The sequence below is a fragment of the Dioscorea cayenensis genome, unplaced genomic scaffold, assembly GCF_009730915.1.
Source record: "Dioscorea cayenensis subsp. rotundata cultivar TDr96_F1 unplaced genomic scaffold, TDr96_F1_v2_PseudoChromosome.rev07_lg8_w22 25.fasta BLBR01001275.1, whole genome shotgun sequence".
NCBI classification, from domain to species: domain Eukaryota; kingdom Viridiplantae; phylum Streptophyta; class Magnoliopsida; order Dioscoreales; family Dioscoreaceae; genus Dioscorea; species Dioscorea cayenensis.
Genome location: NW_024087666.1, coordinates 1 through 72,089, shown reverse-complemented (window position 1 = coordinate 72,089; position 72,089 = coordinate 1). Strand labels below are relative to the sequence as shown.

The following is a 72,089-nucleotide window of genomic DNA, read 5'->3' as shown; positions in this document are numbered from 1 at the left end:
CACTTCCAATTGGAAAGGGCCTTTGAATGTGGGCCCGTGACCGAGTTGAGTGCACTTAATTGGTTTGGTCTGACCACGTTGTGGGCCCCCGATCAAGGTTTACATGTGGGTTTTGTGCTTCCACGTTGTTTGGTTTTTTCTTTTTGTTCTCATTTAGCTGAACTGTTTTTATGAGACTTTTGTGATATGTTCTTATTAATTATTGATCAAGGACCAAGGTTTAAGGATTTCATGCTTTTGTTTTTATTTCCCAATTTTTTTAGTTTTCTAATTAATGTTTATCTTTATTAATCTTATTTTGTTCATTTGTGTTTGGAGTTTATATGTCACCCTTTAATCTGTAATTATTTTCATACTAAACATTGTTCATAGAGTTAGTTTAATCATTGTTGAATTAATTGAATTACTAGCAAGCAATATTATATTAATTTTTAAATCCGTTTCTAGTCCCTTTCTATTAGAAATGGATTAGAAACGGATGTTTTCTAATATTTAATAATATTTAAATAATATATTAATTTTTAATTCCATTTCTAATCCCTTTCTATTAGAAACGGATTAGAAACGGATATTTTCTAATATTTGATAATCTTTAAATAATATATTTTTTTTAATCCGTTTCTAGTCCCTTTTTAGTAGAAACGGATTAGAAACGGATATTTTTTAATATTTAATGATATTTAAATAATATATTAATTTTAAAATCTGTTTCTAGTACCTTTCTATTAGAAACGGATTAGCAACGGATATTTTTTAATATTTAAAGATATTTAAACAATATATTAATTTTTAAATCTGTTTCTAGTCCCTTTCTATTAGAAACGGATTAGCAACGGATATTTTTTAATATTTAATAATATTTAAACAATATATTAATTTTTAAATCCGTTTCTAATCCCTTTTTATTAGAAACGGATTAGAAACGGATATTTTTTAATATTTAATAATATTTAAATAATATATTAATTTTTAAATTCATTTCTAGTCCCTTTCTATTAGAAACGGATTAGAAACGGATGTTTTCTAATATTTAATAATATTTAAATAATATATTAATTTCTAATTCCATTTCTAATCCATTTCTATTAGAAACGGATTAGAAACGGATATTTTTTAATATTTAATGATATTTAAATAATATATTAATTTTTAAATCCGTTTCTAGTCCCTTTCTATTAGAAACGGATTAGAAACGGGTATTTTTTAATATTTAATAATATTTAAATAATATATTAATTTTTAAATCCGTTTCTAGTCCCTTTCTATTAGAAATGGATTAGAAACGGATATTTTTTAATATTTTAATAAATTATATTTTTAAATGCCCGTTTGTAAGCCGTTGTTATTAAAATCATATTTAAAACAATTGTTATTCCGTTGCTAATCTGTTGTAAGTTCAAACAAAATAAATTCCGTTTCTAATATTCTGTTTTTAAATTGTAACTTTCTTGTAGTGAGGTAAGCATTCTCTTTGTAGGATTTAGGGCTAAGTGGTGGAATTCATTTTATCTCTTAGATCTTGACGTGGCATTGTTTGATGTTTAGATTAGTCTAGCTAATACTCTAGGTTAACCTTATCCTGCTGCTTTCTTGGTACACAAATTTCTTCCACTGTTTTTAGACACTCAAAGAATTATGTCAATCATGTGGAGAAAGCTGAGAAATGATTTATAATATTTTTAAGGTTATGCATGTGCAGCCATTTTTAGGGCTACTCCATTAAAATTTTTGTTTGCTAGTGTCAAAGATCCTCAAGATTGGAATTCTTGGGCTACAATATCTTCTGAAAAGCTAGAGGAAATGCAATTTCATACATCCAACTTGCTTGACTTGTTTGGTAATTAAGTTGTGGATGCTTTTGCAGTCAAGTTGATCAAGTCGATAGAAGGATTAAATAAATAGAAATTAAAATAATCCATAAACCAATAAGATTGTTTCAACATAAAAATATATAGAACTATTGGCATGCACCATGAGCTACTAGACGACATATATGTTTAGGAGGTTCTAAAGTGAATGAAAAATTTTCTAGGAGGTTCTACAAACAAATGTTAGCTATAAAAGTCAACTTAAAGCAAAAGTACTTTTAATGATCATGGCTATTTATCTATAACCCAGGTTGATGTTTCAACTATAATGATTTTTACTTACGTGTCTTTAGAGGCTTGATTTCATAGGGTTTAGTGAAAGTTTTGTGTTTAATTTATTAAGATATATATATATATATATATATATATGTTGGATGGGTGGAATTGAAGTCCCGCAGTCTATTTTTTTAACACATGTATTTGGGTGTTTATAAATATATATGTGTTTATGTGTTTAAATGTAGAGTGGAATTAATTTCCAGTGCTGGTGTCCACTTATTTAATATATATATATATATTAAATTGTTGGACATTTTGAGTATTGTGATTATTAATGTGGGATTTTAATTCTCTGTATATCCCTATGTATGTTTAGTATATTTATCGTCTTAATATCTTTGGAATGTGCTTTCAATTATAGGGTATTCTATAGAAGCCTAATTTTAGTGTGCTTTTAGTTTTTGGTGTTAGATAGGTAAGTAAACCACATATAAATCTGTATATATATGTATATGCAAATTTCTGATTTTCGATAATTATCTATATAATTATTTAATAATTTGGGTTTTACTATCAAAAATGTTTGTATGTTATTCCTACTGACTTTTGTGACTATTGATCATTTCTTCCAGCAGTTAGTAATATATATTTCTTATAATTATTTATTTGAATTATGATATTTTGTGTATTTAGGAATGTAATTTTAACTCAGGCTCATTTACTTATTTCCTTGTTATTATTTTATTATTATTATTATAGGAACATACGGATCCAAGATATTTTTGTGAGTTAGTTTATTTATTTAATTTATGATTATTTACATTTCTTTTAAATTGCTGGAAGATTATTTAGATTAAGACAGAAGATGTGTCTAAATCTGCATATCGCACTCGTTATGGGCATTGTGAGTTTTTGTGATGCCTTCTAGGTTGACGAATATCTGTACGGCTTTTATGGTTTTAATGAATAGAACCTTCCAGCCTTTCTTGGATAGGTTTGTGGTGTTTATTGGTAATATTCTGGTGTATTCGAAGAGCTGGGAAGAGCATGTAGAATATTTGAGGATTGTACTAGCATATCTTGAGATAGAAGAAATTGTTTGCAAAATTCTCTAAGTATGAGTTATGGTTGGACAGAGTAGCTTTCCTTGGTCATGTGATAACCAAGGATGGGATTTTTGTTGTTCCTAAGAAGATAGAGGCAGTTGTTGACTGGAAGAGGCCTACCAGTGTGATAGAGATTCGCAGTTTTCTGGGCTTAGCTGGTTATTACAAACGATTTATGGAAGGTTTTTTGAGTTAGCAACACCATTGACTAACCTCACCAGGAAAAGAGCAAGTTTTCAGTGGTCAGATCAATGTGGGCGGAGTTTCAAAGAGTTAAAACGTCGATTAGTGTCTGTATCCATTCTCACACCCCCATCTCCTAGTGGAGAGTTTATCATATATAGTGATGCTTGCAAGATGGTTTGGGGTGTGTTCTAATGTAGAATGAACATGTGGTGGCATACACCTCAAGGAAGTTAAAGCCTTTTGAGGTAAATTATCCCACTCATGATTTGGTGCTAGCTGCAGTCAAGAGAAGTAAACATATTTCACTCAGAAGGAGCTGAATATGAGACAGAGGAGATGACTGGAGTTATTGAAGGATTATGATCTAACTATCAGTTATCATCCTGGGAAAAGCAAATCTAGTGGCTGATGCATTTAGCATGAAGTCTTTTGGCAGTATAGCTACGGTGATTACTTTCCAAATGCCAATCTTTAATGATATGAGGAGGATGGAGCTACAGGTGGTTCTTTCGCAAGTTTAGTGGTGTGGCCTATGCTTTTGGAGAGAATTAAAGTAGTACAAGCAAAAGACAGCTATTCCCAGAAGATTTTACAGGAGATATAAGCTGGCACTCAAGTTCAATTCAGGATCTATCAGGATGGTTTAGTGAGGTTTGGAGATCGGATTTGTGTTCCAAATGATTTAGAGTTAAAGAAGGAAATCATGGAAGAAGCTCACTACACCAGTTATTCGGCTCATCCTGGTAGCACTAAAATGTACAAGGATCTGAAGAGTACTATATGGTGGAATAACATGAAGCAAGAAATTTCTTAGTTTATGGCACAATGTTTTACCTGTCAACAGGTTAAATTGGAGCAGTATGACTTCTTCAACCACTTCCAATTCCTGAGTGGAAGTGGAAGAATATTACGATGGATTCTGTATCTGGTTTTCCTAGAATTAACAACGGTACTGACAGTGTCTGGGTAGTGGTTGAGAAATTAACTAAGCTTGCACATATCTTGGCTATGAAGACTTGCATGTCTTTGGAGTAGCTAGGAGAGTTATACATTGATCATATCATGAAGTTGCATGGTGTCCCATTGTCAATCATGTCAGATCGGGACACCCGATTCGTGGCACACTTCTGGAAAAGTTTGCACAAGGCTTTGGGAAACAAGTTGACATTCAGCACAGCCTTTCACCCGCAAACTGATACCCAATCTGAGAGGACAATTCAAATTCTGGACGATATGCTTCGAGCTTGTATGCTTGATTTTGGGGGTTCATGGGATTGACACTCGCCTTTGATTGAGTTTGCTTATAACAATAGCTATCAGGGAAGCACCCAAATGGCCCCCTATGAGGCTTTATATGGCAGGAGGTGTAGATCACCTATTTGCTCGGGCGACATGGGAGAGAGAAGATTGTTAAGGCCAGAGATTATCTAGACGATAGTAGAGAAAGTCCGATTGATCAAAGATTATTTACGAGTAGCTCAGAGTAGAATGAAGAGTTATGCAAACAACTGAAGAAGAATTTTGGACTTTTAGGTTAGAGATCATCTTTTCTTGAGGGTAGTTCCAACCAAAGTAGTAATTCGCTTTGGAGTTAGAGGAAAGCTCAGTCCTTAATTTATTGGCCTATTTGAGATTTTAGAGCACATTGGTGAGGTGGCATACCGCTTGCACTACGGCCAGCTCTTTCCCGTGTGCATAATGTGTTCCATGTTTCTATGTTGAAAAACTTCATCTCAAATCCTGATCATGTGATACAGTTTTTATACTTTGAACTTAACAATGATATGACATATGAGGAGCAACCTGTGAAGATCGTGGATTTCAAAGATCAAGCTTTGAGAAGACGGATTATTCCATATGTAAGAGTTTAGTGGAGCAATCAATTAGAGCGTGAAGCGACATGGGAGTTAGAATCAGAGATGAGAGAGAGAGAGAGATACCCGTATCCTTTCATTTCATCAGGTAAGAGTTTAGAGGACTAATTTTATTTTAGGAGGGAAGAGTTGTGGGCCTTACCTAATGAATAGTTTTTTAATCTCTGCATGCTTGGCGGTTACGTTAAAAAAAACCCCCCATTTATATATATATATATATATATTTATGTTTTCAAAACCCCAGTTATCTCTTTGTTTCTTCCATTTTGATCCCAGTTTGGGAAAAAGAAAAGGGGAGAGATCTAGCATCATTTCTTTTCTCCCTTTTTGTGTGTGGTGCCAGTGGTGAGAACGGAGAAAGATCTCATCATCAGGGTTTTGTGTCACTTTCGTTGTTGATGTAAGCATTCTCTTCGTAGGATCTAGGGCTAAGTGGTGGGATTCTTCTTATCTACTAGATCTTGACGTGGCATTATTTGATGTTTAGATCAATTTGGTTAGTACTCAAGGTTAACCTTATTCTACTGTTTTCTTGGCACACAAATTTCTTCCACTATTTTTAGGAACTCAAAGAATTATATCAATCATATGGAGAAAGTTGAGAAATGATTTATAATATTTTTAAGGTTATGCATTTGCCGCCTTTTTAGGGCTACTCCATTAAAATTTTTGTTTGCTAGTGTCAAAGATCCTTAAGATAGGAATTATTGGTCTACAATATCTTCTGGAAAGCTGGAGGAAATACCATTTCATACATCCAACTTGCTTGACTTGTTTGGTAATTAAGTTGTGGATGCTTTTGCAGTCAAGTTGAGCAAGGTGATAGAAGGATTAAAATAAATAGAAATTAAAATAATTCATGCACCAACATGATTGTTTCAACATAAAAATATATATAACTATTGGCATGCACCATGAGCTACTAGACAACATATACGTTTAGGAGATTTTGAAGTGTAGGAAAATTTTCCAAGAGGTTCTACAATAAAATATTGGCTATAAAAGTCAGCTTAAAACAAAAGCACTTTTAATGATCATGGCAATTTATCTATAACCAAAGTTGATGTTTCAACTAAAATGACTTTTACTTGCATGTATTTAGATGCTTTGATTTCAAGGGATTAGTGAAAAGTTTTGTGTTTAATTTATTAAGATATATATATATATATATATATGTTGGATGGGTGGAATTGAACTCCTGGCGTCCATTTTTTTTAACACATATATTTGGGTGTATATATGTGTGTATATGTGTATGTGTTTGGATGTAAAGTGGAATTAGTTTCTAGTGATGGTGTCCACTTATTTAATATATATATATATATTAAATTGTTTGACATTCCAAGTATTGTGATTATTATGTGGGATTTTGATTCTCTGTAGATCCCTATGTATGTTTAGGATATTTAGCATCTTAATATATTTGGAATGTGCTTTCAATTATAGTGTATTTTGTGGAAACCTAATTTCGGTGTGGTTTTGGTTTTTGGTGTTAGATAGGTAAGTAAATCACATATAAATCTGTATATATATATATATATATATATGCAAATGTCTGATTTCTGATAATTATCTACATAATTATTTAATTAAGTTGAATTTTACTGTCAAAATCATTCTTATACTATTCATTATGACTTGTGTGACTGATGATCGTTTCTTCCAGCAGTTAATGATATATATTTTTTTATTATGTATTTGATTTATGGTATTTTGCCTATTTAGGAATGTTATGTTAACTCTGGCTCATTTAGTTATTTCCTTATTATATATATATATATATATATATATTTATTATAGGAACATACAGATTCATGATACTTTTGTGAGTTAGTTTATTTATTTAATTTTGATTATTTAGATTTCTTTGAATTGTTGGATTCTGAATTTGTTTATTTATTTAATTTATTATTATTTACATTTCTTTTAAATTGCTGGAAGATTATATGTATATATTGTTTTCTGATTAATTGTATTTTTGAATTATATGGATTATTCGGCCATTTAATAATTTTTTAAATTGTTGGTTTAAGTTTAAATAATTGATTATTTTGATATAGAAATATGGGATTATCAATGCGGATATTTTTGCATGGCGGATTATTCTATATTCGCTCAGTTTTGACTTTGATAGTTTATTATTTTGCGAACAAGAAATATTTTATCATAGGAATTAGTCCTCATTTAACTTTGCAATAACATTGTCGCTAGGGTTTAAACACTGATCTTGTCGACATGTGCTTCTGACATAAAAACTATAGTTTCACACTATTCTGTCGGTAAAAAATAATGGCCTCTGACTTTCTGGCTCAGGTCACCCATGGTAAACATATGAGCTCTGAAATCTGACTTGGGTCACCAAGTTTAAACAAATTAATTCTGATGTTTTGTTTTGCCATTAGTTATTTAGATGACTTATATGTCTATTATTTTGGTAAATTGTATATGTTTTGAATTATTTCAAATATCTGGGTTGCATTCTGATATTTTTGTGTAATTTCACACTTGAGTATGTTTTGAAAATTTTGAACTTTTATGATGTTGATATTTTTAGTGGTTGCTTACTGGACTGTCAAGCTCATTAAGTTGTTCTCTTTCTCTTTCAGATTAGGAGTAGAATTGAGTGGTGAGTAGCTTAGTGGGGTCATTAAGAAAGCCGTCGTCTAGTTGTTATTGAGTTAATAAACTCCCTTTTGTTGTCGATTTACCTCTTCTTGTTTTTGTTTAATGGTTATGTGAGACAGTATTATGTGATTTCTTTATATTTCGAACATTGTAGTTTCCTTTGCTTTTGAAATTTAGTGTCTCTCTTAGATGTTGTTCTTTCTAGTATGAGACAAGTTTTAAGGCCTTGCTTGTCTACTTGGTTACGGCCTTGAAAGGTATGCAACCGTTTATCAACAGTTCGGGTTTGAGGCGTAATAGGATGAATTTCTTCACATCACCTCTCTTTACCTCTTCCTATAATTATATATTATTCAAGTTGGTAAGTTTTCCTAAATTTAATGATAAATTTAATCTTTAAAGATAATAGCTAGAACAAAGAATAAGGGTTGTGAGAGTTATCAAAGTGAACAAAGGAAGCAAGGAAAGAAGGTTGTGGAGTTATGGAAAGGATTATTTTAGAGTCAATGTTGGAAATAATTTGTGATGAAATAAATTGGTGGGCAAAATAAAGACGATAAAATTCAAGAGGAAAATGTATATTTATTTTTTCCTACTATAGAAGAAGACAACAAAACACTTGCTTATATATCAATTTTGTGACCTTTCACATTTACATATTAATTTCATATCCATTTCCCTAAACACCATCTCATTAACCAAAACACATTTTTAATGAACTAAAACAATTAAAACCTTCTAGTTTCCCAAGTGTCATGCATGCATGAATCCAATTAAGTTTACTTCTTCCAACACCACCAAAGAAATAGCCGACTTGTTATTAATGCATATTTTTGTAATTTCAATTTGAACAAACTTAATTTCCATTAATAAACTTCTTAGCCATATAGTATGACTAACATATGAAGATGCCGTGACATACTCCGCTTCACATGTAGATAATGTCACAATTGGTTGCTTCTTAGACATCCATGAAAATGCCACATCACCCATGAAAAATAAAAATCCTGAAGTGCTTTTCCGATCATCACAATCGTTACCCTAAACACTATCCGAATAGCCAACAAGCTCAAAGTTGTTAGAAGAAGAATAAAATAGGCCATGACAAAGGGTACTTCAGATGTTGTGAATGATCCCTTTAGACGCCTTCCAATGACTTTCTTTAGATTCCTCCATGAACTTACTCAAAAGTCCAACACCATAGAGTATGCCAGGCCTAGTACATGTCAAATATCTCAAGCATCCTACTAAGCTTTTATAAAGCATAGGATTAATCATCTTCCCTTTATCATGCTTGGATAACTTGGCTCACAATCCACTGGGGTACTAATTGGGTTGCATTCCTCCATCTTGAACCTTTTTAGGATCTCCTTAGCATAGTGTTTTTGAGAGATAAAAATTCCATCATCTTGCTGCTTTATCTCTAACCCGAGGAAATAGGACATAAGTCCCATGTCTGTCATATCGAATTCTTTTTCCATTGCTTTATTGAAGCTTTCCATCATTTGAGGTGAATTTCTTGTATAAAAAAGGTCATCCACATATAAAGCAACAAATAAATTGTTGACACCTTCTTCTTTTGTATAGAGAGCATGTTCATTTGGGCACTGCACAAAACCATTAGTTTTAAAATAAGCATCGATTCTTGAGTTCCAAGCTCGTGGAGCTTGCTTTAGTCTGTAGAGTGCCTTCCTTAGCTCCAAAACTTTATCTTCTTGCCTTTTTTTTGATGTAACCCATTGGTTGTTCAACATAAACTTCTTCCTCTAGGTAGCCATTAAGAAAAGCTGACTTCACATCAAGTTGGAACACTTGCCACTTGTTTTGGGAGGCAAAAGTGAGAATCATCCATATAGTCTTCATTCAAAATATGGGCACAAAAACATCATCATAGTTAATCCTGGCTTGTTGCTTATAGCCCTTTGCTACAAGCCTTGCTTTGTACTTTCTCGATGTCTCCTTATGCATTCTTTTCTTACTTTGCAAACCCACTTTACACCAATGGGTTTATGGGTTTCTGGTAGAGTAGTAATCTCCCAAGTCTTGTTCTTCTCAATTGCTTTAATCTCAACTTCCATGGCTTTCCTCCATTTATCATCTTTAATGGTTTCTTCAAAAGATATAACTTCCTTATTAGCATAAAGACATATGAGATTAAGGGGTCTTGTTACCTCAAAGAGTTCTTGAATATTCCTTGTTTTTTGTGGCCTAGAACCATCCTCATCATCTAAACTTGTTGAAGTAGGAGACGGTGGTGGTGTTGGCTCTCCATCTTGCTCGTTGACTTGTTCTTCTTCTTGAATTATCACCATATTAGCACTCCAATTTCAAACACCATCTTCTTGAAATTTCACATCTCGGCTTATGATAATCTTCTTTTTCTTTGGCTTATATAGCTTATAGGCCTTTGATCTTACATCATATCCAATGAAAATACATGGAATGCTCTTGTTATCTAACTGCACCCTCCTTTGAGCTTGACTCCACTGCATACCTCTTCTGGTATGAGACCTTCCAAGTTCTTTGTGGGGCATCTGTTGAGTATATGTGCAGCACAATTCACAGCTTTTGCCCAAAACTGTTTAGCCATTTGTTTAGTTTTCATCATATTCCGAATCATGTCAAGTATGGTTCCGTTCTTCCATTTGGTGGCTCCATTTTGTTTGGGAAATAAGGTGTTCTTAAACATCTCCGAATACCATGAGTTTTGCATAATTTTTCGAACTCTTTAGATGTAAATTCTCCTCCATGATCTAATTAGAGCACCTTAATAGTGTAGCCAGTTTGGTTCTCCACCAATGCTTTAAACTCCTTAAATGCTTGGAATGCCTCCTATTTATCTTTCAAGAAGTACAGGCATGTTTTACTAGAAAAATCATCAATAAATGTTAGAAAATAATGACAACCTCCAAATAAGGTCAGAGTGATTGGACCACATATGCCCGAGTGAATAAGATGAAGTGGCCTCCTTGCTTGGTTAAATGACTCCTTCGAAAAGCTCTTCCTCGAGTGTTTGCCTAGAACACACCCCTCACATAATTCATTTGGTGCATCAAAATATGGTCGCCCCTTCACCATTTTCTTTCTTGAGAGAAGTGTTAGTGCACGAAAATTAACATGCCTGAAATGCAAGTGTCAAAGCCATGCGCTATCCTTCAAACAAGCATTCAAACATCTTGCAACAACATGATCAATATTATGACCAAACATGTGGTTCCTAGACATGGGAACATGAGCAATCAACTTATCTTCCCTTCTCAAATGCATATGTCCATTCTTCATTTGTACTTCGTAACCTTTCTCCAAAAGTTGGCCAGGACTAAGAATGTTTGTCTTCATTTTGGGCACATAATAGACATTATAAATATATTGATGGTTTCCATCTTTGAGTTTGATAAGAATCTTGCCAACACCTGCTACTTGCGCCTTGGAAGCATCTCCAGATGAGATATGGCCATTCACTTTGTGAACAGTTCCTTGTGCCCACACATATGATTACTTGCACCGGAGTCTAAGTACCACAAGTTTTTGTTTGTGTCATCTCCTCTATTCTTTGCTAGTATAAGCACATTATCATTATCATCTTCTTTAGAGTAGTTAACCCTACCTTCCACTTGGTTAGCTTGAGTATGCTATCATTCAGGAGAACAATGGCCAAGGTTGTTACAATAATAACATTTAACTTTGCTTTTATCATACATCCATCATCAATCTAGTTGTCCTCTTCCCCCATTGCATTGAGTGTTAAAATCATTGTTGTAGTAGCCACTCTCTTGGCCACGTCTAAAACCTCCACCACGGCCTCTACCATAGCCACATCGACGGACATCTCCGCCGCCACCTCCGCGATCACCTTGACTTCTCTCAACTTTAGGTTCTTCTTTCTTATCATTGATAGATAACTTGGTTTGTAGGGCTTGCGCTAATGGTTCCTTGCCCCTTCTTAGCAATCTAGCTTCATAAGCTTTTAGTGACCCTTGTAGCTCTTGCACCTTCATATTCTTTACATCTTTGCTTCTTCAATTCCTGCCACAACATAGTCAAATCTTGGATACAAAGATCATAGCACCTTTAACAATACATGGATGTCTTCAATGTCATCATCATTTCTGTTGAAGTTATTTACAATAGCTTGCGCCCTCACGAAATAATGTGATATAGACTCAGGCTCCTTCATCTCTAGCTCTTCAAACTCAGTTCTTAAGGATTGGAAACAAATGCTCTTTGCTTTGTCATCTCCTTTTTATTTCTTCAAGGATACCACATGCTTCTTTAGATATTGTGGCTTCCGACACCTTCTCAAAAGTAGCCACATCTAAGTCTTGATAGATAAAGAAGAGAGCCTTCTTATATTTCTTCTTTAGATCTACCAACGCCATTCTTTGAACCCACGTAAGGTTATCCTCATCTTGAGACTCCTCAAAGCCTTTAACAGCTTCCCATGCATCTTGGAATTCAAGCATCATCTTTATTTGTATACTCCAGTGGCCATATGTCATATCGGCAAGATGAGGAACAAAAATCACATTGGTAGCCACCTCCAATGATTACCTTCGTCTCTGATATCACTTTGTTGGAAATAATTTGTGATGAAATAAATTGGTTGGCAAAATAAGCAAGATAAAATTCAAGGGGAAGATGTATATTAATTTTTTTTTCTACTATAGAGGAAGCCATCAAAACACTTGCTTATATCAATTTTGTGACCTTTCACATTTACATATTAATTTTATATCCATTTCCCTAAGCACCATCTCATTAACCAAAACAAAACCTTCTAGTTTCCCAATGTCATGAATGCATGAATCCAATTAAGTTTACTTCTTCCAACAGTCAATGAGCTTCATACTAATAAAACGTAGATTTAGAAAGATATTAAGTAAATGGCGCCAAAAACTTGACTGTGTTCACAGTCAATGAGCTTCATACTAATTAAACGTAGGATTAGAATTTTGATTATAAACCATAAAACATGGGACATTTCCAAAAGAAAACATAGGATCATGGTTTTTATTCAAAAATAGGAGACACTACTAAAATAAAACATAGAATAAGTGTTTTGATTGAAAAATAGGAGGCATTATGAAAATAAAACATATGATCAGGGTTTTGATTCAAATATAGCAGACATTTCCAAAAGAAAACATAGGATTAGGGTTTTGATTGAAATATAGGAGACATTACTATCCAAAAATATAGGATTAGCATTTTGAATGAAAAATAGAAGACATTACTATAAGAAAATGTAGGATTATGGTTTTCATTAAAAAAAAATAGTATACATTCCGAAAGGAACACATAAGATTTGGGTTTTAATTGAAAAAGAAGAGGCATTCCTAAAAAAAAAAGGATTAGGGTTTTAATTGAAAAATATGAAACATTCTGAAAAGAAAACATCGGATTAGGGTTTTGATTAAAAATTAGCAGACATTCCCAAAACAAAAGACATTGTAAGGGTTTTGATTAAAAACACTAATAACATCGGATTAAGTAATCGCGATTTAATAAAACACTAAGCTACAAGTTTGGATTAAGCTACGGGTTGTCAAGTGATATCTCGTGGGTGAGCACGAAGGTCGTATTTCCCTAGGAATGATGAGAGGCTCCTATTACTTCCTTTTTCACTTAATTAATAGCCTAATCGTTTACGCTCTTTCTTTAGTTCTACTTATACAACACTATTAAATAGTATAATTGGAGACGGCATTAAGCATACTTAGAAGGAGTTTGGAGTATGTACTAAAGTTATCTTGGTTATTAATTATGGTAGGCGTTAAGTGTTAAATGTGTTTTAGGTTCGAACCGGGGAAATTTAAAGGTCTGCTAGCCCAATAAGCCATGGCGACTAGGTCTAAATCACTAGGAACTTAAGATAGAATCTCTTCCACCCCAATCTCCTATGTTTGCCTTAAATACTAGAATCCCATGAGAAGAGATGATAAGTGCTTGAGTAGACATATTTTTATATATGTTTTACATGCATTGAGCATCATTTTTACTGTGGTTTATGTCTCATATTGTGTATTTGGTGTTCTTTTATGCATATAGGTTGTAAATGCCTTGATGAGTAAAAAGGAAGCAAAGATAGGCTATAAAGACACAATGTTGGGAGTTCTTGTTCAATTCAAGGACCAAGACACGAGAGCAGTTCATAAACGTGGAGATGTGTGGCAACTTCCAAGAAGATTCAAGTCAATTCACTATTTGGAAGGGCACAAAGGCAGCCACATCTTCATATTCCTTCTCTTTGTGAAGATTGCAAGACCTCTCAAAGATACGTCGATGAAGAAAAGTTTTATAGCCTACCACATGGACGTGTGCCCGGACATGTGGCCTTAAGAGAAGAGTGTTCGGATCGCGTTTTGTGAAAAGTACTGCATCAATTTCACTAGCAGTACTGTAGCAAATTACTGTTCACACGGCCTCGTGGAAATTCCGCGCGCCCGCGTGGAAATTCTTGCAGCCCACACGGGCGCGTGAGGGCACATGACAGACGCGATCTAAGGCCTATAAATAGCCATTTCGCCCTATTCTTTCTCATCTTTTGTGCGGCTCTTGAGGGGTGAGACGGCTAGGGGTTTGGAGAGGAGGTCTTTGCGGCTTTGGAGGCGCTCGTCACCAACTTTGATCGATTCCTCCTCCGTCATAGCATCAAGGAAGCCACCGGTGAACCTAGCTCGAGTGGGTCTTTCAAGACGTCGAAGCTCTCTATCAAGGCCATCAGTTCATATATAAGGGGTTTATTTCTATGGTTTTTAATGTACTTTCATTCATTGATGGTGTGTTTTTGTATGTTGCTCCATGGAGAGCTAAAACTCTAGAGGGTATTTGGGCTTGTGAACCCTAGGATTCTCATCTTTTGTGGATTTGCTTAGTGTTTCTATTTAATCCGAGTTTGATTAAGTTTTAATCTTGTATTCTCATTGCTTGTTTTTTTAATTAATCCTTGTGGTTGATTGGATTTGCATGATTTGTTACTTTGATGTGAGAGAGGTCTCCATTAGAGTTAGAACTTCAAGGTTAAAGAGGGTTGAGAGGGTGAGTCATGAGATAGTGGAGTGTCCCCTCTCCCTTCCGATTGAGTGTATTCTATCTCCATTCCTTAAGCTCTATGCAACCATATTTGGTGTGAGGCGTGAGATTTGGAGATTTCTCCGCCGGGACCTTGTAGGGGGTTAGGATCCTTCGTCGGGAATTAGGGTTGGATCAATATTTAGGAATCGGATACAACTCTTGGAATCCCTAGAGTGCTTTGCAGTCATATGTGGTGTGAGGTGTTGAGATTGAGTGATTTCTCCACTGGCACCTCGTAGGGGACTAGTATCGGTGATCGGGAGGCTGGATCCGATTATATTTGGATTTCCACAACTTAACTTACTCATCATAGAAACACTTTGCTTATTCGGTACCTAATACCTGAATCCTAGGGGGAGCATTGCCCGAATACCCCACTTTTACTGATTGAGATCTCCATCCATTTTACCCTTGCATATTTGTCTCCGGTATTCATTTCTTCACACATTAGATCACCACACCTTTCCATTTATCATTAGGTTAGAAAGCAGAGAAGAAGTTAGTACTAGTAGCCCTGTTCCCTGTGGATTCGACTACCCACTCACCGGGGTAATTATTACTTCGACACCCGTGCACTTGCGGTTTACATGCATATTCGGACGCATGTCAAGAGACCAATCAGACCCTAAGCCTAAGGGACAATCAATCCCTAATTTGGAAACCTAGCTATGCCTAACCTCTTAGAACATGCATAGATCTATCATGGCATGGCCCTCATCAATATGGTACCATATCCTCCTCATCCACATCAACATGTAATAATCAGTTATGAACATGAATTGATTATAAAAACTAGAACAATTTATATTAATTAATCAAGATTCATAAATAATAACCGAGGGACCTAGACATATAATTCCCCTTTAATTATGTTCCTATAGATCATACAAAACAAAGCATCAAAGCATAAAACAACCACAAGACAAATAAATAAAAAATAAATGTTTAATGTATTCCAAGACTAACTCCCTCCAATAGTTCTCTAAAGATGGGGATTAGAGAATCCCAAGATTGTCTGATGATGTTTGTCACTCATGCCCTCTGGAGATGATCTTTAAAGATGCCTATCACATGCGATCTTCTCGGATGATGCTTGTTGATGTATTCTTGAGAAATCCATTGGAATCCATTGGAATATGGAAGAAACACCTTCTTATGCTGCTCAGATCTCCAGAAATGTGGCCGCTCTAGGTTCTTCAGCAAAAATCGTTTCCCCAAATTTATAGAATATTGGGGTATTTATAGTAATCGATTCCACTATAGCCTCACCACGGGTGTTAAGTTGTTACTTGGGATCCAAGTCGCATCCTGGCATGGTCTTTGGGCATTATGTGTCTTGACAATGGTAGTTATGGACTTCATAATAGGCGTTATGAGGCCGTTATGGCTTCTATGTTGCTACCAGTGAACTCATGCTACCATGGCATGATCATGGTAGTGGTAAGTGTAGACAACAGCCGTTGTGTGTTGCATAACACCCATTGTGAGTCATGGTACAGTTTTGATTCAGCAACTTGCTTCATTTTGCTTCAAAACATCTTCTAATTTGCATCTTTCTTCCTAAAATAGAAATAAAGGTTGTTATGAACAAAAGGATGAAATTTTCGTACTAATGAGATGCTAAACAAGCATAATTTCATGCTAAATGTAGTATAAATGATATAGAAAATATGATCAATTTAGCACTTATCAGCAAGTTAGTTATAAAGCCAACTGGGATGATCGAGGTTAGTGAGGTCACTGTATTAGCAGTCCAGGTAGAAGCTTTGAGTAAGAAGATTAACAGCTTGTTTACTCAGAGATCGGCCATAGTTATGGCGTGCGACACATGTGGGGGAGGACATGCCTTGATAGATTGCTCTATTGCAACACCTATAACTCACCGAGCAAGCAAATTTCATTGATAGTGCCCTCCGACAACAAGGAAACCCCTATAGTAACACCTATAACACAAGTTAGCGGAATCACCCCAATTTCTCTTGGGGAAATCAAGAGTAGTAGTAGAAGCCCCCGCTAGGATTCTTTCTTCACTAAAAGAATGACAAGAGACCTCATTAGAGGAAGTTCTTACTTGGTTCATTCAGAGTACAAAAATTAAGTTCTAATAGTTAGACAACTAGTTTTAAAGCATAGAAGCATCGATGAGAAACTAACAGACTTCTGTTTAGAACTTGGAGAACAAGGTGGGGTAAATAGCCAAGCCATTGTCTGAATACCCTCAAGGAAGCCTACTGAGTAAAGCTGAAACCAATCCTCATGAGCATCTCAATGCAATTACTCTTTGAAGTGGTAAGGAAGTGGAGACGGGTAGTGAGAATGTGATGGAGAAGGAAAAGGAGCCAGAATTTGAATTCGTTGAAAGTCAGGCAAGGAAAAGCGAACCTACTCCAATTTTTGAGAAGAGAATGCCATCACTAGTGACGGACTATGTTCTCCACCTCCCTTATCCTTCAAGGATGAAGAATGATCATACAAACGAACAATTCAAAGAGATTTTTGGACTTGCTGAAGAAATTGCACATCAATGTACAATTTGTAGAAGCCTTGTCTCAAATGCAAAAGTGCGCTAAGTTTCTCAAGGACCTATTAACAAACAAGGAAAAATTTGAGGAGGTGTTAACAGTGACATTGAGAGAAGGGAATTTGGCGTTACTCCAAAATCAACTATCAAGGAAGCAAAAAAAATCAAGGGAGTTTTAGTATTCTTTGTAACATCGGTGATTTTGTTAATAAAAAAGTCCCAGTGGATCTAGGTGCTAGTATTAATGTGATGCCCTACACCATGTTTGCGAGATTTGGACTTTGTAACTTTAAACCAACTAGGATGACATTGCAACTAGGGGACCACTCCATTGGGCATCGTAGGAGAATTATAGAAGCCATTTTGGTTAAAGTTGACAAATTTATTTTCCTAGTAGATTTTGTGATTCTAGATGTAGTCGAGGATATCGAAGTGCCACTCATTCTTGGTAGGCCATTCCTACCCACCTCCCAAGCCCTCATTGATGTTAGTAATGGTACAATGACACTTAGGGTTGGGGATTAGGAAGTTATGTTTACATTATCCGATGCAATGAAACATCCCTCTACTTTTGAAGATACATGTATTACATTGATAAAACTGACTCACTTGTGGATGAATGTGTGCAGGAGATATTACACAAAGAGCCTTTCGAGGAGTCATTGGATGGCCCTCACATTGAAGAGACCATCTCGTTGTTTACACCTACCACTGTTGAGGAAAACACGTGAAAGAAGCAATAGTACGAGGTCACTTCCCCCAAAAAAGGCAAGAGAAAACTTTCTCCCAAGGAGGTAAGCTCCGAGTCATTCCACTGCATTTGTAAGCTCCCTATTTTCTCTGATCTCACACTTGGGCATTATTTCAAAGACATTGGTTCTTGATTGCTTCCTCGTAAGTGTATAGGATTGCCAAGTAATACCTTGTGTGAGACACAAGGGTCGTATCCACAGGGCGAAGAAAGTATTATTACTCACTCTTTATCTATTATCTACCCTATAATTCTTAGTAAGAAGAACAAATAAAATAAAATAAACTAACTAATCTATGGCAGGGTTACTAACACACATAAATAAATGAACAAGGGAGTATCAAGCATGAGAAGGAGATGTTCGGACAAGGAATCACCCCTAGGGTTGTCATTAAATACCAAACTATGATGGTTTTGAAGATGTAATGACAGTAGTTAAGACCTAGAGATCTCTTAGATAGGTTAACCCCAATCTATCGGTGGCTAACCCCTAATCACATACGAGTGTTAATTGGAATCTCTTCTATATCAGCCCACCTACGATCACAATGATCTCAAGGAAATCTCTAATAGGTGTAAACCTACTATCCTTCAGCTTAAACCTAGCAATAGAGGGCTACCAACAGCCCATCTCTCAATGAGTAGGCACAAATATAAGCAAGAAAACTCCCTCTATGATCTTGATCTCCTAGAATGGATGAAGCTTGAAATGGTTTAAAATGGTGGCTTAGAATTTCAGTTCAACTTCTTCTCTTTTGGTCTTCTCCCTCTTGGTGATGACATGTGCTCATTTCCCATAAGGATCATGACACACCCCTTGCATGTGACCCGCAACCGCACAGGTTTGTCGAAGTAATAAATCCCAATTGAGTGGGGTATCGTATCCATAGGGAATAAGGAATATAAACACCAAAATTGCTACTTAACTAAGTGGAAATGAAATAATTATGGTGTGGATAAAGATCAATGCAAACAAACTAAAGAAAATAAGAAAGCGAGGCATAATAAAATGAGAGGAAAGGCAATCGATAAGAGTGGGGTACTCGGATATTGTTCCTCCTAGGATTATTGCTTCAAGTGCAAAACCAACTATTATGCTTCCTAACTAATGCTTAATGAGTCATGGACATCCTTAAATACATGGTCCCAAACCTAAGGTCAACTGTGACTAACTCTACACTATACCCCGGTGGAGAAATCAACCACTCTCAACACCTCACACTATGTAAAGTTGCAAGAAGCTCTAGAGATTCCAAGTGATAAACCCTATTCCTATATGTAGATCTAACCCTTTGGTCCAGGTGAGAGACCTCTAGTCACAATTAAGCCTCAGGTGTTAAAGTTACTTCAACGCTTCACTCTGTTGCTCGCGCAACTAAGCCCTAGCGGAGTTCATCCCCTAACGCTTCACTCTGTTGTGACCACAAAGAACTCTTCGAACGTTGAGGTAGGATAAATCACACTAGAGAGCAAAGGGGACGCTCCGCTACCTCTCGACTCACTCTCTCAACCCTCTCCAATCTTGCTTTGTCTTACCCTCATGGTGTGTCACTCACTCACAATGATTACCAATGTAGACTCTCAATCCTAGTGTCACTCTAAGGGAGAAATCATTCAACAAGCATTCAAGATTAGAACTCAATTAAAGACATCAATTAAGGAAAGTATAAAAAATGCCTAATGAAACAAATACATTCTAGGGTTCACAAATCCAAGTACCCACTAGGGGGTTTAGCTCTCCATGGAGCAAGATACAATCAATAATGAAATCAAAAGTAAAAACATGTAATCCATAGTAAAACCTCCTCGGTATTCATGTCGATGGTCTTGTGGAGTAGCCTCGTCTTCTCCAAAGGTCCCCTTGTCAAGCCTAGGGCACACCTCGCCAGATCTGTGCCGATGAAAGCTCTCCCAATAAATATCTTCCAAGAAAAACGCGATGTCAAAGCCGTAGAACCACTCCAAAAGCCTTGCCAAAGCCTCTCTAAATCCTAGCCGCCGGCCTTTCAAAAGTTGGAGAAATGATAGAAGAAAGGATGAAAGATGGATCCCCAAATCGGTACAAGTCGCGGCTTTATAAAGGGCTGGAATCAGGCATCCACATGGGCTTGTGGAATTTCCACAAGCCCATCTGGATTTTTGAAAATCTGATTTTCTGCAGGCCGTCATTAGTGACTGCTACAGTAAATTACTATATTGATTTACTGCAGTAACTTGCTATAGTTCTCTGCCAAAGTACTCCCGAATCCACACTTTTCATCGAGGCAACATAAATGGGCACACGTCTATGCCATAGATCGCATCGCTTCTTCAATAAAATGCCATATTGGTAAAGATCTTGCTAACATTGCACAAATCAGAATACGCAAATGTGACTGATTTTCTGCCTCTCCAAACCATGTAATTGCTTGAGCACATGGAGGTTGGCTCACATTCAAGTATCTTCGATCATGATTTGTGACTTCACATTTGTTCACTCCAAGACTTCATCAACAATAGTACAATCACAATCTACTTTGGCTTTTTTCTATCATATTTGGCTTCACAACCCTTCATGCACGAAAGTTCACAAATACACATGATTAGCGCTAAAATCTGATAAAAGTAATGCTAATCGTAAGAAAAGAATACTTTGTATTCTTAGTACACAAGCACTTATCAGATCGCCATCGAAAGATGGCTAGAAAGCCTCAAGAAGGTGTGGTGGCGGCAACCCAAAAGGCCAAGGAAAAAGTCTCATTCTTTTCCCCTAGAAGAAGTAATTTTATAATGTCACAAATGGGATTAGTACTGCGACATGGTTTTCTTCTCTTTTTCACCCTAATCATATTCTTGTGTTCTCCGTACAATCTTTCATGCATGAAAGTTCACAAATACACATGTATTAGAGCTAAAATCTGATAAAAATAATGCTTATTGTAAGAAAAGAATACTTTGTATTCTTAGTACACAAGAACTTATCAGATCACCATCGAAAGATGGCTGGAAAGCCTTAAGAAGGTGTGATGGTGGCAGCCCAAAAGGCCAAGGAAAAAGTCTCATTCTTTTGCCCTAGAAGAAGTACTTTTATAATGCCACAAATGAACATTAGTACTGCGACATGGTTTTCTTCTCTTTTTCATCCTAATCATATTCTCGTGTTCTCCGTGGCTTCTCTGTGCCCTACAAAGCAAATAACAAACGATTAAGTACACAATGGGCATCAATTCTTAATAAAATACATATGATAAAACACATATATTTAGACACTTATCAGTTTTGGGTATGACGACTGTTTTTACTTTGACCTCCATGACATGCATGTTTTGGGTACATCAAGCTCGTGAGGTTAAACAAGCACTTCTTAGGAGACAACCCAAGCAATATTTTCCATATATTGTTCAGTTTGAGTCTTTAATAATAGTTGTGTATTTTTGTTTGATTTTGTAATAAATTGCTCGGCTTGTTGTGATTTTCATGTGTTGGTTGGATGCTTGTGATCATAGACACTCATTTTATGTTTTCTAAGTCATATATGTATTTAAGCTTAACTGTAGAAAATGGGGAAATCTCTGCTTAATTTTCTAGGACTCTTACGAGCTACTTACGCCCATAAGCCACCCCGTAAGGGAATGCAAAGAGCCTTACAAGTGTACTTATGGTCCGTAAGTCATAGAGAAAACAATTCAGAGGTTCCTTACGAGTGGCTTACACCCGTAAGTGAGGCCATAAGGGTCATCCAGAGTATCTTAGGGTTATGTCTTAACCCTTACGGCCCATAACTTTCTGGGGAATTTAGCCTAAGTTATTTACAGTTATCTTATGCCGTAAGCTAGGTTTTAAGAGCACAACGGAGAACCTTATGGACTACAGTGCTAAGCCTCTTACGGTCGTAACCTACATTGTAAAGAAGATTACCCTTGCGTGGTAGGCCTTATGACTATAAGTACCCCGTATTTGTTCATTCTTAGAGACTTACGGTCGTGGCTTACGCCCGTAATCTTCCCTTCAGCACCTAGGGTTTAAGCACCTTAGTAACCTTAGATCTTTATTCCCAATTGTTTTTCACCTAATCTTGGTCAACGGTGCTCGTCTTTCCTCATATTCTCTTTCTTTCATCTTCCTTTGTTATTTTTGAGTGATTTTGGATGGGGTAGGACCGATTTTTGAGCTTCTCACTAGCCGGTTTCTCCATTTTCTTCTTCGTATCAAAGGTATTCTTCATTTTCATGATTTTGAGTCTACTGATTGATTTGTTGCATGGTAACAACTGCATGAATGGTGAGAAATGCTTGAATGATGGTCTAGAACCAAAGTTTGTAAATTTTTATAGCTTCATTCTGTAGGAGGGACCCATATGGCCTGAGCTTGTAGCTTACGGCCATAAGGTCGTCGTAAAGGTGACTTTTCCTATAAGTAGGTCGTAAGCATTTTAGTATTGTTCAAATTTTGTATTTTGCATTCTAAATGTCATATTTTTCTTATATAGGGTTGCTTCTTGGGTAGCTAAGAAGAAGAGATTTGAGGTATCCACATCGGGTACAGCCGCCACGGAGGAGACATCAACTTTCTGGTTCCCTCAGCCCCACATTTATATAGGTTTACTTCTGAGAGTGGTTCACCCACTTAAGGATGAAGTGTTTTGGCCAATCCTGTATGGTGGATTGTGTTATATTAGCATAGCTAGGGCTTGAGGACAAGGTCAGGAGAATGATGCAGACCGGAGGCTGGAACTGACTTTTTTTTATGGAGGAGCAGGTGTACCATGACACCACCATCGAGGTCCTCAGTACGTTCAAGTTAGACTAAGGGTTGATAGGTTTTGCTTACCCAGGAGCTATCCGATTTCAACTTTTCAGAGAGCAGTGGTCGCTGGTGCATACAGAGTTCACGCTGTTGATGGGATTATATGACACCGACTTTACTAGCACCCTATAGTATGAGGAGCTCCTCATCGATTTCTCTCGTAGCTTCACTGCCAAGGTAGTATGGTAGCACTTGAACCACAAGAGAAGCTACGAGCTAAGCCTCTCCAAGGCCTCTTTTTTTACCTGGTTGGTGGTTACGTATATGCATACTGTTATTGCCCGATCCATTGCAAGGTGAGGCGACAACATCAGAGTGGTGAGCCAGCAGGAGCTCTTATTCCTATTCAGTCTGGTTGAGTGTCGCCCCATCTATCCTGGCTACATGTTGGTAGATTTCATTGTTCATCAATACTAGCACGTATGCCTGGGTGTGATCTTTGTCGGTCCATACATTACATGGCTCATTAAAGGTATGTGACAGGAAGATCGCCTCCAGGGTCAAGAGACCGTGGGCGGTGCGATATCTTTTGGTATAGATACACTACTAGCTAATGGGGATGGTCATCCACCATGACTCCAGATTGTTCCTTATCCCCAGTTAGATAGAGCAAATGCTGGCAGAGGCAGTGAGGCAGAGGATGAGGAGTCGGATAATGAGTCCGATAATGAGCAATCCTTACGATCGGCCACTACATCAACGAGTATAGCCAGCCCTGTAACAGTTCATCATGGTCAGAGATTCAGGAGCTACGGGCTGAGATACGGCTGTTGTAGGGGGGGCCAACATACCATACTTGCGACCCAGGCATAGATGGAGGCCGACCTTGGCCATGTACTGGCTCTATTATCACAGTTGGTTCCTTCTCCAACTCCAACTCCTTTAGCTTCTCCTCCTTCTCTTTCCTTGCATCAGCTGATAGAGTTTGCACCCTCAGACGATGCCGAGCATTAGCTTTATTCCATTTTACTTCATTTTTGCTTCTCAGACAATGTATTTAGTATTTTTGGCAAGGGGTGGCCCTGCCTAGTCTGTGAGTATTTTGAGACTCTTAGTGGATTTTATTTTTTTGTTTTGATATTTTAATTTTTGTTGAGCTTTAATATTTTTCCCTTATACCTCGTAAGACTTATTTGCAATACCCACCATCCTCAATTATAAAGGGCATGCTCATCGGTCACTTCTTGACCTTGAGTGACCCCCAAACTACTAGGGCACAACCATCGACACACTAGGCTAGTTCCAATCTTTAATGACTTCATATATGTGAACCGAGGAAGTAATCATATTCCACTATCTCCCTACTTTACATTGCCTTGCATGCTTTTCTTTTACACACATTGAGAATAATGTATGTTTTTAAGTGTGGGGGTGGGGGTTTAAGTTTCATTGCTAACTCTATTACATGCTAAATGTGACTTATAATGGTGATTTGAAATGTAGAGGAGTTTCCAAGTATTAGGGTGGATACTTGCAAGTTTGTTACATTTCGAATCCTTTTTTTTTTAAGTGCATGCTATTCTTGGTTATTCACCTAATTAGAGCACACAATTTCTCTATTATAGCGACTTAGACCTTGTTGGACTTCCTTTAGTTGTATTCATTGTACTTGTTGTGGAGAAAAATATTTGCAAATTTGAAAGAATTTGTTTAAAAAAAACAGAGAAAAGTGAAAAGTTGAGAAACATAAAGAGCTACCCCTATTAGAAGTGTGAAGCTACTCTTGACAAGTCAGATACTATGTATGCCCTAACAAGCGAAAGAGCTACCTCTGTAGATGAGTGAAAGCTATCATATTCATTTAGTAAAAGATGTGGAAAGAGATACCTCTCTTGTAAGTGTGAAAGCCACTCATTTAATGTTCACGGGAAAGGGCTACCTTGGGAGATGTGTGAAGCTACCACCTTATGCATAAGAATTTTTTTGGGTGATTATTTGCTCTTGGAAGTCCTCTAGGTTGAAATAAGTGAAGTAGAGAGTTGTAACACACACAATGATAATCTTAAATAGAATATTCACTATTTTTGGGACTTGAAATTTTTAGCATTCTTGTATTGTGGAAACCTGGATTACTTGTGAAACTCCTAAATACTTTAATGCCCAAGGTCGTACACTTCCTCCACTTGGTATGTAATGTTCTATTTTGCTTGAGGACAAGCAAAAGCTTAAGTGTGGGGGAATTTGATGAGTGTATAATGTTCATATATTTCATATCAATTTGTACACTCAATTGGCATGTATTAGAACCATAATGTGGAATTTGATTCTAAATATTGTGTGTTTTGTATTAATAGGCTTAGTGCAGTGTTTAAAGACAAGGAAGAGCCAAAAGAAGCATTCTAGACTCAAAAAGATGAGTTTGGAGCTCTCTCGGCAACATTAGAACAAGGACAAGGCAAATTAGCTGGCTTACAAGCAGCTTATGGTCATCCTTATAGCCATAAGTCTATTCCAAAATACCTTGCGGGAATCCTTATGCCCATAAGAGAGATTCAAAGCTAATTCAGAGGATCTTATGAACAAGGCTTACACCTGTAAGGATACTTGTAAGGGCCATCTAGAGGAGCTTACGACCATGAGAGATGATTGTAAGGGCAGTCGCAAGAAGCAGAATATGAAGCTTACAGTCTAGCGCTTACTGTCGTACGCTGAACCGTAACAAAATTAGAAGACCTTATAGATGGGGCTTACGGTCGTAAGTATTCCTATAAGGCTCGCGGCTATCCTTCCCAGCTCCCTTACGGTCTAGTCCTTAATGAGAATTTCTAGGGCATTCTCTATTCTATCTTTCTATTCTTTTGGGAGGGGATGACTCTTGTAGGTGAGGTTAAGGAAGAAAAGGTCCAAATCTCCAGCACTCTAAGGGTAATTTGGAGAGGGATTTGGTCCTACATTCAAGGGGATTGAAGATCGTAGCCGTCAAACTCATCTTGACAGCGTGCGTGGAAGCTTCTTCTGTGACTCTTCATTCTAGGGATTAAAAAGGAGATTTTCCATGTATCTTATGTCTTCCTCTATTCTTTGTATCTTGAATGCTTGTGCTCCATTAATGGAAGGCTAATTTGTAGATGTTTGGATATAGTTGAACTCTATGGTTTATTCCTTTGACTTTGGTTGTTGGATCTTTGATACTTTAATTGATTTATTATTTGCAATCATATCTATTTGAATCTAATTGTGTGTTTGAATGCTTGGTTGCTAGCGAGGCAAAAGCCCTAGCTATCATGTTTGATGTACTACGTGACGAGTAGAAATACCCACCTAGCATAGACATGCCGTGATTGGAGAGAATTATGAGTAAGCCGAGTGAGTTTTTGGCAATCTTTACACTCATTGCAATCATGTGGAGTGGATTTTAGGAGAAATCGCATTTTCGCCTTGTATTCTGATTAGTGGTAATCTGTCTCTCTCTCTTTGTAGGAAATTATCTACTTAAGAGATTGTCATCAGCTCATAGTGAGGTTTCATAGAGTGCTAATACGGCATGTCTATGCTAGGTGGGTATTTCTACTCATCACGTAGTGCATCAAACATGATAGCTAGGGTTTTCACCTCATAAGAAACCAAGCATTCAAACATGCAATTAGATTCAAATAGATATGATTGCAACTATGAAATCAATTAAAGCATTAAAGATCTAACAACCAAAGTTATAGAAATAAATCTTATAGTTTATCTATACCCAAACATTTACAAATTAACCCTCCATTAATGGAGGGCAAGCATTCAAGATACAAAGAATAGAGGTAAACATAAGATCCATGAAACCCCCTTATTAAACCCTAGGATGGAGCATCAAGGTAGATTCCACGCACGCCATCAAGTTGAGCTCGACGGCTACAACCTTCAATCCCCTTGAATGCCGAGCCAAATCCCTCTCCAAATCTTTCCTAAGGTGCTGGAGATTCGACTTTTTTCTTCCACAACCTCACCTCCAAGAATCATCCCAAAATAATAGAAAGATAGAAGAGAGAATGCCCCTAGAAATCCTCATAAGTTCTATTTATACCCGACTGCTTACGGGCTACTTACGGGCAAAAGGACTAGGCCATAAGGGAGCTAGCGATTATTATCGCGAGCCTTACGGAAATGCTTATGGTCGTAAGACCCATCCGTAAGTTCTTCTGATTTTATTATGGTCCAACTTACGGTAGTAAACGCTGGACTGTAATTTTCTCTATTCTACTTCTTGTGACTGTCCTTACGGGTGTATACTGCTATCGTAAGCTCCTCTGGATGGTTCCTGCGGGCGCCCTTACGGCGCGTAATCCTTGCTTGTAAGGTCCTCTAAATTGAATCTAAATCTCCGTTATGGGCATAAGAATGCCTGCAAGGTCTTCTTCAACAGACTTATGGCCATAAGGTTGACTGTAAGCTGCCCGTAAGCCACCTAGTTTACCTTGTCCTTATTCTAATGATATTGAGAAAGCTCCAACTTCATCATTTTATGTCTAAAATGGCTTCTTTAGCTCCCCCTCATCTTTAAGCATTGCCCTAAGTCTGTTAATACAAAATACATAATATTTAGCATCGAATTCCATATTATGGTTCTAATACATGCCAAATAAGTGTACAAATAGATATGAAACATATGAAAATTGTACACTCACCATCTTTCATGCCATAGTTTAAATATTTTTGGATCATTAAGCTTCCTGGTTAAGACTACATATGATTCCATCACTTTAATACGTGCACAATATAACCTTGAAGATATACAAGGAAGCTTTCAAGTAAACATTTTTGGCATGAAACAACTTGTGTAATATAAGATATTCTTTTCCCCCATTATCAACCATCTTTAAAACTTAAAAGGATTTTTCTAGATTTTGGAGAATACCGAGCATTTTTAATCTGCCAAGGTATCCCATTTGGCAACATCAATGCTGCTCTTCTGCAACCTTCAATCAGGTCAGATGACCCAACTTTTGTGATTATAAAAGCCTTTTTCATTAATAAGAATGTAACATATATATTTTCTTTTACAATATAGGGCCGTCATTCCATAGTCAACAATGCATTTATCATCAACCATATTTTATCTATATAAAAAGCATAACAAAGGAATATAACTTTAATGAAAAGTATAACATATTGAATAAAAATAAAAACATACTACATATATTATAAATATAATCTATGAGAAAGTATGACACATCTAAGTGTGAATTTTGAATTACATCATCAACAAATGTAGTTTCTATGGAGTTGTCTGTGAAATTTGTCTCAACAACTTTACCCTTTTTGTTTTTAAGTAAATATTAGTAAAGTTGGACAAATTGCTTGGGGGTTCTACAAATTTTAGACCAATGACACTCCAGTCCACAATGATGACATGTATCTCTTTTCTTATCTAATCCATCATTGTAGTTTGTTACTTTTGTTGATGCACATTTATTTTACCATAGTGTGGTCCAAAAATAATTTCGGCCCCCAATACTACCACGTCTGGCACGACCACCACGATAACCTCTTCCACCTCTATTTTTATAACCGTCATTACGATAACATCATTTTCATTGCGTATAATTGGTTTCAGGTATTGGTGTTCATCCAGATGATCAGGTTTGATGATTTAGCATCAACAATTCATTATTTTGCTCTGCGACAAGGAGACAAGAAATTAGTTCAAAGAATTTAATAAAAAAAATTTCTGTATAATTGTTGTAATATAACATCTCGAGCAAGAAATGTTGTAAACATTTTTTTTCAAGCATTATACTTTTTGTCACCGTTTCTCCACAGAGATGTAACTCTGAAACTATTTTAAATAGCTCAGAATTATATTCTTACATGCTTTTAAAACTGATATTTGGTCAAACATTGCATGCTTTTGGCAAATAAACCATTTTGAGATGTGGAAAACCATAAATCAAATGGATTTTCAATACTCAAGTATTAATTTTTTATGCCATCATGAAGATGATGCCATATTAAAATCAATTCTTTTGATTTATTATCAATGGGCTCATTATTACTAGCCTCAATTATTTTCCCCAGGTTTCTGCCATTTAGATGGAGCTTAACATTGAGGTTCCAAGATATATAATTACTCCCAGAGATATGAAGAATCTCAAATTTTCTTCTTGCAATATTCGCCATGATAACGAATTCTTAAAAAAAAACAATATCACAATAATTCAATAGACAATTAAAATAAAATAATAAAATAATGGAAATAGCAAATAATAAATTTAATAATAGTCAATATAAAGCTAAAGCATGTATGAAGTAAATCAAAAGAATATATATATATATATATATAAAAAGCAAATTCGTGTTGATAACGTGTTAAAAACTAATGAATTAGTGATATATAAATAAGTAATATAAATAAATAAATGAAAGTAATATATATACCCAAATTATATAAAGGAAATAAATGAGGAATAACATAGTGAGGAGAAGAGTTATAATATTCAACACACTTCCCTCAAACACATATCGGAATCCATATATATAGGATTTCTAGATGTAAATAAAATACTTTGATTTATGACACACATATTAATGTATGTTCACGATAAATTAAGCTTTTTAAAAAATGATAACATAAACTATTTAATTTAATGTTGTCATATGTATATATATATATATATATATATATATATATATATATATATATATGTTCAATACTTCTAGGAATTTAATAGTTTACTCATTGACACATGTCACATATTTGCCTAGGAATTTAATAGTTTACTCATTGACACATGTCACATATTTGCCACTTTAATATATATATATATATAATCTCGAAAATAATTGGATAAATAAAATTATTTAATTTATTATCAAAGATATAACATATTTATATTTTTAAAAGTTTAAGTGTAGAAAAATTTAATGTAATATGCTAAATGATAAATGATTAATGTTTAATATTATTACATTATTTTATTTATGTTTTGGGCAAAAAAAACTTTTCATGGGAGCTTGTCACGTGCCAAGCTTGTCATCTACTTGAATATATATATATATAATTTTAAAAATAATTATTGTTATTTCTATTTATACTTGAATGCAATTATTGTTATTTAAACTACAAACTAGTTGTTTAACCAAAATAATAATAACTAGTGTAAAGACTTACGATTTCGTTGCAGGTGCAATATCTCACGAAGAATGGTTATAACAATAGTACAAATTATATCCCAGAAGACATGGTAATATTTTTTTTAAATTATTTTTATTTTAGTATGAGAGTATATTGTCAAATTTTGATATATATTTGAAACCAATATTTCTATTATTTATGTATTCTTAAAACAAAATTATGAGGGAAAAAAGGCTATTTCAATCAATCTTGTGAAACATAATTAAATTTTCAATACAAAGCATATGTTTGTGTTCATTCTTTTCAAATTCTTTTAGTTTCTTTTATTTTCATTTATATTTTTCTAATTACATCAATTTTTAATTATTCATTTTAAAAGATTTTTGAATTATAGTTATTTTTTCTGAATTTTTTAGAGTTTTTTTAGTAGACATTCACCTTTTTTAGAGAATTTCATAGCTAAGTTATACATTGAATAGTATTAGCAAGTAGATTGCCTTGTCTTTTTTAACTGATATAGACTAACATTGTAGATTTATATTCTCCATTTTTGAAAGAGCTACATTTGATTTTGTATTTTGTGGTTCTGTAATCTTTAAATATCAAGTGCTTGTATAAATTTCAACCTTTTCTTGGTTGCGTTCAAGTATTTTTGCTTGTGCCTTAATTTTCATTAGCATTTTCATTTGGACTTGTATAAAAACAACAATTATCAAATTTGGTTTCTACTAAAAAAATGTAGTAAAAGCACTATTTCAAATGAAATAACACTGGTTATGTTAACTTAATTCTTGCATAGAATAATTTAGATTTACATTAAAATTTTCATAATAACAATAGTTATATGAGCATGTCATTAAAATATACACACTGAGCATACATTTACAGCCATGTCAATTGTCAAGGTATCAGTATTAGTAATTATTGAGAGTAGATGACAAAATTGTAATAATACTAGAATAGAAATTATTATCTTTGAGTCTTCATTACCATTAGTAATGAACAAACAATTAGATCCACTAAAGCAAGACCAAATTATATATTTTCCTTGGTTGTGCCCTCTGTACCTATTTGGTGTGTTGGAAGTGCCATAAACACTCCACAGATGGATCTCCTCATTGTTCATGTCAATAATCATGAACTTTCCATCCCTTGAAAGAAAAAAATGATGTAAGTGAGTTCTCCTCAAGTATGATTCTCTTGGTTCCCTTCCGAAAGTCATGTATCCAAATCTATCGATTGGCCTATATCTTAGGATCCCAGCACGATTTTTACTTTTAAGTTTCTCAAGATTTTAATTCAAAAATTGAATCCTATTCTTCCATGCCAAAGTCTATTTATTTAAAACAAAACATAGATCATATATTGACATGAAGACTATGAAAACTTTGGGAGTAAGACTAGTGGTAATGGCACAAAAAACATCAGTCACATTCATACCCAAGAACACAGCTTTGACATCATCTCTAATGAACTGCTAAACTTCATGCTTGAAACCATGACCGCCATGACCATCACTTGTGTAACATGGTTGATTATCTCTTAAATTAGTTTCATAACACTTTCTTTTCTGTTTTGTTATGAAACCTGATAGAAAGAGAGGTCCTTGTCAATAAGTAAAAAAACATTATTTGTTTTAGGTTAGTTAGGACATTACATATGTTTTTTTGCCTACAATGCATAGTTATCAATTTTTTTCTTGCCCTATATTTTAGGATCCCTGCACCATTCACATTCGGCCCTTGTTTGACTTGTATTCCTTGCCTTCCCATTCCTAACATTTTTTTTATTTATTTTCCTTGTTATATTTTCAAACATTATCTATTCATGTATAGATAAGAAATAGAGGTCATTGTTTCAAGGTCAAAGAAAGCCATCCACTAACAAATGTATTATATGTAGATAAGAAAGAGAGGTCCTTGTCATTAGGTAATAAAACATTATTTATCTTTGGTTAGTTAGGACATTGCCTATGTTTCTATAAAGATATTATTATGTAATGATTTTTACCATATACTCCATGTGTATAATTATAAAGATTTACATGGGGGTTGAGGCAGTGGGGGGAAGCATATTTGGAACTGCATCATGGTTGGAAGGTTCTTGGGGTGAAGAAGGGGAAGCATGTGATGAGATAGGTGTAAAAGGCTCAGTGAAATCAAAATCAGGGATAGGTAAGGGTAAAATTGGTGACGGGTCTAGTGTGCTACGTAAGTGGGGATCATCCATAAATGGAAAACTTGCTTCATGAAAAAGCACATCTAACTAACAAAAATTTGTTCTACATCTAGGCCATACAATTTATAGGCTTTCTATCCATCAGGGTAACCATGAAAAATACAACATGTTGCTAGAGGAGCAAATTTGTTTAGATGTGTGTGGTTAGTGGATGCATACCAAAGGCATCCAAAAGTGGACAAATGAGTAAAATCAGGATAACGATTGTAAAGGACTTCATAAGGGGTTTTCTCTTTTAAAATTAGAGTGTGAGTACAATTAATAAGGTGAGTGGAAGTAAGGATACAATCACCCCAAAATTTAAGGGGTAAACTTGCTTGAAAACGGAGAGCACGTGCCATATTGAGAAGATGACTGATAAGTGCTTGTGTATAAGTAATACGAAGTATTCTTTTCTTACGTTGAGCATTACTTTTCTCGAATTTAATCACTTATTTGTGTGTATTTGTGTTCTTTTGTGCATTTAGGGTTATGGAGATAATTGTGGAAGAAAGGAAGCAAAAGTAGATCGTCTATGTAATTTTTGATGAAGTTCTTGGACTGAACAAATGTGAAGACACAAGTTGTGCTCAAAGACATTGGGTGTGTGCCAACCTCCATTGTTCTCAAGAAAATATACAAATTGGAGGGGCACAAAGGCAGTCACAATCATTTATTCTGACTCATGCAACATTAGCAAGAGACCCGTCAATGTGGGTTCATTGAAGACACGACACGATCTATCGCATGGATGTCTAGCCATTTATGTGGCCTCGATGAAAAGTGTGGATTCAGGAGTATTTTGGTGAAGTATTATAGCAGTCACTGTAGCAAACCACTGCAGCAGTTACTATTCATAGCTCACAGGAAATCAAATTTTGAAAATCCACATGGCCATGTGGAAATTCCACACGCCCGTGTGGATGCCGGATTCTAGCCCCTATAAATACCGTGATTTGAGATGTTTTGAAGGATCATTTTCTCATCTTTTGCCTATCTTTGGAAGCACTCGCGGCTAGGGTTTGGAGAGGCTTTGCCTAGGTTTTTAGAGCTATTCTACAGCCTTCGACATCGTATTCTTTTGGAAGAGAGTTATTGGGGGAGTTTTCATCGGCATCGATTCGGTGAGGTATGCCCTAGGCTTGACAAGGGAACCTTTGGAGAAGACGAGGCGGCTGCATAAAACCATCGATATGGACTACAAGAGGGTTTTATCTATGGATTGCATATTTTCACTAATGATTTCATTACTGATTGTGGACACACACCTGAATTGCGTGTAAACCACAATTGCACGGGTGTCGAAGTAATAATTACTCCGGTGAGTGGGTAGTCGAATCCACAGGGAAAGAAAATATTAGTATTAACCACTTCTCAGTTATTTAGTCAGAATAAATGGATGTGATGAAATGAACTAATTGCAAGAGAAGATAACAAGCAAGCAAACATGTAAGATGTAAAGTAAAGGAGATCTCAATCAATAAAGATGAGGTACTCAGGCATTGCTCCACCTAGGATCAAACATGAAGCTCAAGATTCGCTAAATGCTTCTAAACTGAGTCTAATGAGTCAAAATAATCCAAGAACAATTGGCCCTTGCCTCTAAGCCACCAATACTAGTTCCCTACAAGGTCCCGGTGGAGAAAATCGCTCAATCTCAACACTTCACACCCAATATGACTGCAATGAGCTCTAGGGATATCAAATGAGTAAATCGATTCCTAAAGATAGATCCAACCCTATTTCCCGGTGAAGGATCCCTAACCCCCTACAAGGTCCCCGTGGAGAAATCTAACAATCTCACGCCTCACACCAAATATGATTGCATAGAGTCTAGGGAATACAGATATAAAAAACACTCAATCAGAAGGAAAAAGGGGATACTCCACTATCTCATGACTCACACTCTCAACCTTCTTTAACCTTGAAGTTCTAACTCCAATGGAGACCTCTCTCTCACTAAAGAAACAAATCAAGTAAATCAATCGCAAGGATCAATAACACATGCAAATAATGAAATCACAAAGTTAAAACTCAAATCAACTCGGATTTAATAGAATCATAAAGCAAATCAATACAAAAGAATGGATCCTAGGGTTCACATGCCCAAATACCTACTAGGGTTTAGCCCTCCATGGGCAAGTTACAAAAAAATGATTAATACAATGAAAAGCAATGAAAACCATGAAGGAAAACCCCCTTGAATTATTGATGATGGCCTTGATGGCCGGGTCGCTCAATGTCTTGAAGAATCCTCCTCCGAAGCTAGGTCACCGAAGGCTCCCTCTATGCTATGACGGAGAGAAGATCGATCAAAGTTGGTGATGAACTCCCCCCAATATCGCCAAAGACCTCATCCAAAACCCTAGCCGCCTTGCCCTCTAAGTGCTCACCAAAAGCCCCACAAAAAGTCTCCTAAGAATAGGGCAAACAGCCTATTTATAGCCAAAAACCACATTTGTCACGTACCCCCATGCACCCAATGTGGATTTTCCATGCGACCGCGTCGGCTATAGGAATTTCCACGCGGTCACTTGAACAGTAATTTTGCTATATTACTACTACAGTAAAATTGCTACATTTTTTACTATAGTACTTTTGCAAAACGCAGTCCAAACACTTTTTTCTTAAGGCCACATGGCCGGGCACACGTCCATGTGGTAGGTTATAAAACTTTTCTTCATCGACACATCTTTGAAAGGTCTTGCAATCTTTATAAAGAGAAGGAACATGAAAATGTGACTGCCTTTATGCTCTTCCAACTAGTAAATTGGCTTGAATCTCCTTGGAAGTTGGCACACATCTCCACATTCATGAACTCCTCTCATGTTTTGGTCTTTGAATTGCACAATAACTCCCAACATTATGTCTTTATTACCTATCTTTGCTTTCTTTTGACTCTTTCAAGGCATTCTCAACCTAATTGCACAAAAGAACACCAAATACACAATATGAGACATAAACCATGGTAAAAAGTGATGCTCAATGCATGTAAAACATATATTAAAATATGTCTACTCAAGCACTTGTCAAACTCCCCCACACTTAAGCCTTTGCTTGTCCTCATGCAAACTTAAACATTAAACTCATGGAAAGGAAAAGAGAAGTGCTTGGCCTTAGGTTCACCAAGAGAGTACAAGAATAAAATTCTAATGCATCTAGCAAACAATCCAATAAAAAATAAACGTGATAAAGTCCGAAAGCATGTGTGTGTGAAAAACTCACCTCATGTCAACACTATATCCACTACTAAGTTCTTATTAACATGGGACTTATTTATAAACAAAAATAATAGGTAGTAGCTTCACACAATCTCTAAGGTAGCCATTTCCCAATATGCCTCCCGAGTGGCTTTCACACTTTTGAGGTGGTAGCTCTTTCTACCAAGGGTGGTCGCTTTCACACATTCCATGAGATAGCTCTTTCTTTCATTAGGGCATAACAAGTATCTGACTTATGAGAGTAGCTACAAACATCATGGGGATAGCTCTTTCCACCCCCTATGTACAAACAACAAAAAAAATTCCAAATTTTTTCAATTTTTCTGATTTTTCTGATTTTTTTCTTTTTTTATAGAATAAAACTAGCACACTAAAGTCCAAAAAATAATGAACTAGAGTCTTCATAGGTCTAATGAGTGAGAAGAGTGCACAAAGAGCAATCAAACAAAAATATTCAAGTAAGTTGGATGAAAACTAGAGCATGATAAAATCTAATGTTTACAACCTCCAAACACTAAGAATTAAACTCTTAACCCTAAGGTGAACCTTCATTGGCAACAAGAGCATGCTCATGAAAACACAAGTAAAAGTCATGTATAAGGTGAACCCTCCCCCACACTTAAGATGTACATTGCCCTAAATTACGCATGTAAGCACAATAAAAATAACATCAATGGAAGCATAATGTGTGTGGGAATGCAATTAAAACAATACTCCCCTGAACTCCTTAATAATCATTTGGTGAAGTCTAACTCATGGGCATGTTGTATGGGTTGTGAAGCTACCACGACCGTGTGACAATATCACATGATCATGTCTATGACTAAACATCAACATCATCACTCTCAAGGCCATCTACACAGAATACAAGGGGTTCAGTAAAGCTCAACAAAATAGAAGGGAAAAATACGAGTTTCATATACATAAAATAGTAAAGCACATACTCGCAATACAAAATAAAAACATGAAGATAACTCATTGAAGCCATAGCCTTTCTAAGTACAAAAGTACACAAAATATGAACAAAAGAAATAAAAGGATAAAGAAGATGAAATAAAAGTCTCATGAGTGTGACGCCTCAAGCGTCGGTATTTATAGCTGGCGCTGGTGCCAGCGCGGGTGCTAGTGTGGAAGCGGATGAGACCTCATCATCAATGGTCTGCTGAATACGATCAAATCGCTCCAGAATCCACGCCTTGTTCTTGATGATGGTAGCCACGACAGCCTCGAGTCGAGCCAGATGCTCGTGAACTCGAGTGGAAGATGACTCAGGATCGGCTAATGCTACTAATGTTGCCTCGGTAATCATGGGGTCAGCTGCAGGTGGTACCTCTGTAACTTCAGCAGGCTCCTCATTGTCCTCAGACGATAACTCAACTAATACATATCCCCCTGAGCCTGTACGTCTCACAATGCCTATCAAACGGAGAGTGACTAAACCCAATGGTGCTGGGGTACTAATCCTCTCATTGCCTCTGACCGAGTGGATTAAACCCATCCTGAACATGAGACAAGTGATATAGGGTCCCGCAAACAATACTCCTACCCGCAAATACTCACTCTGGTGGAGAAGGTAGTCGGTGCCAACATATCCCAAATGGAGGAGCACTCCCTGTGCTATAGAGTGGAGATACAAAAGATCGGTCCTGCGAAGTGAGCTTGTACCATCTTCACTGCCTCTCACAGATCGGCTAAGAATAGCATGGATATACATGTGCACTGGTCCAGTCAATAGAGAGGCCTTTGACTGGCCCGAGACATACTGGTGATCACCGCATAGATCATGAAAAACATGGCTCGGAGTAAGATCAAGAGGGTAGTCGGTAAGTAACTGCGTGTACTCGATGGTGTCAGCATAATCCTGATCATACAATCCAAGAAACATCGAGGACTTAGTCAGAGACATCCCATGCGGCTGACTAAAAGCTCGAAAATGAATGGTATCCTCCCTGTCAAAGTTAGTGTCGGCCATGGCGCGGTCGAAGGAAAATGAGGCAAGAACCTCCAAGGTGATGTCTCGTCGGACATGCTCCTGAATGGAGAACAATCGGGCCTAATCCCCCACGCTAATGAGATCTCTGACTTCCTCAGTAAGACCAATGTCTTCTAGTGCATCCCAGTCAATAAAGCGTGACTGTCCAATCATAAGAGTCTAGAGACGCTCGAATCTCTACTGATGAATAGGATTAGGAAACTCAACTTCCGGTGGTGGGGTCGGCTCCCTATCATGGCGAGAACACTTCTGAGCTAATTTCTTGGTCCGTGGTGCCATATCTATGAAGAAAATATTGAAAAATATTAGTTTTACATGAATACGATGTAAACTGGGCACCAGGCGCATGAGGACAGTGAGCCAGGGGAGAAACAGGGCAGTTTGCCCTCTGTCCCTGCCCACGCGGGCGGCCGGGCTCGGCCAGGGGGCCACGAGATTGCGTGGCCTTGCAGCTCATGCAGACGCAGGCTAGCCACGTGGGGGCGCTGATGCAGTAGGGCGCCTGCGCCCGTGCTCACGCTGAGCGCGTGGGTCGGGTTCACGCTCTGCCCAAGGGGCCATGCGCCCTCGTGGGCGCCTGACTCCGGCCTCTTGGCCAGAATCGAGCCCCTACATTTTCCAAAATTAATGTTTTGCACAAATAGGAGGTGTCTAGTATGATTCCCTAAGATGATTTGCACAAAAACACCATGAAAACTCCATGAAAATGGTAATGAAGACATCTACACCTCTAAGGAGTTGAAGAAAATTGGTTTTAGAGATCAAAGCTTGAGTTTTATAGGAGTGGAGTGTTGAAGGTGAAGAGGCTCTTTGAAGAAGATGAACATGAATAGTGACTCTTCAAATTCTTATAGGCACATGGTGGTGTGGAAATTCCACACCCTCACGTGGGTACTATACATGACAGTGTGGAAATTTCATGCGGCCGCGTGGACTGCAAAATTTCTACAGACAGTCCACACAAGGTGGCTAACTCCAAATTAACACCAATTTTTTAACTTTAAGCATTAAATTTACCCTAAAACATGTCATACACATGAAAAACAATTCAAATCACTGAAAAATTCCATGAAAATACCAACGATCAACAAAAATTAATCGAGACACACACTTATGAATTTATTACTGCAAAATGTAAATTCTAAGTCTAAAACTAACTAAAAACTTGAGTTACCTCCGAAGAAGCGCTTGTTTAACGCCACTTAGCTTAATGTACCTATCCTTACCTCACGGTGGATAATAAAAATGAAAAACCTCTTTCTTTTCGGCTTGCACATCCCCTTCGAAGTAGAGTTTTAATCTATATCCATTTACCTTCAATGTTCCTTTCTCCGGATGAGTGATCTCTATAGCACCGTGTGGGAATACTTGAGTGATCTCATATGGACTTGACCATCTTGATTTTAATTTTCCCGGAAACAATTTCAAATGGGAGTTAAAAAGTAGTACTCGATCGTCTACTTTGAATTCCTTGTGCAGTTTAATGTGTTTGTCATGCCATAAACACATCCTTTCTTTGTAGATTCTTGCATTTTCATAGGCTCTCAATCTCCACTCATCTAACTCATTCAACTGAAGCTTTCTTTGGTCATCAGCCCACAAAAGACTAAAATTCATTACCTTAATTTCCCAATATGCCTTGTGTTCAAGCTCTACCGGTAGATGGCACGTTTTTTCATAAACTAAATTATATGGCGTGGTTTCCAGCGGAGTTTTGCATGCTGTCTGATATGCCCACAATGTATCATCTAGTCATTCTGAATAATCCTTTCAATTATGCTCTACCGACTTTGATAAAATTCTCTTCAATTCGCGATTAGTCACCTCCACTTACCCATTTGTTTGAGGATGATACGGAGTAGCAAGGTGATGGTTTAATCTTTTCAGAATTTTCTTAAGTTGGGCATTACAAAAATAAGTCCCTCAATCACTTATGATGATCCTAGGAGGCTCGAATCGATTAAACAATCTTTTGAGGAACTTGACCACTATTCTCGCATCATTTGTAGGAAGAGCATGAACTTAAACCCACTTAGATACATAGTCCACGGTGACTAAAATGTAATAATTCCCATTGGAGCTAGGAAACGGTCACATGAAATCGATGCCCCACACATCAAAGACCTCGCAAAATTGCATTAGGTGTTGTGGCATCTCATCACGCCTAGACAGATTTCCCACTCGTTGACAACTATCATAACTTTGCACAAATTGTCTCGCATCTTGAAATAATGTTGACCAGTAAAAACTTGCTTCTAACACATTTTTAACTGTCCTTCTTGAAGCATAATGGCCTCTAACCGGGCCCGAATGACAATGAGCTAGACATCACATCCTTCCTCTCGTGAGACACACCTTCGCACTATATGATCTGCACACATTCTGAAAAGGTAGGGATCCTCCTAATAAAAATGCTTCAAGTCAGCAAAGAACTTCTTCTTTTGTTGAAAAGAAAGTCCTCTAGGAAGAACTCTCCCCGAAAGATAATTGGCGAAGTCGGCGAACCATGGAGTGTCAACTTCTGAAATTTCCTGCAGACTATACAAGTGTTCTTTAGGGAATGGTCATTAATTTTGGTTTTCCATGACTCTTCATCCTCTAAACCCTCAAGATGAGAGAGTTAATTTGCAGCCACATTTTTCACCCCTTTTTTGTCCCTAATTTTAACATCAAATTCTTGCAGTAGAAACACCCAAAAAATCAACCTTGGCTTTGCATCGGACTTGTTCATTAGGTAACATAGCACCAAATGGTTCATGAAGACAACCACTTGTGAAAGAATGAGGTATGATCTGAATTTTTCAAATGCAAAACCTCGTCCTTTTCTTGTATTTCTTTGGTCCAAATCGAAGCCCTTATTACTTGGAATCCATTGGAACTAGTTTTACTTCGGTTTGAAGTCATTTGATGACAAAATGATGTCGTTTTCCCCTAAAACCCTATAGTTACATGTTCAACATGTAACAAGGCATTCGCATGCATTATAGTTTCCATTTTGGTGTTCTTTGATTCTTAGATTCCCTGCTTGGTTTCAGGTGGCGAGGCATCTTCCAAGGGGTAGGAAACTACTGACCAGTGAGCGCGTCTCGAGGCAAGAAGACTGGTTCAGTGATTGATATAATTGTTAATTACATAGATTTAATAAAAGTATTATAGTATTTATTACATGTTTTATATCATAAATTTGATAATAAATCATATTTCATTTGATATATATATATATATATATATTATATATATATATATGGATATCTTGAACATGGAGTTATTTTGCAAAATCATTCATGCTTATGCGTATTTATTTTGAAAGAAACATGTTTACATGTAAATATATTTTACATGCAAATGGAATATGGATTAATGTATATTTCCATATTTACACATCATATGCTTGATTCCTCGAGTTGGAATTGGAAAGATTTGCATTATGGCATTTGGATTTAGATGGTGACAGTGGACTTTAGTACGACACTGCAGTGTCGGGTTCCACGGTTCGGCCTGATGGGAGGTGGCGTGATCAACCTTGAGTTTACCCTGGTCAAGAGGTGCGCGGAGCCATTGACAGGGGGTTCTTATATGTGAGAAACCCGGGGTCACCACATGGGGATCTCAGTGGCCAACACCAAGGTAGGCAGCATTTTTTAATTTTAAAAGTCTTAAAACACATTCGTGGTCCCGTAGCTAGTCGCGACCACGATTAGCTTGGGAATTGTTTGAGGCCAGCCTGTATTTTGAGCGGTGCTCAATGTATTGGAAAATATTACTTACCTATGGTAATAATTATTGTGTTATCTGTTCACTTGTTGAATACTTGGAACTACTTTTATATATTATTATTGTGGTTACTACTATGTGAAATACTTTATTACTTTGTTATCTCTATGTTCTCACCACTCACTGGGTAACATCTATTACTCACCACTCTTCTTTCTTCTTTCTCAGACTGTGATGTTCGACTGGATTGTGCTGGGCAAGCAATAGAGTGACTTACCCTTTTTCCCTTTTTTAGGCTAGTGTTGTGTGCATGTAAATTTTATAGATCCACTAGACTTGAGTTTTGTATACTGTTCCTGTATCTATACTTTTTGGTTGTAGTTGGAACCCTGGCTGGTCCTATTACGGACCTTGTGTGATACCTGGCTCGACACTCTTCTTCCCATTTTTCTCTTCCTTGGCTATTAGGAGGGTTGATGGTTTCCATGGCATTTATTGGGTTAGTTGGGGTCATTTCAGTAATTACCACCCAAGTTTACTCACAAATGTCTTTTCTTGAATATACAAGGGCATTATTGTCATTTTCCAAATGCTTATTCACTCTAGTCTTTGTTTCGTAAGCATGAGGGTAACTTAGTCATTTCTTGAAGTCCATGGCATTTTTCTTAATATATTGAAGCTTTATGGGCGAAATGGTAATTTCCCCTTAAAACCTTATCCATTCCTTTAAATTAAAGGTTCCTTAGAAGCTAAGCTTCTCATTCATCTCTCAATTCTTCTCTTCTTCATCCCAATGGCTGGTCTTCTCTTCTTCTTGCCCAATCTTGTTTGATTTGAAGTTTAGAAGGTAATGATCCTTTCCTTTCATTTGTTTGGATAAGGCATGAATCTTCTATGTTGTGCTTGTGTTTTTAGCTCTTGAAATGGTTATTTAACTCTCATGCTCTTCCTTGGAAACTTGTTTTCAAAATCCTTGTAATTGTTTTGCTATTTGAAGGTTCTTTCAGTTGTGAATCCCTTGTATTGCACCCTTGTATCCATGGAATTAGTATTCCTTTGAATTCCAATAGTTTTGGTGGGAAAAAGAATGGTATTTAAGAGATCAAAAGGATGCCATAGATTTGTAGATTCATGTGTCTTATAGTTGGTAATTGTTTAGTTTGAGAACTTGGTGTTCTTCCCTTCGATTGTTGTTGAGTTTGGTCTGGGGTAGTGTAGTAATCTTGATTTTATTGTAGCACTGAGAAACTTTAGTTGTTTCTTTAATTTCTTTGGATTAGAGTAAAGCTCTAACCCTTAGGACTTCATTGGTAACCTTTAGACCTAGCTTTGAGCTAACCCTAGGATCAATTTAGGGTTGTTCGGTAGAAGGAACCTAGGGTTTCTTTGCTTAGATTTTTGTACTAACCTTGGATGTTATTTGTTGTGTTTGGTAAGGAGGTGAAGCATTAGATCGAGGCAAAGAATTACCCGAGAATTAGATTTTGAGGAAGACGAATCGTTAATCAGTGAGTGGGACTATTAAGCATGACTCTATTAGAAGCTTACCCATATTTATCTGTTTATATAATCTATCGTGCTTAATGAGTTTTTGTGGATTATTATGATTGCTTTTGAGAAGTTTTAACCCTAGAAGAAGTTTATTGCTTGGTGCTTCCTTTATGCAATTTGCGTTCAAAGGAAAGAATTTCCATGTTGTTTCTTGTGTTGAATTTTGTAAATTGGTTTGTGTTAAAAGCTTGAGTTTTGCTTGCGCTTTTACATTTCCTTATGGAAATGGCTGAGGTATTGTTATTGTTGGTTATTATTGGCTCTTGTACTCCATGTGGAGTGTGTTTATTGTTGAGTTTGTATGGTGACCCTACTGTAGTAGACGGTCTCCACGGCCAGCCTTTTGAGGTGGCATGATAGACCGGCTGATTACTACGAGGGCCAGTTCAAGTGGGAGTGTAGAGTCCTACTGGATATACATCAGGTAGCCGTTGTTACCATACGGTGAACCGATCGGTCAACGTCAAAGGCATGAGTACTTTGACGGCTCTAAACCTAGCTGCTGCCACGGTGAAGGTTTAGGGAGGTATCTAGACCATTTTATGCTGGGTGAGTGTTAGGTGTTGCATTATTCTGAGTTGAGAACTATTTTGATCTAAGTGTTTATTGTGGAAGCTTTGCTTCATGATTGGCTTATTCCTTTAATCTGGAACTCTATATTCAAGTGTTTTCACACTTTGATATTCTAAAACCTTAATGGAGGTAGAATGCATTCTTATTCTATCTTTCTTGCTAGTTTGTATTAAAGTTTGCTATTATATGTATTCAAGTGCTAAACTAGTTATTTTATTTGTAAAGTACCATATTTGGAGGTTTATGTCATTATTGTTGTATATTTCTATTAGAGCTGTGCTAACCTCCCCTCAATGAGTAACGTTAGTTGCTTACCCCTTTTTGTTCCTCCCAGGTTACTGCAGGTAGTAGGTGCGGTAGTGTGGCAACGTGCTGGGCATTTACTATGGTTCTAACTTCTGTGTATCTTTTTAGTTCATGTATGTTCTTTTTGTCATGGATAGGTTGTTTGACTTATGGATCCACTAGGGGGTAGTAAACCTTGTTGCGTAGTTTTGTATCTAAACAACTCTTAAACCATTGGTGTATCAGCTGTGTGATGCTGTTGTTGTTACTTCCCTGTGCATTTTTGAACTCCTCTAATTTTGTTTATTATAGTGGTTGTTGTTGTTGCTACTTTTTGCTGTGTATCAGTGTGCATCTTCGCTGTATATCTATGATAGATGTTGTTGGATTCTAAGTGCGTTGATTAGCCTTGCGGCGTCCCGAGGTTTGATTGGCGGGGTATCCCTCCACGGGATTATCATGGCGGTTGTCCTGTCCCGTTCGCCCATGGGTCGGGGCGTGACACCTTGAATCTTTCTTTAGTAAGTTGTGTTAACAAGTTTGTTTTGAGCCTTACGGTGACTAGGAGGTGGGATGCTGTAGGGTCCACTCCTTGTTGTCGTGGCGATTGGCACGTGCCCGACTAGGGTCTGGACGTGATAATTTTAGTGGTATCAGAGCTAAAGGTTTAGGCTGATCTTAGTCCGAATCCTAAACCTTTTAATTTTGCTACGAATTAGTGGATCCAATTACTGATTTGCATATAGCATAAGTGTCTGTATGTAGGGGTTAAGTTTGAAAATTTATCTGTTTTGTTCCTTTTAGCTAGAACGCCAGCACCACGTCCACTTATGCGTTGAGGAGCTGGTGTTCCTTCTGAGGAACCTCCTCCTGTCTAACCCCCTTATCCCCCTAGGCAAGAGGTCAGTTCAGGACATGAGCCTGCTGTGGCAGCATCAGTGTATGGTCCCATTGCCCAGACCCTGTGCCTAATATTGCAACTCCAAGAGTAGCACCATCCCCCAAAGTTCTCCAAAGCTTTAAGGCATATTGGGATACCCAAGGTCGTCAACCGATATACCAGGAATACCGTGACTTCATGGGTTATTGGAGTCTGTTTGGGGATAGCCCCATACTAAGCCAGTATTTGTGCCACCATCACCACCCCCAATTCCTTCAGTTCAACAAGCATCGGTAGAAGACAATAAGATCAATCGGAGCTTAATCTTGTCCAAGTTATTGAAGGAAACAAGACAGTTGGGATGTAATGCTTTTGATGGCTCGAGCGACGCCATGACTGTCAAAGAATGGTTGAAAGGTTGCTTGCTACTTTTAAAGACATGGGTATAGAAGATGAGTTGAAACTAAAGGTTGTAGTTAGACTTCTGGACAACAAAGCAAGGATCTAATAGAAAACTCTCAAGGGTCCTTCAATTGTACCATTGACTTGGTCAGATTTTCTACAAGATTTTGATGAAAAATACCACACTCGATTCCATCGTAACCAAAAATGACAAGAGTACATAAGGTTGGTTAAGGGTAGCAAGGCAGTGGCAGAGTATGAAGCAGAGTTAAAGGATCTGGCTAACTTTGTACCTGAAATTGTTGGTGGTGAAGAATCCCTATGTTCCAAGTTCGAGGCAAGACTGAACCTTAGTATCCGAGAGAAGATGGCAGTTACGGGGAATCAAAGTTTCAAGGAAGTGGTTCAATTGGCTTTGAGGGCTAAGAAGTTGGTCATTAAAGGTAAACACCTTCGTGAGAATCAAGCCAAGAGAAGAAACCCAGATTTTTCAAGGTAGTCCAAGCATAGTAAGAGTGAGGACACTTCTTCAGGTTTCTCAAGATCTAGCTCAGTCAAATCGTTGTCAGGACAAGTTGGCAGTTAGAAGGGTACTACATCTGCAAGTGGCAGTTTCGGAGGAAAGACAACTGGAAATGTTACCAAATGCTGGAACTGCAATAGATTTCATTCGAGTCCATGCCGCAAGCAATGCAGATGCTACTAGTGTGGGCAGACAGGCCACCTTAAGTCAGCATGTCCGGAGTTAGACTGTGGAGAACGGGGGTTAGTACCTCTTTTTCCAGGACAATAGAGTCAGTCGAAGGGTGTACAATCTACCGGGTCTGCACCAGTTACCCCAACAAGATCAGCTCCTGCTAGTAATATTCCACAAGGTGAAACACTTCGACCATAGACCCGTTATCAGACTAGAGTTTTTGCCATGACCAGTGAGTAAGCCGAGGATAGATCCAATGTGATTACAGGTACCGTACCTATCTTTCAGCATGATGCATGTGTTTTGATAGACTCATGTTCAAAGATATCTTTTGTTAGCACTGCATTTGCATGTCATGCCAATAGAATAGCTACTCCTTTAGACTGTAAACTTGTGATCCAAATGCCCTTTGGCGAAGAGATTGTCAGAGAGGTAGTTTTTTGAGGATGTCCTATCAAGGTGAAGGGTTTAGACTTTGAGACAGATTTGATTCCCATTAGAGATGCGAGATTTTGATGCCATGCTTGGGATGGACTGGCTGAATAGGCATAGAGCCGCCATTGACTGCTTTAGGAAAAAGTGACCCTGCAGATCTCTCATGGATCTAGTATTGTGCTTGGGGGTGAAAGGAAGGTTCTTTCAAGGTATATGATATCTTCTATAAAAGCAAGGAAATTGGTGCGTAAGAGATGTAAAGCATACCTGGCCCATATAATGGATACTGAGAATTGTTGCACAAAACCTCAAGGATGTCCCTATTGTTCAGGATTTTGAGGATGTATTTCTTGAGGAATTGCCGAGAATACCTCCAAATCAAGAGTTTGAGTTTGCTATTGACTTGTTACTAGGTAATGCTCCAATCTCCATTCCTCCGTATCTTATGGCACCAACAAAACTTAAGGAGTTAAAAGTACAGTTACAAAATTTGGTTGATAAAGGGTTCGTACGTCCGAGTGTGTCACCTTAGGGGTGTGCTAGTTCTCTTTGTGAAGAAAAAGGATGGTTCCTTCAGATTGTGTATAGATTATAGACAGTTAAACAAGGTGACCATCAAGAACAAGTATCCTTTACCCAGAATAGATGATTTGTTTGACCAGTTATGTGGGGCACGAGTGTTTTCAAAGATTGACCTTCAGTTTGGTAACCATCAATTGAAGATCAAGGAGAGTGATGTCCCGAAGACAACGTTCCGTACGCGATACGGGCATTATGAATTTCTGATCATGCCCTTTAGGTTGACTAAAGCCCCAGCTGCTTTCATGGACCTGATGAACAAAGTCTTCAAACCATATCTCAACAAGTTTGTGATTATCTTCATTGATGATTGTTTATATAAAAAAAATAATAATAAATAAATTAAATGTATCTCCTAATTTAAACAAAATATTCAAAATATTCAAATCTCAAGATCAGCCGAGAGCGCCGATCTCAAGGCAATCTAAAATGCACAAATCTCAGGATCAGCCGAGAGCACCGATCTCGAGGCGATCCAAAATATCCAAAATACACAAATATCAGGACCAGTCGAGAGCACCGATCTCAAGACTGTCTAAAAATACTCAAATCTCGTGGATCGCTGAGAGCACCGATCTCGAGGCGATCCAAAATATCCAAAATGCACAAATCTCAGGATCAACCGAGAGCACCGATATTGAGGCGATCCAAGATATCCAAAATGCACAAATCTTAGGATCAGCCACGAGCACCGATCTCGAGGCGATCCAAAATACACAAATCTCAGGACCATCCGAGAGCACAGATCTCGAGGCGGTCTAAAACACTCAAATCTCAGGATCAGCCAAGAACATCGATTTCAATGCGATCCAAAATATCCAAATCTGAAGACCAGCCGAGAACACAGATCTCGAGACAGTCTAAAATGCTCAAAGCTCAAGATCAGCCAAGAGCACAGATCTCAAGGCGATCTTAAATATTTAAATTCCTAGATCTGCCGAGAGTACATATCTCAAGGCAGTCTAAAGTATTCAAAATCTCAAGATCGACCGAGAGCATAGATCTCGAAGCGATCCTAAATGTTTAAATTTGAAAATCAATCGAGAGCACATATTTAGAGGCGATCTCAATCCCAAGATCAGCCATGAATGCAAATCACGAAGTAAAAAACAATAATAATAAAAATAATAAAATAATTAAAAAAATAATTAAAAATAATAAAAATAATAAAATAATTAAAAAAATAATTAAAAATAATAAAAATAATAAAAAGGGGAAAAAATCAATCAAATCATAATAATAATAATAAAAAAGATAAACCAAATCAAATCAAAAGAAATAAAATAAATAAATAAATAAATATATATATATTAATTATAATATTAATATTAACACAATCAAATAAAAAGAATAATAATAATAATAATAATATAAAATCAAAATCAGATAAATAATATATAATAATAAATCCAAATCAGATGAAATCATTAAATATATATATATAATTAATTTAAAAGAATCATATAAAATAAATGTAATAAGTTAAAATAAAAATAAATAAAAAAATAAAAAAATAAAAAAATAAATAAATAAATAAATAAAAATAATAATAATAATAATAATAATAAAATAATAAAAAAAATTAAAAAAATAATAAAGGAAAATAAAATAATAAATAATAATAATAATAATATTAATTAATTAATTAATTAATTAACTAAATGAAAATAAAAAAAGGACGTGGGATTGGGCCGTGGTTGCCCCACGATCAAGCAAAAATATATAAATAAATAAATATATATATATATATAATAATAATAAAATAATAATAATAATGACGAATTAAATTTTAAATAGTTCAAATATGATATATATATATATATACCAATAAAATAAATAAAATAAATCTAATCAGTTAAAATATAATATATATATATATATAATAAAATTTTAGATATAATAAGATAATTGATAGCAGATAAAATAATAATAATAATAATAATAAAATATAATATTATATAATACATAGATAATATACGAATATATATAATTATAAATAAAATAATATTAAAATAAATTTAAAAAATAATAATTAAAAATAATAATAATAATAAAATTTATAATAATAATAATAAATTTAAAAAAATAATTTTTAAAAAAAATAATAATTAAAAAAAATGGCGATGAATTGGTCGTGCTGTGTAGTGCTCCCTCACGATCTCCTCACCGCCCATGCAACCGCCCATTGGCACAACCGCTCAGAGGCTTTTAAAAGAACGTAGGAACGAACGAAGGAGATGGGAGGGAAGAAGAAAAGAATCTGCAAGGGAATTAAAAAAAAAAAAGAGAGAGACGATCGAAAGAAGGACGAGCGAGAAAAAGAAACAAGAAGAAGACGGTGAAGAAAGAAGAAGAACGAAGAACAAGCGACAGAGAAGAAGAAGGAGAAGGTCTAGTTCATTTCCTCCCCTTTCCTAGACATCTATTTATATATATATACATAAGAAGAAAAGTTGCTGCCTGCCGCCGTTGCTGCCATTGTTGCGTGCTGCCGTTGCTGATCGCCACCATCGTTGCCGTGTTTCGTCATCATCGCCAAAGAAATATATATATATATATATATATTGAAGCTTCTTCCTTTGATGAGGAGCTCGTGAAGATGAAGGACTCTAAAAAAAAGCTTGAAGAGGTTGTGGAGACGGAGGATAAACGAAGACGGAGAACAAGGCAAAAGAAAATGAAGGAACCAGAGAGGAGATAGAAGGAAAGACGAAACCGGAGAAGGAGAAGATGACTCGCACATCTCCACTGCCGGGAAATGATCAGATGGAGAAGATCACAGATGTTGCCCCCGCACGAGCCCGTAGTCGCCAGAGTTCTCTATAAATGAACCAACTACTGCTGGATATTAAGAAGGAGGGAGAGAGATTATGTTTAAAGAAAAAGCTCCAGAAGGATGAGGTCGAGTACAAGACCAAGGCTTGCAGCACTTGGAGCCACTCATATCTTAACTAGAAGCCATGAACTACATGTAATAGTGAACACACCCAAATGACGAGTAATCGCTGTTTTGTTGGATTTCAACTCGGTTTCCAGTTCGGCGGTGACATACCGGACAAGCAAGCTCTCATCGACGACTTTGTCCTCTCGAACCCAAGCACTGGAGAATTGAAGGATCGTATTGCAAACGCGAGGCATACGACAAGTTGCTTCGCTCGACGATGGTACAACAAAGGTTGCCGCATGCTGGATAGGTCACGGCTCTCATCCACGTTGTTCACACTGTTGGTGAACAGTTCATTGCTGCTAATCCTGTTGAAGAGTTCGTGAACACGAAAAAGTCCAAAATGCTGGAAGAGGTCCTCAAAGATGCCATCCAAACCCTCACTCTCCAGGGTGTCAATCTCTCCGGAATCGTAAATTGTGTTGCCGGGTGAATCGCATGGAAGACAAGCACATGATGATTTAAAGAAGATTTTTGCTCGGTTGAAGCTTTCGGTGATGGAAAGTTCAGACCTTGATGAGATGGCGGGATGATAAAAGCCAAGGAGAAATATGAGAGGATGAATGCACTGCCGGATTCGAATTCCATTTATAATGCTGAGTTCCAAATCATACTGAGTCTTGTCGACGATAAAATGCCATGGTTGTTGAAGCAATACAATTCACCCACTCTTACATACACTCAGTATTTCACAAATACTCTGCTACGTTACAGACGGAAGAGCTCCTGCATGAATCCAAGCAATAAGTTATAAAGAATAGAATATGAACAATGGGCTTTATCGTTTTCAAGTAAACATTATTGTCATTGGACTAGCTTTGTTCTTTGGAAAAGTGATAAATGAATAAATAAGTAAATTAATGAAACAAGATCTATGTCTGAAGAAACTTTAACTAGAGGTAGTGGTGTAAGTGTGTAACCAAAGGTTTTGCTTTGTCTTCAAGAATCATATTAGCACCAAATCCACCAACTGCTCCAGTAACACAGCATCCTTTTGCCAATGGGTCCAGTGACCACACAAGACTTGCTTGTGAAGTTTAAGGTGTTGTTGAAATCAAGACTGAGAGAAATGAATCTGATAAGAACATGCATGGTATATGGAAAGACTCGCCATTGCTCATGCATGCATGGTTTTGGGACAACATTCATGTAAAAATAATAATAGTTTTTTTAAAAAAATTTTAATCAAGGAACGTGGGGTATGTATGCATGATTTGGGGTCAACATTCATGCAACTCAATATCATATATAATCATGTATAAGGGGGATCCACGTTATCCATGAATGGCATGTATGGATATCATAATGCATATATACTCATGTGAGAATCATTGATGAAAGCCTATGATCTCCAATATATATATATATATATATGAAAAGAAATAAAATGAAATGAACCAAAATAATAATAATAATAATAATAATAATAATAATAATAATAATAATAATAAAAGAAAAAAAATGAGAACCATGCAGTGGATCTATGGTATATAAAATAAAAAAATGATAAAAAATGAGAATCATGCTATGGGCTTATGCTATCCATGTACTCACGTGCAATAAAATTTTTTTTTAAAAAAAAAGGGCCGGACCCACCATGAAGAAATATATATATATATATATATATGGGAATAATTTATATATATATATATATATATTTATGAACGCATGCAAACACGTAAATCCCCATCAAACCCTTTGAAAAGCCTATTAATTAAAGAGTAAGAAAAGGGAGATGGATTTAGGTATTGAGTGGTGATATGAGAATTTGACACTTGGCTGCTTCTCACTAGTTGGAACATGCTTGTGAGTATTAAGAGCTCCATGTTCTTTCAGGAAGCTTCATGGGAAATCACAACCTTCCAATCATACAAACATCTATCTTATGATGATCAAATCTGAATCGTTCATGTTGCCTCGAACTTAAACTATTTATTCTTAATGATGAAATCATAGCACTCCAATCTTATCTCCTGATTATCAAATCAGAACCGTCCATCTTATGTATTGCCTCGAACTTAAGCAACTTTTGCTTGATGATGAAATCACAGCCTTCCAATCATACAAACATCTGAATCACTCATGTTGCCTCGAACTTAAACTATTTTTTCTTGATGATGAAATCATAGCCCTTCAATCTTATCTCCTGATTATCAAATCAGAATCGTCCATCTTATATATTGCCTCGAACTTAGACTACTTCTGCTTGATGATGAAATTCTAGCCATCCAATCCTATCTCCTGATGCCAAACATGATGAGAAGCTTGAAATGAGAAACATGTTATTGTGTGCCAACTATGATGATGATGATGCTAACTGCGATGATGATGATGCTATCAATGATGATCCTGATGCTAAACATGATGATATAATCATGATGATGATGATGCTATCATGAATGAAAATGATGAGAAGCATGAAATGAGAAGCATGTTATTGTGTGCATGTATGCATACGTGAACTAAAGAGAAGAATCTAAAGGCGGGTTCCACCATTCAAAGGATGCCCATGGGATGAGCATGGATTAATATATATTATTATATATATTTTTGAGAAATGATATATTAAGATGATCATTTGAGGATGCATGGACCGGACTACAGCAATGGCAGGAAAGATTATCTCGAGGCAGCGGCAATATCTAAAATAAATATACAAATTTAAGGCAATAATAAGTTCTATATTTTAGGGCAACAACGAGGCATGCAACGTGGCGACAAGGCATAGGCAGCAACACTGATATAAAGTTACATATATACATATAAAAAATTGTATGTTGTAGTGAATATATATATATATATAATAAATAGCAAAATTTATAATTGGCACATTTTCTCGCCTTTTACTTGTACTTGAGCCCTTAATCGGAGGTTCCTAAGATCTCAGTCTAAGGTAATTAATAATGGAGGCTTGTCTTTGTTAGGAATGGAAGAGCCTACAAAGATAAAGACAAATAAAATAAAATAACATTTTTGATTTGATATATCGCCTGGTGTCTCTTCACCGACACGACTCCAGGGCGCATATTTTCGATCCCACAAATTCTGGCACGCCCGGTGGGACCTTTTAATTCTTTCTCCCATCTTTGAGGCTCAAGTACAAGTAAAGGCATTACTTCTTATAATTCATGTACAAGAAAATTAATATTGATATTTTTATTGCAGGTAAAATGGCGTTCAAGAATTCACAGGTATCCGGAAGCCCAATGCTGACTATTTTCCTGGGAGAAGGATCAGAAGTCCAACTGCCCAACTGTGTTCTCAACACCGGAGCTACTGGAGCAGAGATGAGGTTCGGCACAATCTCTGAATCAGTACAGTTTGTGAGAAGAACTTAATGGTCCTGCATCTGCCATCTAGGGGCCGTCGCCCAAATGTTATTGTTCCTGCACTTGAAAAGAATACTCCTGATGAGAAATCAAGACCCTCTGTCTTTCAGAGGCTATCATGTTCAAAAAAGATAGTTTCTGCATATGATGTAAATGACGAACCCACTTTCACTGTGATTGCCAAAGGGAAGGAAAGTGGGATTTTTCGATCTAAAGAAGCCAAGCCAAGGAAAAGTGTGTTTTCAAGGCTGACTCCCAAGAAGATGAAAATCCCAAATCACAAATTAAATTTTGTGTCATTCCAAAATCAAAAGGATAATCGAATGGGTTCCTTCAAAAACTCATTCGGACCACTTAATATGGTTAAGAAGAACGCAATCACTGCAGAGCTGCGTTACCAGCCATATGACAAGAAAGGCGGTAGACAACCAAAATCTCATAAGACTTCCTTTGGCAAAAATCTTTATAAGATATATGCAGCATCGAAGGAATTGCAATCCAACAAAATAAAGCCAAGGGAATTTTATCAGAAGAAGAAGCAGTTAGTGCTGAAGGCACGTAAAATTGTTTTTGATCGAATTGCTTTGCCAAATGATCAAGTTTCACAACTCCAACCTTCACAGGGTCAAGCTTCAGTTTCTCACTCAAAGTTTGACAGAAAGAAGAGGAGTGAAGATGAATATATGTCTGATGGTGATATCGAAATACATACTGTCTGAATGATTACCGAAGCTCGAGGAGATCCAACAGCTGAACTGGAACAACCAGGACCAGTCACAAGATCACGTAGACGGGCTCTAGATTCTCAAAGTATGGTTAGAGAGGAAGGTTCAAGCCATATTCCACATGATACACCAAAATATTACAAGGGGGCAGACCCTCCAAATGAAGATGATGAAGATGAACCAGTTTTTGGTTTAGACCAGAACAACATCATGAAGAAATTCCAAGAAATGGAAAATAGGGAAGCACAATACAAGAAGATGAATGAAAATATGATGTTGTTAATGGATACAGTGTTCCAGATGCAAAAGCAGATGGCATCCTTAATGGCAAATGGCCCCGAACAGGTACAGAGGCCAAATAATCTAATCCCTCAACCAAAAGAGACTACTCAAGCAGTGGGGCCAGAAGGAACAGCAAGTATCCCAATCCAAGAACATTCTGTTGTAATGACTCGGGAGGAGATACAACAGATGGTGGCTACTGAACTCAAACATGCCAAAAATAGCGAGATAAGAGTTGATAGTGACAAACCTTATCCCAGCTATCATGATTTAGTACCATATCCCAAAGGATACAATGTGCCTAAATTCAAACAATTCAATGGGATTGGTAATCCTGATCAACACTTGGCCCACTTTGTGACAGCATGTGGAGACACAAGTGCAAAATCATCACTTCTCCTCAGACAATTTTCTGCCAGTCTCACAGGAGTTGCATTTGAGTGGTATGCAAGTTTGCAACCTGACTCGATTAGAAATTGGCTACAACTGAAAGATGCTTTTCGAGTACGGTTTGGAGGTATTAGTGATAAGATTACAATAGCTGATCTTGCGGTCACTCACCAAAACAAAGATGAGAAAGTAGTTGATTACATTATGAGATGGAGAAACCTGAGTATTAAATGTGAACAACCTCTGGACCAACCTCAAGTAGTTGGATTGTTACTTGGAAACATTGATAGCTGGATGACACCTTTCTTAAGTACATCTGGCATCACAACATTTCAAGAGTTAATCTCACAAGCCAAGAAATTGGAAAGGACTAGCCCAAGGGTGTTGTCTAATTTCCAAACTTCCAGAAATGATAAACCTAAAAAAGCAGAAGGTGTTAAGTACATTGCTACAACCTTCAATGTTGATAAAGGAAAAAACACTATAGAATCATATAAACCAGAACAAGCTAAGCCACTCAGCTTAGGTGCTCCTGGAACTGAACCAAGGCCCATTCCTTCTTTGAAAGTCAGAATGAACAAAAAGTACTCTTTTCGAAGAGATAAAGTGCTAAAAATTTTTAAAGATGCCGTAAATGGAGGTCTTCAATTGCCTGAATGCAAAAGACCAGAAGAATAAAGTAAAAAGGATCATCCTAATTATTGCCCATACCATAGAGTGTTGGGACATACAATTGAAGACTACTATGTCTTTAAAGATTGGCTTGAACGTCAATATCAAGAAGGGAAGATTACACTCTCCAAAAGTGTTCTCTTGGAACAGCCTGCTGAACATATCCGATATGTGACTACCCCAGACTATGAGTGATCATCCCAAGGGGAAATCACAGTGGTGGGTAATAAAATAATGTTCCCATCTGTATTTGATGGTAAACCTCCTTCTGTTCTAGAAGAATTGTGGGAAGTATTCATATCCAAAAAGTCAAAGAAAATGTTGAAGAAGTTGGCCGAACTCCCAGGGATCAAGTGGAGAAATGTCGAGAAACCTCCTGAAGGACTTCCAGTAAAGCAAACCAAGAAGAAAAATAAGAAGAAAAAGCAAACACGTAAATAGTCAAATCACAAGAAATCTATCATATAACAATATATTGAATCACTTGAAGAATATGAACAGAAAGAAAGAGTGTTGTTCACTCTTAAAGACTATTTCCCTGAGGAGGTCGAAGAGCTACTTGAGGAATTAGATGAAGAAAATGATGAAACGATGCAAGTGGAAACTTGCAGGGCTATTTCTGGAGGTGAATATCCCATATATAACCAAAGTGATGATGAAGATAGTTTTTCTGAGTCAAAAGAACTGTATGATTGCCATGGTCGGCCTTATATTAGCAAGAAGCAGAAAAAGAAGATGGCATTCAGAGAAAGAGTAAAGAAGGAAAATGCCAAACTCTTAGAGCCACACTACTCAGAAAAGCCAAAGAATCCATACTATACTCCAAAGACACCAAAATATAAAATCTTGAGAAAAGTGATGCCTGCTAAAGAAATTCCTTCTTTCATACGAAGAGTGACAGAGGAATCAGCTGATAGGCTAATGCAACTGCGTATTGCTAATAATAAATGGGATGAATCTGGGATATATCCTCCAAAGTTGATAAGCGATAATGTTGATCCAGAAATCGTGAAGCCTGCATTCTCAGTAGCAAATGTCAAGGACAAATCCATTCCTTCAAATATTGAAATAAAAAAAGACAAAAGAAGAAAGCTTTTTAATTGAGCTATGGAAGAAGGGCTAGACTTACCTAAGCCCAAAAATGTCGTGCTTGATGCATTTGGACAGTTACCCAAATTATTGTCCATATCACCGACTTGTGAGACACACTATTGAAGATTGTCAGAATTTTCAAGAATGGTTACAAAAGCAAGTTTCTTTGGGAAATTTGAAGTTAATTGATGATTATTTCGAAGTGAGAGGTGTTTGTTGTGCCATAACATGTCTGGAAGGTTCTGATGATGAGTTGAATTTTCCAGATGAAGAGGATGAAGTATCCTACCACGTACATCAAATGCAACTTAGAACTAGCAAGTTACTCCAATCAAGACAAGCTTCTACCTCCAATGATAAAAATAAAGAGAAGATGATAGAAGAGGAAAATATATTACCAAAGAAACCATTGAAGAAACCAGATTATAATATCTTGGCACACCTAAAGAAAGTCCCGGCTCTACTTAGCATGTATGATGTACTGATGATGTCAACAGAAGTCAGGGAATCTTTAATACATGTTCTACAAAACCCAGAGGAGTATCAGGCTTATTTTGCTGAAATTAATATGGCAGAAGCTATGTATGCAACACATACACTTTCAGTATCATTCACCGATGAAGACTTACTACTTGGAGCTGCAAAGCATAATAGACCATTGTATGTGACAGGGCCTTATGATGGCATAAAGATCAATCGAATTCTTGTTGATCCAGGGTCTTCCTTAAACCTAATGACCCTCAATACTCTTAGGGCATTAGCTCTGGAAATAAGTCATTTATCTCCAGAAAGGATCATTATTCAAGGCTTTTAATCAACATAGTCAGAAAGCATTGGGATCTATCACTCTCCCACTCAAATTTGGAAAGATCATATCTGATGTGAAGTTCCATGTAATTGATGCTGATGCCTCATACAAAGCTTTGTTGGGTAGGCCATGGATCCATGAAAACTGGATGGTCCCTTCAACCCTTCATCAATGCATGAAATATATGGTGGATGGAGAAGAACACAGAATTGATGGTGAAATTCAACCTTTTGGTGTCCATGAAATACATTATGAGGATACCAAATACTACCTTGGTATCTCCAAAGGGGGCAAAACATTGAACTTGATGGAAAAGACTTTGGCAAAACAATCTAATGCTATGTCAATATCCAAAAAGAAAGAATCAGCATTGCCTCACTATGACAATGATACTGAATCTTTAGGAGATAAAAATGATACAAGTCAAACCAGAGGGTACGCCCAAGAAAGCACATTGCATATCACAAGGGTTCCAGATGGCCTCTGTAAATCCCTAGATGATTTGAAGGTTGACACAGTTGAGCAATTGAAGACATTCTATGTGCCAGCTCAAAATAAGGAATGAAGAGGCATTCTCTTCTACAGAGTTAAAAATAATAATATTTCAAATGATGAAATTATACACATTGAACAAGAAGAGGATAGTGAAATCCAACCTATAAACTATCCAAGCCAATATCCTAAAAAACTCAGGAGGATAGTTGAAGAGTTTGGGGGCAAAATAAACTGGTCAAAGAAATCATATCAAAATTTTCATCAATTATGGAACCATTCCCATCCTGACAAGAAAGGGGTAGGTTATTCTGAACCTTCCAGACATTCGTGTTACATGATGGAGTCTACGGAAGAAGAAGATCTTAAGATGAAAAGTGCACAACCTGAATTAGAGGATGGTGGTCAAGCAACAATTGATGAGTTAATTGAAATCAACTTGGGAAGTGATGAAGACCCAAGACCAACTTCTTAAGTGCACAACTGACAGAAGAACAAAAAGAATCCTTCAAGGCTCTTTTGAAAGAATATATTGACTGTTTTGCCTAGAATTATAATGAGATGGCAGGGTTGGAGAATGAAGTAGCTGTTCACAGATTAGCTATTGATCCCAATGTTACTCCAGTCAAGCAGGCCCTAAGAAAGATGAAATTTGATTTAGAAGAGAAAGTGATAGAAGAAACAAAAAAGTTGATAGAAGAAAATTTTATCAAGGAAGAAAAATACCCAAATTGGGTTGCCAGTATAGTACCTGTGAAGAAAAAGAATGGCCAGATAAGGATATGCGTTGATTTCAGAGATTTGAACAAAGCATGTCCTAAAGATGATTTTCCTTTACCAGTCATGGAGATCATGATCGACAACACCTCTGGGTATGAGATGTTCTCCTTTGTGGATGGTGTGGGATCGAAAAATACACGTCTGGCATCATAAAAAAGACATCAGACAGTATATCAAAGCACAAATGTCATATTTGTTTTGTGTGGGTTCTTTCATTTCTAATAGAGGTAAGCCTCTATTATTAATTACCCTAGATTAAAAATCTTAGGAACCTCCGATTAAGAGCAAAAGGTACAAGTAAGAGCAAGAAGATTCATGTTATTTTATTATATAAACATATTTATTACATCACACACACACATATATATATATATATATAAAATTATCATCGCCGCTGCCTGTGCCTTGTTACTGCGTTGCCTGCCGCATTGTCGTTTTGAAATTTTTTTTTTGTTACCATGTTAAAATAAACAAGTCAATGCTGCTTGTGTCTTGTTACTATATTGCATATCTTGTTGTCGCCTTACAATTAATAAGCCACCACTGTCTGTGCCTCATCACCATGCTGCATGACTCATGATCGCCTTAAATTTTGTTTGTTGTCATTTGGAAATGAATAAGTCACTACCTGTGCCCCATCACCGCGTTTAAATTTTGTAGTTGCCTGAAAATGGATATATATATATATATATATCCAAGCTTGTCCTGTGCATAACAGGACTTTCCCTTTTTTAATGCTTCTTTAAACATTGTCTCGAATATTCAGGCATTTTTTTAGTATGAATTTTTTTTATCAACCCGGAAAGCTTAGTCTATGATGGTGGGACTCGAACAAAATAGATGGCATTATCCTGCACCTAGCTTTCTTCATCATCACTCACTTGTAATCATCATACCATTTATCAATTTCAATACACTTGCAAGAAAGAATCCAAGGAGATGGTATTTGGTTTATTAATTAACCAAATAGAGTCAAGGTGGATACTTTGCCCATCTCACAATTCATTTCACTCCCATATGATGGTGGGACCCGTCCCTTTTTTTGAATATTTTCATTTTTTTAACAAATTATGAATGCTATTACATGCATCTCTTTTATGATGAGATTTGGTTCTTTTTTTGATTTTTTTATCTCTTTTGTGATGAGATTTGGTTCTTTTGAAATTTATATATATATATATATATATATATATATATATATATATATTTTTGCATCTCTTTTGTGATGAGATTTGGTTCTTTTGAAATTTTATTTTATTTTATTTTATTATTATTATTATTTTTTTTATACATATTTTTTTATATCATGCATATGTGCACGCCTCCTATATGCATGCATGCTACAAAGATAAAAAAATTATTTTTTTAGTCCTATTCATGTTGCATTATTTCTATTTCATGTATGCATACATGGTGGGACCCACATCTTTTTGTGTTTTTGCAATCAACCAGCAGATTTATTAAGAATTTTAGATGGTAAAGGGATATTAGCCATTTTACACCATGTAACTTGAATATAAATTATCTACAACATCAAATAGAAGACATTGTTGAACATGGATGTATCAGGAGCACATATTTGTTGCATATCATTTGTATGCACATGACATGGATATAAATGGTCAGCTCCTAAAGAAATCTGCACCGTTCTCAACATCATCAGTCACCACGCTTCCGTTTTGTGCCATTAATATTATGTACACCCGTTTGGAGCACATCTCACCTAACCTCCTATCTTCATTGCCCAAAAAAACCCTCGGTTGTCAAATCTTTTAACAGGAATTCCTTCTCATGAACCGATCTATTAGGATCCATGTATATATTCAAGAGAGATCTCATAGTCGGATATTTCTTCCAAATGGCAATGGCAAATCTTGGCTACACTTTTGGAATAGCTACTAATGCTTTCAACCAACAATTCGTTCATATCAAGACAATCCTTAGAAATAATGGATCCATTGGAATATACAGATAGTGGAGTCAACTTCTTCCTAAATTGACAACTGGCAAGGCTAGAAGTTAGACCAACAACATGATCAGCCAATTCAGCTTCATCTACACACTGCCTCGAGCGCACATTTGTAAAATAAGTAGTTAATTTTGACAAAAAAAAACCTCCTCGACTGGTGGACGTTTCCAGCAGCTACTGCTATTCGCCTGATTCTTATACTGAGCTTGTTAACATTTATTAATGTACCTCATTAACTTGTTTGTGAGGTAGCAAATTGTGAAATTTGGATAATGAGTTCGAACTTTATGGACATGGTCCAACACTTTGATGACAATAATAATAATTTCATTTATTATGGACATACATTAAGCCGTTTTGTCCTTCTGCTTTTACTGAGAACATTACATATAAAGAGAAATGTATTCAAAAGAGATGGGACAAAGCAGCATCATAATACTATAGTCTGTCCAATAACCTGGCAATCTCAAAGTTCTTTAATTCAATCTGAGACTTCAACTTGAACTCAGCCCGGCAACAACCCCTTTCGATTGAAGCAATCATTCTCATGCAGGCCAATCTATATCTCAAAACTCATCAATAGTGAAGAGAGTATGCTCATCATACATTGATAATAAAATTATAAAATATCAGTGATATCATTAATGTGTTCAAAGTTTAATCATATCGGCACCAATGAGGCTGTGTGGCATAAATCATGCACCTACAACATGGTTTGTTTCATATGAAAATTTTATAATAAACAACACAACCAAATAGTAGACATGCACCGGCCAAGCCTATAACATTCTTTTACTTCTTCCGGCTTAATGAAATCCAAGGCAAGTAATTATCATCATTGAGCTTGGGCTGGAGGCACAGGGTTTCTGTTTGCAAGATGTGTAATTAACCAAAGTATATATCCAGATAGATGAGATCCTTGTCAAAACAAAAGCTTGATAATATGTTGTTTCCCATCTCATGCACTTTCTTCGCGGCAATTTCAGCTTTTCTTGCTTGGATTTGAGAATGACAGGGAACTTCTAACAGCTAAGTTCTGCTTGGATTGGCTTTGAATGTCAGTATGCCTTCTGATAGTTCTTTTGTGGAATTGTTAACTTTGTGAGAACTACTGCTGCCTATTGGAAGCGATTGATGTGTGAGAAAAATGGGATTACAGCTTCCAGCTTGTTGTAACCTTTGATGATAAAAATCAGATTAAAATTAACTCTCAAGGAAAGTAAGCGGGCCTAAACAGACAGGCAATGCTTGGGTGGGTCTCGGAAGATCACAGTTCTCAATATGCACTCTCCTCAGATCACCGTCATCGGCGAAAATTTCCATCAATCCGGAGGACTTCTGCAGATCTTCATCCCTTCACGTGGTCATACTTTGACCTAACATAGTCTTGAAGATATAGAATTTCCTTTCGTGGACGCCACTGCTTCCAAGACCACGCAGAAGGGTACACAAGCACTGATAGTAGAGGCAGTGGGTAACGATGGCAACGAGTATCATCGGCGGCGGTGAGCAGCAGTGGTGGTGTCAAGCTGCTGGCGGCATTATTTCAGCCGCTCAAGCAACAACGATGACGAGTGGCAGCAGCGACGACGAGTGACAGCAGCGGTGATGAGAGATGGGAGTGGCATGCTTGGCGACATTATCTCAGCCATCCAAGCATGCCGCGGTGATGAACAATGGCAACGGCGATGAGCGGCGGGTGGTTTTTTTTATATTATTATATATATATATGTGTGTACGTCTATATGAATACGGGGAGAGGAAAAGATATAGACCTTCTCTTTTGTCTTCTCTTTTTTTCTTCTCAATTCTACTCACCCCCGTGAGATCACAAAGATCAAACCCACAGAATCGTAGCGGATAAAACTGAAATAGGATAGGATCCTTTAAAATAATAATAATTTTATTATTATTATTTTTATTTAATTTTTATTTATTTATTTTTAGAGGGTATGTATGCTCAGCCATCCAAGCATGCCGCGGTGATGAACAATGGCAACGGCGACGAGCGGCGGGTGGTTTTTTTTATATTATTATATATATATATGTGTGTACGTCTATATGAATACGGGGAGAGGAAAAGATATAGACCTTCTCTTTTGCCTTCTCTTTTTTTCTCATTTTTTATTATTATTTATTTATTTTTATCACACGCGTATGCATGCTCCTCAATTATTATTATTATTATTATTTATTATTTTTATTAATTTCTTCTCCCCAAATCCTCTCTTCTCTCTTTTTGCCTGTCCCTTCCTTTTTTTTAAAGAACATTGGATCTTATCCTCTCCTCCGTCAAATCCTAACCAAGTCAGCATGAAGATAAAACTAAATCAAAAATTCAAAATTTTAAAATTGTAATTAATCAATATTTTTTTAATTAAAAACTTATCTTTTCAACCAACCTTCTCTCAAATCAGGAAGTGACCAATTTATATATATTTATTATTATTATTATTATTTTTGTTTTATTTTATTATGATTATTATTATTATTTTAATTAATTTCAAATTTGAAATTTGAAATTTAAATTTTCCTTTTTTTTATTTTTTTTTTTTGTTCGTCCTCCTTTTTCACGCGGGATGCCCTAAAGAGGATAAGATTTTATTTAAAAATTTAAAAATTTAAAATTTTAATTTTAAATTTTTTTAATTAATTAATTTTTTAATTAATTTTTTTAATTATTATTATTTTTTAAAATCCTATTTGCCTCGGGATATGTGTTTGGATGCCTCGGTATTTGTACTTTCTCAAATCACCTCGAGATCCGTTCTCATGCAACATAAAATTTAGAATTGCCTCGAGATGTGTGTTTGGGTCATCCTAAGATTTGGGATTGCCTCGAGATAGGTGTTCTCAGGGGTAATCCTGTAATTTGCCTTTATGCCTCGAGATATGTTCTCAAGGGCAATTTTGTAATTTGCATTTTGTATTTAACTTGGAATTTGCATTCTAGTCCAAAACAATCAAATAATCAATTAAGATTAAGATTAGGACATTTAAATTTTGATTCTAAATATATCTATGATTAGGATATATATTAGAATTTAAATTAAACTGGAATTTGGTTTCCATTAGGACATTGAATTTTATTAGGACATGTGTTATATTATTTATATATAAACAAATGCTCCCTTCCTACTTGTCTCACGAAATTCTTTTGGTGAGTTTGAGTGAGAGAAGTAGGAATCCCCAATCTTTTCTTTTGTCATGGCTAATATATCTCAACCTTTTTGGGATATGAACCAAAATTATAATGAAGTTCCCCAAGGTCAAGCCTTCATGCGCCACACTCCTATGTTTGATTCTGAAGCCGAACCAGCAGTCATATATGAAGGAGGAGAACAATCAGAGTGGGTGAAGCGCTATCCAAATCGCATGGCTATTGCCAAATTGTCCACAAACCGTTGGTTTGAAGACGGCCTAACTGATGCAATTTGCTTGAAACCTGAAGGAGAAGTGAAAGATTTGAAGACATTCGAAACCCTTGGATCAAGAATCATCAATCACCACCCTGGATGGAAGGGTAGGGAACTAATCCAAAATAGTTTGATCGATCTCCCATATTATGCAGAGTGGGCCAAATTCATAATTAATAACCACTCCAACGAGTTATCTAAAGCAGAATTGATGGGCGGGATTGCGGCTTCAGTCGGCCGCTATGATTTTGACATGAATTTTTATAAAGCGCTGGTAGAACTATGGTGTCCCGACACTAACACTTTCCACTTCTTGCACGGAGAAGTTGGGATTTCATTATGGGACATCAAGGAATTGGGAGGACTTCCAATTACTGGAGACATCTATGATGAAGTCATACCTCCTAATGACACAATTTGTCGAAGATATGACCCTGAACTTTTTGTTTTAAGAAATCTCTTCGACGTCTTTCAATGGCTCTCCAGACAAAGCGTCGACAAAGAGGTATTTTTTGAAGATTGGGTGGAATTTTTTAGGAGATCAGGACATAGTTCCCGTTATAGATCGGCTTCTAATCCCCCTCCAAAACCTGTTTTCAAAGCAGATTTAGTTGCTTTCATAGCACTGTGGATTTGTTTTTTTATTATGTCGGGTGACCGCAAGGTAATTAGACCAGGAGTTTTTATGAGCGCATGCAACCTCGCACACGGGAGGAGAGTAGTTTTTGCCCTGCAGTGCTAGCGCGCTTATACTTAGGCTTAAATGCCATGGCTAAACACAGAAGAGTGCCCGAATACTCCACTACAGTGTTCCCTGCTCATTTCTTGTATGCTTGGGCTAGTTATTATTTCCGAAGCATATATCTCAAGAGGAAAATAGATAAGAATACCTCGAGTATCCCAGGGTTGTTAAGAATACCGAAGATGCTGCAATTTATGAATTCCAGCGCGACTCAGTTTACCAATCCTAAATATGTGAGGAACTTTATCCGACGTGAAAGCAATTTCATATTTCGCCCTTTCTCGTTCATGCATCATAATGACGAGGTGGTACGAGATTCCAGATACCCGACTAGACCATATGTATTGGATTCATATACCATGGAATATGTGATAAATCTTCGTTGTGGAATTCTTCCGCTTCGGTGTGCAGGAGATTTTTTTTGCAGAACCTTATAATCCGCATCGATTTGGGCGACAATTTGGATACGATCAGCATACTCCAACGTTCATTAATATTCCCAGGAGGGTCTCATTCTCTCAGGATTCTTGCGGGGTATTGGCTCCATCTTTCTCGCCAAAGGACATCTAGCTCATTGTACATCCCAATGCATGACAGAGAAGGGAGACTTATACTTGTTTATGCACAGAAATGGTTGAGGACTGTTGAAGCTTTTTTCCAACAGAGACATTCATTGTTGATACAAGATGACTTCAGAGACAAGAGAAACATTAATAGGGAGCGAGGACAATCTTCGAAGCGCCACAGATTTATCAACGAAAATATATTTATTGATGACACTGATCTTACTACTGACCTAGTTGTTTCATCAAAGCGACAAAGAACTGAAGGTATGCCAATTTTATTTATTCAATTATTTATTTATTTATTTTTCCAAAACGAAAAATCAATTTTTCCTTTACCACTTTTCTTTCACAAAAGAAAATTTTCCAAAAATCCTCAGGACCTTTTTTCTTTTCCTTTCATGCCCTTTTCTTTTTCTTTTGAATTTTTTTTCTTTTTTATTTTTTATTCTTATTATTTTTTTAAATTCTGAATTTTTTTATTCTTCTTTTTTTTTAATTAATTAATTTTTTTATCTTCAAAAATTCTGAATTTTTTTATTTATTTTTTTATTTTTATTATTATTATCATTTCATCATTTTGAAATTTTTCCTTTCCTTGAATTTTTTTCCTTTTTCGAATTTTTTTTCGACTCAAAATTAAACTTTGTGTTTTTTTATTTGAATCAAAGTCAAACTTTGTAATTTCACACTTTTTACTTGACTCAAAGTCCAAATTTTGACTCAAAATCCAACTTTATAATTCCACAAATTTATATTTGACTCAAAGTCTATCTCCAACATAGGTATACAAATTCTTGACACCCCACTAGACAATGTTAAGGCTATTCAAAGTCCTCCAAGAACTGATGATGTTCCCCCATTAGATCTAGAGATGCACATGAGCTCCCATGGTAAGAAATATCTCTTTCTCCTTCTTTTTTCATATATGCATCTTTAATGAATCTTGATGACGTCTTATATCTAGATCGAATGACGAACAAGATCTAAGTGTCGGCGTCGGAGAAAACATTGGAGTTGGCGACGATGTTGGGATGGAAGACAATATTGGAGTAGAGAAAAATTTTGAGATTGAAGAGGCTCTTCCAAATCCACTACAAGGTATTGCCCTCATGTCATTTTTGCACCTTAACTCTTTGAATTCTTTTGAATTTAAAAATTATGCCACTAGGTTCTCTAACTTTTTTTTTTATACTTCTTAAGAATTTGCAAGTAACTCCCAAACTTCCATATTTTCTTATTTTTCATGGTTTCTTGCAATTAAACCCTTTAACTTTCATATTTTTCACATATTTTCATAATTTTTATGCAACTAACCCCTTTAACTTTTCCCTTTTTTCACACTTGTTCAATATTGGCAAATAACCCCCAACTTCCATATTTTCATATTCTTCAGGGTTTTTGCAATTAAACCCCCTAGCTTTCTTAAATTTTGCAACAAAGCCCCTCTCTTTTTTATTATTATATATTTTTTTATGCAAATTCTCCCAAACATTTTCTTTTCACTTCTCATCATCATTTATTTTTTCTTTAATTTTCCAATAACTTTTTTTTGTTCCAATCAAGGCAAACATTAATATTTTCTAAAAAAATATATGAATAGGCCTATATACCTATTTTATCCCTAACTCATTATATGATTTGAATCATATGCACATGTAACATGGCCAACATGCATCATGTATTTGAATGACATGAAACCCACGATGGGGTCCACCGAGCATGTTAGTATAAATTCAACATCCATTTAATTCATGTATCCTGCATGGGATTTGAAAAGTCATGTATTATATTTCAATAAGGAAGACAATCATTCATCAACATTTTCTTCTCTTTTTTTATTTTCTTATTATTTTCTTTTTACCCCTTAGTTATTTTAAATTTTCTTTCTGTTAGGGGATGCACCCGTTGCCTTGGAAAATGAGTTCTCGCAAAACCCACCAATAATTCAAGAAGGTTTTTTTTAAAATATATATATTATTTATTTATATATATTTTTTCTTCTTTTTTTTCTTTTCATCGCATAACGATTTTATTATTATTATTATTGTTTTTAGCGATTCAAGAGGATGAAAGTATTTCATCTCTTAGTCAAACTCCTTCGGAAAGTTTTATAAAAGATGCCCCCTCTTCAATGGAGAGTGATGGCGGGAATACTCATGTTGAGAGTGTACCCTGCGATAGCAAAAACGCTAACATTGAAAACACGCCTCAGAATAGTGGTAACGTCAATGTTGATACCACACCTCTAGGAATGCAGAACGAAGGTATTATTTATTTATTTACTTTTTTTTTCGCGAACCTCCATGATATATGTATATATATATATATATATATATATATATATATATATATTAATTTTTCTTTTTCTTTCGGTTTTTTAGACGTCCAAGAAATTGCCAAGGGCGTTCATACTCCCACCGAAGAATTGGAAAGTGATGGCTCTAATGCCGACGTAGGGATTACCAATTTGCCGGAACAAGCCCAAGGTTTTTTTTTTAATCTCTCTTTTTTTAATTATTTATTTGTATATTCTCTTTGTAGGTTCAAAGAATATACCGAATGTAGTTTTACGCCTGTGAGACGAGATGATCAACAACATCAAGTCCCTCAACTATCACAACTACCAAGACATCATCAACAAAGTGAAGGAGTCAAAATTACTCTTTCAACCTTTCAACGTTGATTTGAACAATCTAGAGCCTTTCATAGAGAAGATCGTTCGATGTCCATCCTATGCTAAAGAAGCCTCAGAGGATCCTAATGTTCAAGCTTGCATCCGTAGTCAACAAGCCAAAGCATGCGTACACGAAAGATCTTTGGCACTTGAGCATCTTAACAATCTCAGGACTGACTGGACCAATGACATAAATGCGAACAAGAAGTAGTATCAGAAACTTGCTGAAAGGGAATATCAACTTCAGGCTGAACTTTACGAGATTCAAGGCACAATGAAGACCTTGGGTGAAAAGATAGCAGATTCAACGGACCTATTTAAAGCTTCCGAACCTACACAAGCGAATCTTCAAGTTGCATTGGATGAAGGAGAGAACTTAGATACTCCTCTTATGGCCATTTTCACTAAATGGCTTGATGAGTTGGAGGAAGCAAAAGAATCATTGTTGAAAATTTATTGGGCATTAAAGAGCCCTATCTCTTTCTTTGCTTTCCTAGTTTGTTTTCTTCGTTTGCTTTTCTAGTTTGTTTATGCTTTCGCAATTTGATTTTAAAACATCGATCATGGACATTTGATTTGAATAAGACTTAGCTTTTTTAATAGAATACTTGGAGAATTAAAATCATGATTGATTTTTTTTTCTTGTTTTGTTTTTATTTTCTTCTTTCTTTTATTTTTTTATTTGTTTATTATATTTTTTTTTATTCATTTTGAATGAGTACCTTATATTTGTCAATATTTTTAGCCACATTTGGAATAATTTTATAAGCCATTCATCCACTTGATAGCACCATGGGCAAACAGGGAATTAGACAAACAAGGTCTTTGAACTCAACTTTTTTATGATAATCAAATGAGCTCAAATTCCAATCTTCACCATTCATTTTAGAGATAAGGACCTTATAAATTACTATAAAAATTTTCACCAAAATTGAATATGATTTGATATGGTGATACTTGACTTGATGATGAGGTAGTTGGGCATGAATTTAGGCAGATTTTGACTCTAAATTGCCAAATTTTTTATGATAGTCATATGAACTTAGAATTTAATCGTCACCATTCATATTGAAGACCAGAACACCTTGATCATGTAGAAAAAAAAATTCAAAAGGGTTGGAATTATTTTGACTATCTGATCTTAAGCTAGAATTTGAATATAGTGTAATGAATTTCATGCTTGATTTGTGATTTTATTTTGATAATTGATGGACTTGAGGCTCAATCATAACCGTTTACATTGAGCATTATCAAAGCTAGAGTTTTCATAAAAAATTTCAGACCGATCCGAATTTTTTGGCATAGTCCAATTAATACATTGATCAACATTGAATGTAGAGAAGCGGTGTCCTGCATCATGACCCACAGTTCTACTCTCTTCAATAAATCATGTAATCTTCAAATCAAATTTCAACCGTTCCGATTGAAGACAAACATATATTTATTATTTGAAAGAAATTTCAAGGCAATCAAAGATAATTTGGTCACCCGATGAAGACCTTGATTGGAGCAATACCATCAAAGAAGCTTTAGTTTTCATGCATGGGGATTTTTTTTTTTTGTTTTAAAAAAATACAGGGATCAATGTATTTGACTCAGGAAGCACGCTTAACTGTGCATGACCGGTCTACATGGAGCCGGACGTTCGTTCATAGACAAACACGTGTCTCTTTATTTTATTGAACGAATTGTAGTACAAAAGTGAGTTTAATACCGAAAATGCATAAAAATAAATGTTTTGCCTCGAGAAGTACATTTAATTGTACATGACTAGTCAACCCTTATGAGGGACCAAACATTCTGTCATAGGCAAAACATTTTTACATTAGACATAATACTTCTTCAAGAAACGACCGTTGATGGGTGGCATCGGTCTTTCTCCATTAGCATCGATAAGTTGATATGCGCCTCCTTTGTAGACGATCTCCACAACATAAGGGCCTTCCCAATTTGCTTTGAATTTGCCCCCGGCCTTTTTGTTGGTGATGATGGGTCTTCTGAGGACAAGGACCATCTCTCCTTTGGTAAAAGTCCGAAAATGAGCCATCTTGTTGTATGCTTGAGACATTTGTGCTTTGTAAACTTCGAGATTTTGTTGCACCCCTAATCTTTTTTCATCAAGAGAGTCCAACTCATCCAAGCGGAGCCGAACATTATCTTCATTAGAAATTTCATTTTGCAATGCCATTCTCAGGGAGGGTATCTGGATTTCGAGAGATAAGACCGCTTCAGTTCCAAATACCAAAGAATATGGCGTGCACTGTGTCGGAGTCCTATAGGTAGTGCGATATGCCCATAGCATCTTCGGGAGTCTTTCATGCCAATCTCTTTTGTTTTTGGACACTGCTTTCTTCAACAGCTTCGAGAGGGTTTTGTTGAATGCTTCTGCCAATCCATTTGCTCTAGCGTTATAGATGGAGGTATATCTCCAATCTATTTTATGATGCTGCTCAAATCTACTGACCTTGAAGCTTCTGAAAGCGAGGCCGTTGTCTGAAATAATTCTTCTTGGAGTCCCAAATCTATATAAGATGTTTTCCCTGAAGAATTTGAGGATATTCTCAGTCTTGACTTCTCTAAGTGGGATTGCTTCTGCCCATCTGGAGAAATAATCTGTTGCAGCCAATATGAATCGATGTCCCAAAGATGATGGTGGTTCGATATGACCGATTACATCTGTTCCCCATATCTCAAAAGGCCATGAGGAGGCTGTGGGGTGTAAAGGATTTGGATGTTGATGAATAAAATCTCCATGTATCTGACATAGATGACATTTTCTAGCATAATTAATGCAATCTCCAACCATGGTTGTCCAGTAATATCCCAAGCGCTTGATCTTGAGTCGCATCTTGGGTCCGGATTGGTGCGCACCACATATCCCGGAATGCACATCATGCATAACTTCTTGGGTTTCTTCATATGAGAGGCACCGCAGGAGCAGTTGATCATAGGACCTGCGATATAATATATCATTTATGAGGGTGAATCTTAGGGCTCTTCGCTTTATCTGAAGACCTTTTGATTTATCCTCAGGGAGTTTATCATATTTCAAATATTCCATGAACGGTTGTCTCCAATCTTCTTTTGGCATTTCGAGAGTGAAGACTTCCGCATTGCCCCCAGCACTTTCCTCTTCGACTTCGTCGGGGATCGTACTAATGGGTCTTCTATTTTTTATGGTTATATGGATTTCTTCATAATTTGGATTCGCCAATTCCTTTGCTACTTTCGCCAAAGAATCAACTTCTCCATTTTCTGATCTTGAAACCCTCCTCAATTGCACTTGGGGAATTTTCTTCATCAGATTTTTGACCTTCTTATAATATTTAAGAAGTTCAGGTTTGTATATCTTGTAGTCTCCTTCGACTTGCTTGATAATGAGTTGTGAGTCTCCAAATATGTGTATGTCTTGGATTCCCATTTTGATTACCAGCTCCAAACCAGCTATGAGGGCTTCATATTCTTCCTCATTGTTTGTACATGGTTCTGTGAGGGAGAGGGCATATCTGAGGATCCCCCCTTCCGGTGTAACAAATACGAGTCCTATTCCAGCTTTGATTTGTGGCACTTGGGACATGAGTGCCGGTTTTATAGATGACACTCCATCAAAGTATAGTCGCTACCTTGCTTCTTCCACTATTAATGTCTCTTCATCAGGGAGTTCAAGATTAAGTGGTGAATCACCAGGGAGAGGATGTGCTGCTAGAAAGTCTGTCAGCGCCTGCCCTTTAATTGCCTTCTGTGGAGTATACGTTATATCAAATTCCATCAGAATCAATGCCCATTTTGCTAGTCTTCCTGTAAGCAACGGCCTCATCATAAGGTATTTGAGTGGATCTATTTTCGATATGAGTATTAGTTTATGCGCTAGCAAGTAGTGTCTCAACTTCTTGACTGCAAACACCAAAGCTAGGCAATGCTTTTCAATTGGCGTATATTTACTCTCAGCTCCTACCAACATCCTGCTAAGGTAATATAACACATTTTCTTTGCCTTCTTCATTATTCTGAGCTAACATAGCCCCCAAAGATCCTTCCAATGCGGTCATATATAAGATCAGAGGCTTTCCATGAATCAGGGCTGCCAGCACTGGTGGATTCAACAAGTACTGTTTAATGTCATCGAAAGCACTCTGACATTCATCATCCCATTTGAAAGGAGCATTTTTCTTGACCAATTTAGATAAGGGCTTGCATCTTTCAGAGAGGTTGGAAATAAATCTCCTGATATATGCTAAACGACCTTGGAAGGAGCGCAACTTCTTCAATGTCCGAGGAGGTGGCATTTCCAGGATGGCCTTTATCTTGGAGGGATCTATCTCTATTCCCCTGTGCCTCACGATGAAACCTAGGAATTTTCCCGAGAGGACTCCAAAAGCACACTTCATGGGATTCATTTTCAACTTGTATTGTTTGAGGCGTGTAAAGACTGCCCTCAAATCATCAAGATGCTTGTCTTTGGAATTTGTTTTAACCACAAGATCGTCTACGTAGCATTCGACAACTTTGTGAATTAAATCATCAAATATTCTGGTCATAGCTCTTTGATATGTCGCTCCACGCATTCTTGATCGAGCGGCAGCAATACGTAACTGA

The 72,089-nt window shown here is 36.5% G+C and overlaps 1 pseudogene; it reads right to left on the bottom strand.

The window, feature by feature from the left end:
• Positions 1–59,749: 59,749 nt before the first annotated feature.
• On the bottom strand, positions 59,750–60,440 carry LOC120256044 (annotated as a pseudogene).
• Positions 60,441–72,089: the final 11,649 nt, after the last annotated feature.